This window comes from Larimichthys crocea, chromosome XIV, assembly GCF_000972845.2.
Source record: "Larimichthys crocea isolate SSNF chromosome XIV, L_crocea_2.0, whole genome shotgun sequence".
NCBI lineage: Eukaryota > Metazoa > Chordata > Actinopteri > Sciaenidae > Larimichthys > Larimichthys crocea.
The window spans coordinates 12,265,880-12,333,168 of record NC_040024.1 but is presented as its reverse complement, the minus strand read 5'-3'; the positions used below and the strand labels follow the sequence as shown (position 1 = coordinate 12,333,168).

The 67,289-nt window shown below is 46.5% G+C and overlaps 7 protein-coding genes across 10 annotated transcripts in view; 4 read left to right on the top strand and 3 right to left on the bottom strand.

The window, feature by feature from the left end:
- Positions 1-8,217: 8,217 nt before the first annotated feature.
- map1sa (microtubule-associated protein 1Sa) lies at positions 8,218-17,479 on the bottom strand. The gene is made up of 7 exons (XM_027287715.1): positions 17,294-17,479; positions 15,017-15,118; positions 14,425-14,507; positions 14,196-14,336; positions 10,903-14,002; positions 10,514-10,728; positions 8,218-10,433 (listed from the first exon to the last, which is right to left on the bottom strand). The coding sequence occupies exons 1-7, from the start codon at positions 17,451-17,453 to the stop codon at positions 10,278-10,280; spliced, it is 3,957 nt and encodes a 1,318-aa protein (XP_027143516.1). The 5' UTR covers positions 17,454-17,479; the 3' UTR covers positions 8,218-10,277.
- Positions 17,473-22,605, top strand: trmt13 (tRNA methyltransferase 13 homolog). 2 transcript variants are annotated; one of them, XM_027287717.1, is made up of 12 exons: positions 17,473-17,608; positions 18,162-18,318; positions 18,764-18,810; positions 18,904-18,970; positions 19,119-19,178; positions 19,804-19,873; positions 19,952-20,058; positions 20,271-20,474; positions 21,477-21,549; positions 21,623-21,697; positions 21,825-22,212; positions 22,382-22,605. In XM_027287717.1, exons 2-12 carry the CDS (start codon positions 18,211-18,213, stop codon positions 22,557-22,559), a joined length of 1,377 nt encoding a protein of 458 aa, XP_027143518.1. In that variant the 5' UTR covers positions 17,473-17,608; positions 18,162-18,210; the 3' UTR covers positions 22,560-22,605. The 2 variants fall into 2 exon arrangements, with proteins under 2 accessions (XP_027143518.1, XP_027143517.1); XM_027287716.1 differs by having other exon boundaries at positions 19,119-19,193.
- A 7-nt stretch (positions 22,606-22,612) lies between these two features.
- On the bottom strand, positions 22,613-27,039 carry lrrc39 (leucine rich repeat containing 39). Of its 3 annotated transcripts, none has more exons than XM_027287718.1 (9): positions 26,632-27,039; positions 26,015-26,247; positions 25,471-25,579; positions 25,219-25,375; positions 24,998-25,134; positions 24,775-24,920; positions 24,540-24,692; positions 24,275-24,456; positions 22,613-22,763 (listed from the first exon to the last, which is right to left on the bottom strand). In XM_027287718.1, the coding sequence occupies exons 2-9, from the start codon at positions 26,143-26,145 to the stop codon at positions 22,738-22,740; spliced, it is 1,041 nt and encodes a 346-aa protein (XP_027143519.1). In that variant the 5' UTR covers positions 26,146-26,247; positions 26,632-27,039; the 3' UTR covers positions 22,613-22,737. The 3 variants fall into 3 exon arrangements, with proteins under 3 accessions (XP_027143519.1, XP_027143520.1, XP_010750675.1); XM_027287719.1 differs by having other exon boundaries at positions 22,671-22,763; positions 24,228-24,456; XM_010752373.3 differs by having other exon boundaries at positions 22,685-22,763; positions 24,284-24,456.
- Positions 27,040-27,638: 599 nt separating this feature from the next.
- dbt (dihydrolipoamide branched chain transacylase E2) lies at positions 27,639-31,771 on the bottom strand. The gene is made up of 11 exons (XM_010752374.3): positions 31,658-31,771; positions 31,259-31,391; positions 30,930-31,005; positions 30,540-30,721; positions 30,329-30,456; positions 30,016-30,253; positions 29,745-29,911; positions 29,589-29,666; positions 29,193-29,384; positions 28,999-29,070; positions 27,639-28,745 (listed from the first exon to the last, which is right to left on the bottom strand). Exons 1-11 carry the CDS (start codon positions 31,700-31,702, stop codon positions 28,578-28,580), a joined length of 1,479 nt encoding a protein of 492 aa, XP_010750676.1. The 5' UTR covers positions 31,703-31,771; the 3' UTR covers positions 27,639-28,577.
- A 1,837-nt stretch (positions 31,772-33,608) lies between these two features.
- On the top strand, positions 33,609-39,566 carry rtca (RNA 3'-terminal phosphate cyclase). Its single transcript, XM_010752375.3, has 11 exons — positions 33,609-33,749; positions 33,895-33,995; positions 34,430-34,573; positions 34,694-34,817; positions 35,468-35,526; positions 35,611-35,752; positions 35,868-35,989; positions 36,070-36,128; positions 38,992-39,086; positions 39,173-39,277; positions 39,371-39,566. Exons 1-11 carry the CDS (start codon positions 33,705-33,707, stop codon positions 39,467-39,469), a joined length of 1,095 nt encoding a protein of 364 aa, XP_010750677.2. The 5' UTR covers positions 33,609-33,704; the 3' UTR covers positions 39,470-39,566.
- A 5,995-nt stretch (positions 39,567-45,561) lies between these two features.
- cdc14ab (cell division cycle 14Ab) lies at positions 45,562-61,621 on the top strand. Its single transcript, XM_027287806.1, is given in 14 exon segments — positions 45,562-45,637; positions 49,951-50,043; positions 50,149-50,228; positions 50,689-50,755; positions 51,609-51,677; positions 51,971-52,058; positions 52,171-52,401; positions 52,662-52,800; positions 59,211-59,394; positions 59,475-59,575; positions 59,673-59,720; positions 59,813-59,935; positions 60,045-60,381; positions 60,858-61,621. Coding segments are annotated over 14 exon segments (1,632 nt in total). The 5' UTR covers positions 45,562-45,595; the 3' UTR covers positions 60,888-61,621.
- Positions 61,622-63,329: 1,708 nt separating this feature from the next.
- vcam1b (vascular cell adhesion molecule 1b) overlaps positions 63,330-67,289 on the top strand; it is a 9,008-nt gene continuing 5,048 nt past the window's right edge. The window contains exons 1-6 of the mRNA XM_010752379.3: positions 63,330-63,503; positions 63,799-64,101; positions 65,164-65,469; positions 66,580-66,840; positions 66,917-67,183; positions 67,273-67,289. The exon at positions 67,273-67,289 is cut by the window's right edge and continues 259 nt beyond it. Coding sequence (XP_010750681.2) covers positions 63,467-63,503; positions 63,799-64,101; positions 65,164-65,469; positions 66,580-66,840; positions 66,917-67,183; positions 67,273-67,289 — 1,191 coding nt within the window. The 5' untranslated portion in view covers positions 63,330-63,466. The remainder of the gene's footprint in view (positions 63,504-63,798; positions 64,102-65,163; positions 65,470-66,579; positions 66,841-66,916; positions 67,184-67,272) is intronic.

Below are 67,289 nucleotides of genomic sequence, written 5' to 3'. Positions count from 1 at the left end.
AAATAAATAATAAATTTGATCAATTGAAAATAATTAAATATTCGTAAAATACGTCCGACATGATTTCAGTTTCATGCTGACACTTGATTAACTTGGAATGAACTCGTTAACAAGTACGAGGGGTTGGCTCAAAAACCGTGTGTTATATCATCCAATAGAACACGGCGTTTCAATCTCAATAAAACGTTTTAAAAGTGTCAAAGCTTCACGATCCCGAATCAACTTCATTTAAAGCAGCGTGATTAAGCGAGGAGCTCGTACCAAACAAGGAAATAAATAAGAAGTTTACACTCAAAATTTTTTCAATGTTTCAGTCGACAACGTGAAATAAAAACAATCGTGGAACAGTCTGACTGATCGATGAATTATTTCCCACAGATCGACGCTGCTTTACAACTCAACTACAAGTCCCAGAATGCACTGCTTACAAACCATCCAATCAAGCTACTCCGGACCGTTGCCAGGGCGGACAAACCAGCCGGACGCGTAGACGTGAGTCGGGCGAATAATTACCCCTTATGTCTCCTATTCCTGTCCTAACCATTTTACTTGACCCTTCATGGAAAACCACATGAGGGCGAGGAAAGGGGTGAAGGAGAGGTGATGAGAGTTAGGAGAAGGGTAGGGGGCGGTGTTTCAGACTATCCGACGTCAGGAAAGGTGACTGGGATGGTATTAATTGACATGAGAGGGTAAAACGACAAAGTAGTCTATGGACCGACACAGCTCCATGTTGTCGATGAATGAGATCTAACTTCATCATTGTCAGGATTAAATAATGAAATGAACGTTGTGACGCGTCGTAACTTCATGATGAATCTGCGGACGCTGGTGGCACAGTTAAACAAAGTAGTACTGTGTGTGAACGCAGAACACAGTCCAACAACAGAACGACATTATCTCCTTTCCTTTCCCTAAGGATGGTCCACAGTGTATCACTCTGAGGAGATAGGAAAGGAAGCATTGAAGGCTCCTTTCCTTATCCAAGATGCAAACAGACTGATCGGGATGGACACATACTAGTTCATGTGTTTCACCTCAGAGACAAAAAGACTATGTCGACTGCACTCCACGAGTAAATCTGTAAGCACATATGAGCTATGTGAAATGTATGTTTTTTACGTTTTAGACCGAACTGAGGGAACTAGATCTGCCCTATATACCCAACAGAAACCTAACAGAACCTGCAGAACTGCAGACCTGTAGAATGCCTTACAATTTTTCAGAGTTCAAACGGGAAATGTTTGTGGGTTCCCTGCGACTCCGTTCTTTTTGCAGGCGGCGTCAGAAGCATCTCATGATTAAAACTGTCACATTGCTTGTTCACATGGTCCCTAAACGTTTGAAGACAGTTCCCGTTTGCTGGATCAGAACCCGAGGTTACACTTAACAAGAGACTTAGGAGATGAACGATAAAAGGTGACAGACAAAGAAACAAGCACAGACTTAAGAGGTAGCGATGACAAACAGATGTTAAATGATTAAAGACGTACGAGAGAACCCGGGAGCAAAGCTGTTCCCAGACCAGAACACTGGGCAGACCTACATAGACCAACAGCAACCAACACAGGTCACTTTCCATGATTGAACGATGAGCACACCTGAGCACACCTGGCACTATTGGCTGCCGTACATCAGTCAACATTTAACATCCACAGCAAGGCGCCGCCTGACATCATGTTTGTTATAATACGAGGCTATAAATCTGAGACGTATCGATAATATACAGCACTGCAACGTGCTAATGTTTGTTAGCATGTAAGATGACAGGGCCCAAGTCCTGATCCAGCAGACAGGAAGTTGCATGAAGTGACAGGAAGTTACCACGCAGTATGTCACACAGGTGCAGGAAAAGTAACCCTTAGTTAATGTGTACGGCGGACTGAACTGAGTGTCGCTCATAAATGACTCATCTGAAGGAGGCGTGCGTTTAGGTCATCTGACAGTTTTTTGTTTTGAAGGACACTGGTCGACCACACCCTTTCATTCATTGGGTCTGCAATGTACCATGCAACAACAAATGTCCTCTCGGGGTCCTTGTCCCCTATAGAAAAAAAAAGGTCATGTGAGGTGGGCGGGACTTCAGAATCGACCTTGCAGGCGGGGAATGTCTCTTCCCTGGCATTGCGACGGTGCGGGTGCTTTGCCCAGCACTGTGATGACAGCTCCCTCTGCCTGTCGTGGGTCCCTCCCTGGTCCACTCTCGGGCATCACCCACTGAAGCAAACGTCGGGTCAGGTCACCTGAGGGCAGTTGGAGAAACAGACCATCCAGAGAAGAGCTCAGAGGAAGCTGAAGCTCCAGATGGTGTGTTTACTGCCTGGACCGCGGGCCATCCTGCGTGCTTCCCCGCAAGCAGAGCGTCCAGGATGCTCCTCAATCGCATGCTCCTTCACCGAAATCTTGCCGCTTACGATGTAATATGCGAGGAACGAAGAACGCCGGACAGATCTAGTCAACCGTGGAGGAGGCGGCGCCAGAATGGCAATAGCAGGTCCACGGAGACCACAGAACCTCAGAACCAAAGCTCTGGAAGCTGGAGGAAGTCAGGAGAACCAGATAAGACAATGATTAGTCCCAAGGAACCGGTAATGATCTTAACTGTTCAAGCTGGGTAGCCTGACAAAAACAAACAATATTGTCGACCTTTAGGCAAATAACTAAACTTTAAGACAAGGTGTGATGTTCATCTTCAGACTGCATCACCTACGAGGAATGGAGGTTTGCAGTCGCTGCCTGGAGCCTCCGATGAACTTCGTGTTGACGGCTTTCATGTCGAGGCGGGGAGTCGTCTTCAGCGACCCCGTTGAGCTGCCCGACCTTGGTCTTTCCGTTCCTCTGGGGCGGTGCTTCCGGAGGGCCTTCGCGCGTACTTAGTTCGGCTTCTTGTCTGCAACTTGAAAACTCTTCAGGTTTTTGGCGGTCAGGCCTCCTGTGTCGGCCAGTGCAGGCGACAGGAGGGAGTAATGGGGCATCCTTGGACTGGGGCAGTGGTGGGGTCGTGGGAAGGAAAGCTGTCCGTCCATTGGGAGTAGTGCTGGGCGGGGTGATCAGGTGGGAAAAGGCCCACGGGAGGCATCATCAGAGTCGACATCTGCTGGGATGGAGGGACACGCCGCGGGTGGGGGGGATGTACAGAGTCCGTGGCGGCGGCAGGCGATCGCTGACGGAATGTAGGCGGGGTTTTCTGACTGTAGGCTGAAGGCATCGCGGCGACTCTGATCCTGTGAGTGATTTGTTGTTGTCGGAGAGGGCACGGCGAGTTTGGGCCCGTGAGGCTGGTGCTGACGTCTGATGATGGTCCCGATTCCTCGTGTGCTGGAACTCACAAGTGACACAAGCAGAGGTCGCATCAAGGTGAACACCTGTAGATGAGCTTCGACATCCGTAGACGTGTTTCCCTCCATCCTGCCACAACGGGCCATTATGGTTTAACGCTCAGAGGTAAGGAACAGCCCAGTGTGGAGTCCAAGTCACTAACCAAGTCCGTGAAGTAGACTCCGTCTCCCCACGGTCCTTTGGGTGAGGCGGCATTGGGTGGCAACATCCTGTTCCAAAGAAAAAGACAAAGATTCATCGACTCTGTTGAGTGGGTGGAGAAGCCGACCTCAGCCGGCAATGGAGGTCATGGGGGAGGAGGAGTCCTGGCATAATGTCTTTGAAAGGGCTGAGCATCAAGAGGCTGGACTGTTTGTCCTGAGAAGGGACGTGAGTTTTTCTAAGACCTGCCGGCCCTCAGAAGAGCTCAGGTCAAGACGTCCTACCCCACAAAGAACCTCCATGGTTGGTAATCCTTCAAAGCCCAGATTGGATTCCTCTTTATTAAATAAAACTTCAATTACAATTTCAGATTTTCAACTTTTTTCTGTTTTTTTTTTTTTCCAAATGTTGTGAAGCCATAACCACACCGCACACATCAAACCACCACAACACACACACACACCACACAACACACACACACACACACACACCAGTCTGTATTGAAACACTAATTTGATGATTTCAAATAAATGTGCCCTTTAACAGAGCTGCTGGGTGTTTTATTCTGAAAAAGTGTGTGGTGTGTGTGTGTGACACTGCCCTCTGGCTGGACACAAACACTCATTAAACTGGCTAATCAGGGATCAATTAGATTAATGTTTGATGTCTCAGCATGACTAATTAAACAGTTTAACTAAATTGGTAACATGGCCAGTTTATCCTGGTTTATCCATTATCTTGTCGTTATCGGTCTGTTATCTGTCTGTTGTCTGGCTGTTATCGTCTGTTATCTGTTCTGTTAATCTGTCTGTTGTCTTCTTTATCGTCTGTTATCGTCTGTTAGCTGGCTGTTGTCGGTCTGTTGTCTGTCTGTTATCTGTCTGTTGTGTGTCTGTTGTCTGTCTTCTGTCTGTTGTCGTCTGTTATCTGTCTGTTATTTGTCTTTTATGTTCGTTGATTGACTTATCTGGCTGTCTGTTATGTCGGTTGTGTGTCTGTTATCAGTCCGTTATCGGTTCGTTGTGTGTCTGTTGTGGTGTCTGTTATCGGTCTTGTTGTTGCCTGTACTGCTTGCTGTCTGTGTCTGTCTGTTGTGTGTCTGTTGTGTGGCCTGTTATGTCTGTCTGTATGCTTTTGCGTGTCTGTTATCGGTCTGTTATTTGTCTGTTTATTTGCTTTTATGTCTGTTGAGTGAACTTATCTGGTGTTGTATGTTGTTGTGTGTCTGTTATCGGTCCGTTATCGGTCTGTTGTGGTGTCTTTGTTTGTTCTGTTATCTAGGTCTGTTATCTGTCTGTTGTCTGCTTTATCTGTCTGGTTATGTCTGTTAGTCTGTCTGTTATCGTGTGGTTCTGATCTTCTTGTTAGTCTGTCTGTGGTTGTCTGTTGTCTGTTAGCGGTCTGTTATCTGTCTGTTGTTGTCTTGTTATCTGTCTGTTGTGTGTCTGTAGTCTGTCTGTTACGGTTCTGTTAATCTGTCCTGTTGTCTGTCTGTTGTTGTCGTTTGTCTGTCTGTTATTGTCTGTTGTGTGTACTGTGCTGTGTCTGTTGTTCTGTTGTGGTTCTGTTATTCGTCGGGTTCTGTCTGTTGTTCGTGTCTGTTGTGTCTGTTAGCTGTCTGTTGTGCTGTCTGTTGTGTCGTTATCCTGTTATCTGTCTGTTGTGCGTCTGTTTATCTGTCGTTTGTGGTGTCGGCGTCTGTCTGTATCTTGTCTGTGGTCGTCGTTCATACTGCTGTTTGTCTGTCTGTTATCGTTGTATCTGTTTGAGGTGTGTGTGCTGTTACGTGCTTCTGTAGTGTGTCTGTTCTCCCTCTTCTCCAGGTGGGACGAACTTTTTTGTTCTGTTTTTTTTTGTTTCCAAAAGGTGTTGTGCAAGCCAAACACACACGCACACATAAAACACACACACACACACACACACACACACCACACACACACACAGTCTGTATTGAAAAACTAATTTTGATGATTTTCAAAATAAATGTGCCCTTTAACAGAGTCTGCTGGGTTTTTATTCTGAAAACGTGTGTGTGTGTGTGTGACACGCCCTCTGCTGGACACAACCAATCATTAAACCGAGCTCTCAGGACAATTAGCGATTAATTTCTGGTCTCAGCATGAACTAATTTAACCAGTTTAACTAAATTGGTAAAGACAGGGCCAAGTAGTTTTCTCTGGTTCTCCATTATCTGTCTGTTTATCGGTCGTATCTGTCTGTTGTCTGTCTGTTATCGGTTCTGTTCTTATCTGGCTGTTGTCTGTCTGTTGGTCTGTACGTGTTATCGTCTGTCTGTTGTGTGTCTGTTTCGTCTGTGTGTGTGTTCCTGTTCAGTCCTGTTGCTGTCTGTTTTTTGTCTGTTATTTTGTCTTTTATGTCTGGGTTGATTGTTATCTGGCTGTCTGTTATGTCTGTGTGTGTCGGTTATCGGTCCGTTATCGGTCTGTTGTGTGTCTGTTGGTGTCTGTGTATCGGTCTGTTATCTGTCTGGTGTCTGTCTGTTGTCGGTCTGTTTCTGTCTGTTTATCTGTTCTGTTTGTCTGTCTGTTATCGACTGTTGTGTGGTCTGTTTCTTCTGATTATTGTCTGTTGTCTGTCCTTTGTCGTCTGTTTGTCTGTCTGTTATCGGTCCGTTTTAGCTTCTGTTGTCTGTCTGTTGTCTGTCTGTTTGTGGGTCTGTTGTCTGTCGGTGGTCTGTCCTGTTATCTGTCTGTTTGTCTGTCTGTTATTTGTCTGTTGTGTGTCTGTTGTGGTCTGTTGTTGGCTGTTATCGTCCTGTATCGTCTGTTATCGTCTGTTGTCTGTCTGTTGTGTGTCTGTTATCTGTCTGTTTGTGTGTCCTGTGTGGTGTCTGTTGTTGTCTGTTGTGTTCCTTTATCTGTCTGTTGTGTGTCTGTTATCTGTCCTGTTTCTGTCTGTTGTGTGTCTGGTTTATCTGTCTGTTGTGTGTCGTGTGGCTGTCTGTTATCTGTCGTTGTCTGTCGTTATCTGCTGTTGTGTGTCCTGTTATCTGTCCTGGTTTTCTGTCTTTGTCCTCTCTCTGTACCTCATTGGGCGGCTCCCTGCAGGTCTCTCTCTCCAGTGGTGGCTCCCTGCATGTCTCTCTCTCTCATGGGCGGCTCCCTGCCTTCTCGCGGTCCGTGGGCGCCTCCCTGGCCTGCCTGCTGTCTCGTCAGTGGGCGGGTCTTTGTTTTCGCTCTCGATGCACACCGCCCTCCCCTCTCCTCTGCCTGTCTGTCTCTCAGTGGGCGGGTCTTGTTTCTCTCTCGGATGCACACCGCCCTCCTCTCTCCTCTGCCTGTCTGTCTCTCAGTGGGCGGGTCTTGTTTCTCTCTCGGATGCACACCGCCCTCCTGTCTCCTCTGCCTGTCTGTCTCGTCATGGGCGGGTCTTGTTTCTCTCCTCGGATCACACCGCCCTCCGTGGCTCCTCTGCCTGTCTGTCGCTCAGTGGGCGGGCCCTTGTTTTCTCTCTCGGATGCACACCGCCCTCCTCTCGCCTCTCCGGTCGTCTCTCAGTGGGCGGGTCTTGGTTTCTCTATCGGAGCCACACCGCCCTCCTCTCTCGCTGCCTGTCTGTGTCCTCAGTGGGCGGTCGGTGTTTCTCTCTCGGATGCACACCGCCTCCTCTCGCCTCTGCCTGTCTGTGTCTCAGTGGGCGGGTCTGTTTCTCTCTCGGATGCACACCGCCCTCCTCTCTCCTCTGCCTGTCTGTCTCTCAGTGGGCGGGTCTTGTTTCTCTCTCGGATGCCACCGCCCTCCCCTCTCTCCTCTGCCTGTCTGTCTCTCAGTGGGCGGGTCTTGTTTCTCTCTCGGATGCACACCGCCCTCCCCTCTCTCCTCTGCCTGTCTGTCTCTCAGTAGGGGCGGGTCTTGGTTCTCTCTCGGATGCACACCGCACTCCGGTTTCTCCTCTGCCGGTCGGTCTCTCATGGGCGGGTCCTTGTTGCGCTCTCGGAATGCACACCGCCCTCCTGTCCCTCTGCCTCTGTCTCTCATGGGCGGGTCTTGTTTCTTCTCTGGATGCACACCGCCCTCCCCTCTCTCCTCTGGCCTGTATGCGCTCATGGGCGGGTCTTGTTTCGCTGCGCGGAGGCACACGACCGCCTCTCTCTCCCTCTGCTGTCTGTCTCTCAGTGGGCGGAGTCTGGTTTCCTCTCTCGGATGCACACCGCCCTCCCCTCTCCTCTGCCTGTCTGTCTCTCAGTGGGCGGGTCTTGTTTCTCTCTCGGATGCACACCGCCCTCCCCTCTCTCCTTGCCTGTCTGGCGCTCAGTGGGCGGGTCTTGTATTCCGCTCTCGGATGCACACCCGCCCGCCTCGCTCCTCTGCCTGTCTGTCTCTCAGTGGGGCTGGTCTTGTTTCTCTCTCGGATGCACACCGCCCTCCTCTCTCCTCTGCCTGTCTGTCTCTCAGTGGGCGGGTCTTGTTTCTCTCTCGGATGCACACCGCCCTCCTGTCTCCTCTGCCTGTCTGTCTCTCAGTGGGCGGGTCTTGTTTCTCTCTCGGATGCACACCGCCCTCCTCTCTCCTCTGCCTGTCTGTCTCTCAGTGGGCGGGTCTTGTTTCTCTCTCGGATGCACACCGCCCTCCCCCTCTCCTCTGCCTTTCTGTCTCTCAGTGGGCGGGTCTTGTTTTCTCTCTCGGATCACACGCCCTCCTCTTCTCCCGCCTGTATGTCTCCAGTGGCGGGTCTTGTGTCCTCTCGGATGCAACCGCCCTCCTGTCTCCTCTGCTGAAATAAAATAATAAATTTGATCAATTTACAATAATTAAATATTCGTAAAATACGTCGACATTATTTCAGTGTTAATTCTGAACACTTGATTAACTTTTGAAATGAACTCGTTAACAGTAACGAGGGGGTGTGGCTCATAAAAACATTGTTGTTATCATCCAATCAGAACACTGCGTTCAATCTCAATAAAACGTTTAAAAAGTGTCAAAGCTTCACGATCCGAATCAAACTTCATTTAAAATCAGCTGATTAGCGAGGAGCTCGTACCAAAACAAGGAAATAAATAAATAAGTTACAGCTCAAAATTTTTCAATGTTTCAGTCGACAACTTTAAAATAAAACAATCGTGGAACATTCTGAACTGATCAATGAATTATTCCCAACAGATCAGACGCTGCTTTACAACTACAAGTCCCAGAATGCACTGCTGTACAAACCATCCAATCAGAGCTCCGGACTCTGTTGCCAGGCGGACAACAGGCCTTGACTCTTAGACTTGAGTGCGGTCGAATAATTACCCCTTATGTCTCCTATGTCCTTTCCTAACCACTTTTACTTGACCTTCATGGAAAACCTCATGAGGTCGAGGAAAGGTGTGAAGGAGAGGTGATGAGGAGTTAGGAGAAGTGTAGGGCGGTGTTCAGACTATCCTACGTCAGGATGTGACTGAGGATGTTATTATTGACATGATCTGTTAAAACTACAAAGTAGTCTGATGGACTACAAACAGCTCCATGTTGTCGATGATGATGATCTGACTTCATCATTGTCAGGATTAAAATAATGAATGAACGTTGTGACTCGTCGTAACTTCATGATGATCTGCAGGACGCTGGATGGCACAGTTACAAAAGTTTTTACTGTGTGTGAACGCAGAGAACACAGTCAACAACAGAACGACATTATCTCCTTTCCTTTCCTAAAGGATGGTCCAGTGTATCCTCTGAAGGAGATAGGAAAGGAAGCATTGAAGCTCCTTTCCTTATTCAGAGGATTCAAACAGCTGATCGTGATGGACACATAACTAGTTCAGTTGTTTCACTCAGTGAGGAGCAAAAAGACTATTCGACTGCACCCACGATTAAATCTGTGAAGCAGCAGATGAGGCTCATGGGAAATGTAGTTTTTAAAGTTGGAGACCAAACTGAGGGAAATATATCTGCCTATAGACCCAACAGAACCTACAGAACCTGCAGGACCTGCAGGACCTGTAGAACCTGCCAATGGTTCAGAGTTCAACCGTGGAAATGTTTGTGGTCTGCGCTCCGTGCTGTGTGCAGGCGTGTTCGAAGCATCTCATGATTAAACTGATCACATTGCTGTTCACATGGTCCCTAACGTTGAAGACGAGTTCCCGTTTGCTGGATCAGAACCGCGATGTTACATTAACAAGGATCTGAGGAGATGAACGATAAAGGTGACAGACAAAGAACAAGCACAGACTGAAGAGGTATCGATGATCAAACAGATTTTAAATGATTAAAGACGTAACGAGAAGAACCTCTGAGAGCAAAGCTGTTCCCAGACCAGAACACGGGCAGACCGACAGAGACCAACAGCACCAGGGTCACTTTTCCTGATGGAACGATGAGCACACCTGAGCACACCTGAGCACTATTGGCTGCCGTAAACATCAGTCAACCATTTAACATCCACAGCAAGGCGCCGCCTGACATCATGTTTATACGAAGCTATTAAATCTGAGACGTTAGCGATAATATCCAGCACTGCTAACGTGCTAATGTTTGTTAGCATGTAAGATGACAGTCCTGATCCAGCAGACAGGAAGTGACAGGAAGTGACAGGAAGTGACCACGCAGTAATGTCACACAGGTGCAGGAAAAGTAACCGTTAGTTAATGTGGACTGCGGACTAACTGAGCATGCTCAATGAAATGACTCATCTGAAGGAGGCGGGGCTTTTAGGGTCAGCTGACAGTTTGTTTTAAAGGACACCTGGTCGGACACACCCTTTCATTGGTCTGCATGTAACCATGGCAACAACAAATGTCTCTCTGTGTCCTTGTCCACCTATAGAGGTCATGTGAGGTGGGCGGGACTTCAGAATTCGACCTTGCAGGCGGGGAAGGTCTCTTCCTGCATGGCGACGGTGCTGTTGCTGCCCAGCACTGTGATTGACAGCTCCCTCTGCCTGTCGTGGGTCTCCTGGTACCACTCGTGCATCACCACTGAATCAAACGTCGGGATCAGGGTCACCTGAGGGCAGGTTGGAGAAACAGACCAATCAGAGAAGAGCTCAGAGGAAGCTGAAGCTCACAGATGGTGTGTTTACTGACCTGGACCTCGGGCCAGCTGCTCTTCCCCTCCAGCAGAGCGTCCAGGATGCTCCTCATCGATGCTTCCTTCACCGAATCGTTGCCGCTGACGATGTAATGCGAGGAACGAAGACGCCGGAAGAACTCTAGGTCCACCGTGGAGGAGGCGGCGCCAGATGGCAGATAGGCCAGGTCCACGTAGACCACAGAACCATCAGAACCAGAAGCTCTGGAAGCTGGAGGAAGTCAGGAGAACCAGATTAAGACAATGATTAGTCACCAAGGACCGGGATGATCTTAAACTGTTCAAGATGTCAGCTGACAAAAACAAACAATATGTCGACCTTTAGAGCAAATAATCTAAACTTTAATGACAAGGTTGGATGTCATCTTCAGACTGCATCACCTACCTGAGGATGGAGGTTTTGCAGTCCCTATCCTGGAGCCTCCGAGTGAACTTCTTGTTGACGGCTTCATGTCGAGGCTGGCAGTCGTCTTCAGCGACCCCGTGGAGCTGCCGACCTTGGTCTTTCCGTTCTGGGCTGCGGTGCTTCCGGAGGGGGCCTTCTGCGTCGTACTTATCGGCTTCTTGATCTTGGCACTTGAACTCTTCAGGTTTTTGCGGTCAGCCTCTGTGTCGGCCATGCAGGCTCCAGGCTGGGGAGGTAATGGGGGCAAATCCTTGACTGGGGCAGGTGGTGGGTCGTGGGAGGAAAGCTGTCCTTCCATATGGGAGTAGTGCTGGGCGGGGTGATCATGTGGGAAAAGGCCACTGGAGTCATCATCAGAGTCGACATCTGCTGTGATGGAGGGACACTCCTCGGTGTTGGGGGGGATGTCAGAGTCCGTGGCCGTCGGCAGGGACTCGCTGACGGATGTAGGCGGGGTTTCCTGACTGTAGGCTGAAGGGCAATCGCTGCTACTCTGATCCTGTGAGTGATTGTTGTTGTCGGAGAGGCCCGGCGAGGTTTGGGCCGTGAGGCTGGTGCTGACGTGCTGATGATGGTTCTCCGGAGTCCTCGTGTGCTGGAACTCACAAGGTGACACCAAGCAGAGGTCGACATCATGTGGAACATCTGAGATGAGCTCTGACATCCCGTAGACGTGTTCCTCCAGTCCTCCACAACGGCCATTATGGTTTGACCTCAGAGGTAAGGACATCCCAGTGTTGGAGTCCAAGTCACTAACAAGTCCGTTAGAGTAGACTCCGTCTCCCACGAGTCCTTTGGGTGAGGCGGCAGTGGGTGGCAACATCTGTTCCAAAGAAAAAGACAAAGATTCATCGACCTCTGTTGAGTGTGGAGAGCCGACCTCAGCCGGCATGGAGGTCATGGTGGAGGAGGAGTCTGGCATAATGTCTTTGAACGGGCTGAGCATCAAGAGGCTGGACTGTTTGTCCTGAGAGGACGTGGAGTTTTCTAGACCTTCCCTCAGAGAGCTCAGGTCAGACGTCCTACAAGAACCTCCATGGTTGTAATCTTCAAAGCCCAGATTGGATCCTCTCAGGGCAAGGCTGCCGTCCTCTCCTGAACCCCGGAGGTCCTCTTCAGGGGACTGATGGAGAGCCTCTGAGACACCTCCAGCTGGTGGGTCAAAATTAACACTGAGATCACCTTTTGGCGTCTTGGAAAGAGGCGAGCAGGCACTGGAGGCTTCCTGGTCTGTCTCCAAACAGCGAAACTTCTCTGGACTCTCAGCGGTCGAGGTCTGGTTCCTGTTGGCCTCAGCTTCATCAGAATTGATTACCTCAGGAACCTTCGAGTTTTGGCCGCTGTTCCCGTTGTTATCGTCCAGTCTCAGTCTTTCACACTCAGCGGTCATGTCATCAGGTGTGGACACCTTGGAGCGATCAGCCTCCTTCTGGTTGTCCGGCTCCTTTGGACCTGGTTTACCTCTGGTCCCTTTAATCAAAGTGTCCTTCTTTGACAGAGTCCCGTCTTTCTTGAGAGTCCCAGTCTTCCCTGAAACTTTCCTCAGCTCTGTAGTCGTTGTTGATGCTGAACTTGAAGCCTTCTTTATCTCTTTAACAGCTGGTTTAGCTGGTTTCTTCTCCTCTGCCTTCACTTCCTTCTTGTTGTCTTTCTTTGGGTCAGGTTTGATGTCTTTCTTTGGTTTTGAAATCACGGTTTCCTTCTTTACCGTTTCTTTCTTTTTCTCTACACTGTCTTCTTTCTTTGGACCGAGCTTCTCGTCCTTCTTCACCTCCTTCTTCTCGTCCTTTGATCCGTCTTTCTTTGGAGGAACCTTTTCAGCAGGTTTAGTTGTCTTTGGATTTCCCTCTCCATCCTTCAGTTTGGACTTTTCTTCCCCATCCTTCTTGTCTTTAGGCACACTCTCGCTCTGTGGTTTTGGCTTCATCTTCACTTCCTGTTTTTTTAAATCTACTCGTCCAAGCTTGTCTTTCTGTAAGGCACTGCTGGGTCTGAAGTCTTTGGACTGAGACTTGAGACTTTCCCGACTTTCTGCTCTTTTAGGTTGTTTAGGTGTTTCTAAATCCTTCAAACACACCACAGGATGTTTGAGGAAGTCTAGATGTTTCAGTTTCTCCAGCCCGTCCATTATTTTGCTCTGCGGTGTGCAGCCCGGGAACAGGACTCGGATGATCTTCTCCTGAGGATTGGACGGATGCCAGACCAGCAGAGCACAGATGGAGACAAGGCATGTTAGCGGAAGATTGGAGCCCTTCACATTCGATCCACTGTTTGGCCAAACCTGCATCAGAGCTTCAAGGTTTTTGCTGCCACCTACTGGATTCAGCGTGTACAGCTCAAGGCGGCCGACTCCCATCTTTTGAAACAGGATCACTGGTTCTATACTAGGCCCGTTGGACCGGCTGATCAGTTCTGGTCTGATTGACAGTGTCTGTAAGTGCTGCAGAGTGAGCGCCACCTGGTCACAACTCCTCATCTCGCAGGGATCTCCCTGTACGGACTTCAGTCTGTCAGGAGCATTGAGGAAGACCACCCCGATCTCAGGGGAGATCAGGTTCTTCGTCCAGTCCTCTTCAGGTCCAGCAGACTCTTCCTCCTGCTCGGCTACTTTCCTAAGCAGCAGACTGTTCAGCCCGGGCAGGTTGTCCACGCCGATGTGAGTCAGGAGCACCGAGTCAATCCGGTCCAGATGTCGAACTAGTTTCCAGAAGCAGGATCGGGAATCTGAGCCGCCGTTCACTAACACGTTAAAACCGTTAACAGCAAAGAAGGCAGAGTCTCCCCTCCCACCAGGGAAGATGTAGCAACAGGGCCGTGACAGTTTAAGGAATCCTACGGTGCTCGGCGGCTCCAGGAGCTCAAAGGGCGACTCGGGCTCCAGCGACTCTGAGAGGTACTCGGTGAACTCCTGCAATCCCTCCATTTCAGGGAGGACGGGGGGCGGGTTGATCTGGATGTTTATGAAGTCCTGCAGGTTGTGTTTGGCCAACACAGAGTCCTTCCAGAGACCAAAGTTTGGACAGCTGAGGGTGAGGCTGGCCTTCAGCGCCGGGTCAGCAGAACTCAGCAACTCTCCGACCTGTCGGGACAAAACCATGAGACCAATGAACAATCGTGATGAGATATCAGACCAAGCAAACAGACTCTCAGGGAGTGATGACAATTTACTGAATAAAGAAGTATTGACCCAGTTTGAGGAGATGGAACCTAAGTTTAGCATTAGTTTCTGTTGGTGTTGTTTAGTGTTGTACAGATACACAGACTCGTCTTACCTCCTCGTCGGTGAAGATGTGGATGAAGTGGTCAAGAGAGAAGCTGCCTCGCTGTAACACGATGTCTCCGCTGTCTTCGACACACTGACCCGCCAGAACCAGAAGTTTGTGTCGGGACGAATCACAGACGAGTCGCCTGACCTGAACACAGACAGGAGTCTGATCACATGACCTCAGAGTGACACAACAAATGTTCTACAGACCAACCCGGTTCTGTTTCATCTCTTACCTCTGAGCAGACGAAGTCATGAGCCGGGTTCACCACGACCAGAACATCCAGAACGTCTCCGCTGTGCTGCAGAGTCCGCTGACCTGCAGGGAGAACACATCAGCTGATCACAGAACTAGAACCAGAACTGGGCTAACAGCTAACTAGTACTTTTACTTTAGTACTGCTCTGATCTGAGGTACATAGAGTATTTATACTCGACTACATCTCAGAGGTTTTTACTTTGCTACTTTTCTTAGTCACCTCCTGTCCGGTGAAACCTCGTATCTCCAGCTGCATTTATGTTCGTCATATAATGGAAACATAAATATAAACATAAATACAAGCCAATCAATGAGTGTGTGTGCCTGTGTGTGTGTGTCAGCAGGGTCTCAGCTGACTCTTCGTGTGTTGATCAGAACAAACTGATGATTGTTGTTTGAGCGTATCGACGAGATGAACAACATCAAACTGTGTGTGTGTTCTAACGATGAGGTCATGAGGACACTTTGTGTCACAGGACAGGAGCGTCAAACCAATCTGGTTGTTTAGGTGTGAAGAGTAAAACACAGAAGAGTCCAGAACCAGTCCTGACTCCTGCAGACCCACTCACCTGGGACATGTTCTGACAGGAAGGCCGAGTGTCGGGACACAAAGAGCTTCAGCTGCTGATCCAGAACCGAAACATCCAGATCCACGGGCCAGCACCGCACACCTGCAACACACACACACACACACACACACACACACACACACACACCATGATGCATCAGGGCTGACGACCTGCTCTGCTCTGATTGGTTCTCCGTTGATCTGGCTGAACACAAAGACCGCCTGGAGTTAAACTTTGAACTGCTCCATCAGTTTCCTCTCTGTCACATGACATGTTTCCTCCTCTGCAAACAGGAAGCTGGTGATATTTAGTAACACCACTTCCTCTTTGAGTCAGATAACACAACGTCAGATCACCAGGCCAAAAACAGCCTGAGAACAACCAGAGAACAGCTGGAGAACAGTCAGAGAACAATCTGACAACAGCCAGAGAACAGTCAGAGAACAGTCAGAGAACAATCTGAGAACAGCCAGAGAACAGCCGGAGAACAGCCGGAGAACAGTCGAAGAACCGCCAGAGAACAATCTGACAACAGCCAGAGAACAATCTGACAACAGCCAGAGAACAATCTGACAACAGCCAGAGAACAATCGAAGAACCGTCAGAGAACAATCGAAGAACCGTCAGAGAACAATCTGACAACAGCCAGAGAACAATCGAAGAACCGTCAGAGAACAATCTGACAACAGCCAGAGAACAGTCTGTCCTCTGGCTGTTGTCAGATTGCTCTCAGTCTGAGAACAACCAGAGAACAGTCAGAGAACAGACTGAGAACAACCAGAGAACAATCTGACAACAGCCAGAGAACAGTCTGAGAACAGCCAGAGAACAACCAGAGAACAGCCCGAGAACAGCCAGAGAACAGTCTGAGAACAGCCAGAGAACAATCTGACAACAGCCAGAGAACAGTCTGAGAACAACCAGAGAACAGTCGAAGAACCGTCAGAGAACAGCCAGAGAACAATCTGACAACAGTCAGAGAACAGTCTGAGAACAACCAGGGAACAACCAGAGAACAGCCGGAGAACAGCCGGAGAACAGTCTGTTCTCTGGCTGTTGTCAGATTGCTCTCAGTCTAAGAACAGACAGAGAACAGCCAGAGAACAGTCTGAAAACAGTCTGAGAACAACCAGAGAACAGTCTGAGAACAGTCTGAGAACAACCAGAGAATAGCCATAGACCAGTCTGACCACTGTCAGAGAACAGTCTGAGAACAGTCTGAGAACAACCAGAGAACAGTCTGAGAACAGTCTGAGAACAACCAGAGAACAGTCTGAGAACAACCAGAGAACAGTCTGAGAACAGTCTGAGAACAACCAGAGAATAGTCTGAGAACAGTCTGAGAACAACCAGAGAACAGTCTGAGAACAGTCTGAGAACAACCAGAGAACAGTCTGAGAACAACCAGAGAACAGTCTGAGAACAGTCTGAGAACAACCAGAAAACAGTCTGAGAACAGTCTGAGAACAACCAGAGAATAGCCATAGACCAGTCTGACCACTGTCAGAGAACAGTCAGAGAACAGTCAGAGAACAGTCTGAACTGTTCTGGACCGTATCTCATACACTATATTTATTTTAATTATTGATGATGAAACATCAGTGAAGCTCTACAAAATAAAACTACAACATCCAGTGGGAAGGACTTTTCAAAATAAAGGTCACATCAGAGGACAAAAACGTTTTTAAAAACGTCAGTTCTTCCTGATGACGTCAGCTGAGGTTGCATGGATGTTATCAAACTGTTTAATTCGACACGTCACACCTTCATCAGAACATCAGAACCTGCGGACCGGATATCCGCTCTCAAAGCAGCTCTAAATTTAACCACAAAAGAACAAACAGCTGCTGCACAGCTGATCCACAACACCGAGCCCCGTTACTCCGTTACTGCGTTACTCCGTTAACTTTATTTAGCAGCTAACGTTGTAGTTTAAGTAGTTTTAACTACAAACAAACGTTCTGCAGAGGTTACTTTAACGTTGTTCAGACGTTACTTTAACGTTGTTCAGACGTTACTTTAACGTTGTTCAGACGATAAAGTAACGTTGTGCACACGTTACTTTAACGTTGTTCAGACGTTACTTTAACGTTGTATGGATGTTATTAATGTAATGTTCGGGAGTAGTCCGGGTCAGAACCGGGACGGGCAGCAGCGACGTCATCTCTTCTTCTTCACGGGTTTTATTGTGAAGGGCCGCGCGCACTTCCCGCCCTGTGGACCTGGGCTGCAGCTCGGTTCTGGTCTCCGGTACCGGTTAACTTTACCACAACTTACCGGAGTCTATCTGCCGCAGCAGCCGCTCCAGCAGCCCGGCGGAGCGCAGCGCTCCCACCACCACCAGCACCGAATAATCCGCCGCAGGTCGGGAGAGACCAGAGGGAGAAGAACCGGAACCGGGACCGCCGCCCCGCTCTGTCGCTGCTGCCGCCATCATGGTGTGGACTGTCCACTAATGACGTCAGCCGGACACAAACACAGGCCCCGCCCACTGCTGGAAGAGGCGGGAAAACCTTAACTAGCACCCGAGGCGGCCAATCAGAGAAGAGAACACAGCAGCGGTACGGAAAGGTGGCCAATCAGACCAGAGAGGTGCGTTCAAGGGCTGCTGAGGATAAATCAGCACCGACACCGTTCTGGTTCGGGTTCTGGTTCGGGTTCTACCTCGATAAAAGTTTAAGAACACATTTCACACATGTTGTAAAAATAAACACAAATCAGATTATTTGATCAGTTGATCAGTTTATTACTTTCTGCTGTGTTAAAATATTATTAAACTTTTGTTAATTTGTATGACGTCACTGAAACATTGTTAAAACTTTAAACAAACGTTTCATTAACAAAAATAAACAAATAGAAACAAACATGAAATGAACTATAAACTTGATAAAAAACACAAGATATTATATTTTTATATTAATTTATTATTATTTATTATATTATTTTTCACTGTTAGCTTTTATAGTATTTATTGAACTTCTGGATATGAATCATTTAGTTTTTAAGTGATTCATTCAGGATTGTTGGTTTTATTTACATTTTGATCAAATATATTTTTCTGCTGCTGTAACGAGTAAATAGTATAATCAGATATATTCTCAGGCGGTTTGTTATTGTGATGTGGTGAACTCGGTATTTCCTACAGTTTGTGTGACACGTGAACGCAACACTCCGCGTCAGCTCAGTGCTCCAACATGGCGGCGCCCATGCCCGGCAGATGTTTCTTCTTCGTGGAGAAAAAAAAAAGATTCTGCAAAATGCGCGTGAGTGGCGGGAAAACTTACTGCGGGGAGCACGCGACGGTGAGTGACGTCACGGAGCAGAGACACACCTGTAATATGAGTTACACACACACACACTCACACACACACACTCACACACACACACACACACTCACACACACACTCACTCTCTCTCTCACACACTCACACTCACACACACACACACACACACTCACTCTCTCTCTCACACACTCACACTCACACACACACACACACACACTCACTCTCTCTCTCACACACACACACACACACACACACACACACACACACACACACACACTCACTCTCTCTCTCTCTCACACACACACACTCACACTCACACACACACTCACTCTCTCTCACACACACACTCACACACACACTCACTCTCTCTCTCACACACACACACACACACACACACACAGCTGCTTCAACAGGTGAGCTGTGATGTCATCAGTGTTATCAGCTTCGTGTTGCGTGTTTGCAGGAGGAAGGAGGCAGCAGGAGGATCGCGTGTCCTCTGGACCCCAAACAGTGAGTCATCAATAATCAATAATCAATCAGGTGATCGATCAGGTGATCGATCAGGTGTTGTGATGCATGTTAACGACTTCCTGTTTGTTTCAGCACTGTCAGTGAAGACAAGCTGGACAAACACCTGAAGAGATGTAACTCGAGAGAGAAAGCCAAACCTGTGAGACACGCCCACATTTACCTGACTTCATTCTGCTTCTGTATGTACTGCAGGTAGTACTGCAGGTAGTACTGCAGGAAGTACTGCAGTACACACAGTATTACCACACGTACAAATACTTCATCACGTGTTCTAACCCGACCTGCAGGTTTATTATGTGGAGAATATCAACTCTGGATCAGGTGACACAGACGAGGCACTCCAACAGGTAACCAGAACACAGGTAAACGTTACCTGAAGTGCACTGGAAACTTTTTCAGGTGTGTGTGTGTGTGTGTGTGTGTGTGTTTCAGGTGTGTGTGTTTCAGGTGTGTGTGTTTCAGGTCCATGTGTGTGTTTCAGGTGTGTGTGTGTGTGTGTTTCAGGTGCGTGTGTGTGTGTGTGTGTTTCAGGTGTGTGTGTGTGTTTTTGTTTGTTTGTTTCAGGTGTGTGTGTTTCAGGTCCATGTGTGTGTTTCAGGTGTGTGTGTGTGTTTTTGTTTGTTTGTTTCAGGTGTGTGTGTTTCAGGTCCATGTGTGTGTTTCAGGTGTGTGTGTGTGTTTCAGGTGTGTGTGTGTGTTTCAGGTGTGTGTGTGTGTTTCAGGTGTGTGTGTGTGTTTCAGGTGCGTGTGTGTGTGTGTTTCAGGTGCGTGTGTGTGTGTGTTTCAGGTGCATGTGTGTGTGTTTCAGGTGCATGTGTGTGTTTCAGGTGTGTGTGTGTGTTTCAGGGGTGTGTGTCTGTTTGTTTCAGGTGTGTGTGTTTGTTTCAGGTGTGTGTGTGTGTGTTTGTTTCAGGTGTGTGTCTGTTTGTTTCAGGTGTGTGTGTTTGTTTCAGGTGTGTGTGTTTGTTTCAGGTAAGTCTGTCTGAACATAGCCGGACACAGCTTGAGGCTCTGCTGGACAAACTGAAGGCTGCCGTCACAGGTGAGTTCAGCAGGGGAGTTCACCAGGTGAGTTCACCTGTGGTGTTCACCTGTGGTGATGATGTCATTGTTGTTGTAGGTCTGCCATGTGATGTGGAGGACAGTGTTCTGTCTCATCCCGTTCTCCAGGAGGAACTCCACAACCCAAAGAACGGAGACTCTGCCCACAAACACCTGAAACAGCAGGTACACACACCTGAACTGAAGACTGTCCAAATGAACAAACAATGAGAGGAGCTGTTTGAGTTGTTTGATCAGTTTTACACTAAATATCATCAAAGAGTTTAAAAAGTCTGAATTCTGCTTGATGTGGACTCAGGTGACATGCCTTCATTAACCACGGCCCCTGAGGGGGTGGGGCCTTCAGTGTTCCTCTCTCACCTGTCGGGTGTGTCCAGTCCTCTATCTTAGGTCACCTGGAAGCAATGGGGCTACTCAGCAGAGGGCGGTGCTTTGTGGAGTTTGGAGCAGGTCGAGGGAAACTGTCTCACTGGATCCACGAAGCCCTGAAGACTGATGAGCACCTGAAGACTGATGAGCACCTGCAGACCGACGATGACCTCCAGCTGCTGCTGGTGGAGCGCTGCAGCACCCGCTTCAAGGCAGGAAAACAACTTAACCCCTAAAACACACAGCATGCGGAACGGCTGCAGAACGGCTGCAGAACGGCTGCGTACTCCGCCATCTGCCAACTCCACATAATCAGTTTGTGATGCGCTCAGGTGCGTCTCCGCCGAACACAGAGCGTCGTGAGAACGCACGAGATCTCGTGACTTCACGCATAATCACGTGATATTTCCGGCTGTAGTCTCTCTGACTCCTGCGATGACATTCCACGCCACATCTTTTTTCTGGTGTCTTTATAAAAAGGATGTGAGGGGTCATCAATGATTACACCTGAAAACCCCTCACCTGTTGACTTCAGGTCAGCCCCGCCCATTATGACGTGTTCTTGTAATGAAACTCGATCCGCAGTGAACACGGAGTATTTTATTTTGAAAATCAACCAGGGTTTTATTTTGTATTTTGTAGCTGATTTCCTTCCCCTCACGCTCTGTGCTGAGTTTATGCTCCGTGCTCCGGCTCCGTGAACAGTAGAAGCTCTGTGTGTGTTGCGGACGCCGCAGTCGATCCGGAGCCGTGACGCAGCGAAGACGGAGACTGTGAGAGCTGACACACTGACTAACATGGCCGATCTGCATGCAGTGTGTTTTAGCCTTAAGTCCAGAGTTACAACTCTTCAACCATTGACTAAACAAACTTCTGAGACCACCAAGTTCTAAACTCCTCAAGTCCAAATGATTAGACCCAAAGACCCAAAAACCCAAACTCTCAGGATTGTCAGGGACTTTCCCACCTGGTAGTCTGGACCAAAGTTCACGTTTCAGTAAAACTGGTTCGATTTGATTTGGTTCATTTAACGTTTTCAACACGTTTAATGTTTTATGGATTCATAAAGTAAATCTGATCTCTTCTGCTCTGTCCTGCTCTGTCCTGTCCTGTCCTGTCCTGTTCTGTTCTGATCTCTTCTGGTCTGTCCTGTTCTGATCTCTTCTGGTCTGTCCTGTTCTGATCTCTTCTGGTCTGTCCACACACTGGTCCAGGTGGACGGGAAACATCAGGATGTTGGAGTTCAGTTTGAGAGGCTGCAAGTCGACATTCAGCATCTGGATCTAAGTAAGAGACAAACATTTGGAGATGTTTTCTGTTTGAGAGTTTCAGTCTTCTCACGGTCTCTGTGATGTTTCAGGTAAAGTCCCTCTGCTCACACAGAAGAAACTCCCGTTGGTTGGAGTCGGAAAACACCTTTGTGGAGCAGCAACAGGTGAGATGAGTCTGCTTCAGATCCATTGGTCCTGGTCCTGTCCTGGTCCTGTCCTGGTCCAGGTCCTGATTATGAAGCCTGGTCATGTTTTCTGGAGGATCATGTCTCTCTTTGTTTCTGGCCTCAGATCTGGCTCTACGCTGTTTGTTGGAAACACCACGACCCAAACCAGAGACCGAACCGCCCCGAAAACGCCTCAAGACCTCAGAACCAGCTGATCCAGCAGCACTGCCAGAGACTGATCCAGGTCTAGACTGTGGTCCTGGTCCAGTACTGGGCCTGGCGGTGGCGCTGTGCTGCCACCATCGCTGCGAGTGGCGTCATTACGTTGGTCAGCAGTTCTTCCTGCAGCGAGGACTCGGAGCCAAAGAGTTCTCCGCTTTCTGCCGGATGTCCAGCTGGGCCACATGTGGACTCAGACCGACCAATCAGGACCCTCCACCTCCTGATCCGACCAATCAGAGAGAAGAAGGAGAAGAGCATGAAGCAGCAGAAGAGTCCGACACTGTGAGCGGGTAAATATTCAACATCTTTGTCTGAACCATCGCTCAGCTGTTTGACAGGAAATCATCATTGTTTGTTTTTCATGAATCAAAACTTTATTTAAAATCACTTCCTGTTTAAAACCTTCAAAAATAAAACAGATTATATGTGTTTGCGTTGCTCTTCCTGTTTCATCTGCAGGTTTCTGTCGGCGGCTGAACGTGAGCGCGTCGGTCGTCTCTGTAAACATCTGATCGACGCCGGCAGACTTCACTTCCTGAAGACGAAAGGGTTCGACAGCAAACTGAGACGTTACGTGAACGCTCAGGTAACGCTGGAGAACGTTTTACTGACTGCCACGCCCTCTGCATCATCATGACTCTTTACCTTTCTGTAAAGTTTGTATTAAAGAAGTTTCACTCGTGCTCAGAGTTTAAACGTTTATTCAGTGTTCTACACAAACACAAACAGAACGATGACAAACACATGACGAAGATCAACCTTGTCGTCTTCACTGATTTACAAAATAAAGCCACGAAGAAGAAATGCTGATTATTTTAATGTGAAGGGTCGTCGCTCGGCTCTGAAACATCCAGAACAGAAACACGTCAGACCAACACGCTAACACGTCAGACCAACACGCTAACACGTCAGACCAACACGCTAACATGTCAGATCAACATGTCAGATCAACACGCTAACATGTCAGACCAACACGCTAACATGTCAGACCAACACGCTAACATGTCAGACCAACACGCTAACACGTCAGACCAACACGCTAACATGTCAGACCAACACGCTAACATGTCAGACCAACACGCTAACACGTCAGACCAACACGCTAACATGTCAGACCAACACGCTAACATGTCAGACCAACACGCTAACATGTCAGACCAACACGCTAACATGTCAGACCAACACGCTAACATGTCAGACCAACACGCTAACATGTCAGACCAACACGCTAACATGTCAGACCAACACGCTAACATGTCAGACCAACACGCTAACATGTCAGACCAACACGCTAACATGTCAGACCAACACGCTAACATGTCAGACCAACACGCTAACATGTCAGACCAACACGCTAACATGTCAGACCAACACGCTAACATGTCAGACCAACACGCTAACATGTCAGACCAACACGCTAACATGTCAGACCAACACGCTAACATGTCAGACCAACACGCTAACATGTCAGACCAACACGCTAACATGTCAGACCAACACGCTAACATGTCAGACCAACACGCTAACATGTCAGACCAACACGCTAACATGTCAGACCAACACGCTAACATGTCAGACCAACACGCTAACATGTCAGACCAACACGCTAACATGTCAGACCAACACGCTAACATGTCAGACCAACACGCTAACATGTCAGACCAACACGCTAACATGTCAGACCAACACGCTAACATGTCAGACCAACACGCTAACATGTCAGACCAACACGCTAACATGTCAGACCAACACGCTAACATGTCAGACCAACACGCTAACATGTCAGACCAACACGCTAACATGTCAGACCAACACGCTAACATGTCAGACCAACACGCTAACATGTCAGATCAACACGCTAACATGTCAGACCAACACGCTAACATGTCAGACCAACACGCTAACATGTCAGACCAACACGCTAACACGTCAGACCAACATGCTAACATGTCAGACCAACACGCTAACATGTCAGACCAACACGCTAACACGTCAGATCAACACGCTAACACGTCAGACCAACATGCTAACACGTCAGACCAACACGCTAACATGTCAGATCAACACGTCAGACCAACACGCTAACATGTCAGATCAACACGTCAGATCAACACGCTAACATGTCAGACCAACACGCTAACAAACAAACAAACAGACTTTTATTCTGAAAATCAGACAGACAGGAGTCAGTCATGTGATCGTTAATCTGGTTATTATATATAGCAAAACAGGAAGCTCTGATGAAACAGTCCAGGTGCATTATGGGAAGTCGTGATGATGGGATTAATGTTTTATGGCGTGTTACCATGGTGATGAGGATGAAGGCTCATGCTGTCATGTGTTCATACTAACGGTGCGCACAGTGCACGTTGAGCACGGCGTATGCTCTCTTCCTGGCTTCCTGGATATACATGTGCATGAACTCTCTTCCAAACATTTCTCTGTCGTCTTCGTCTTCCTCGTCCTCGGTCTTTGACTTCCTGCTCGGCAGCGTCACGTCCAGAGTCAGGGGGTTGTCCCGAAAATTCACAAACCTGACCAATGAAAACATTCAGACGTCTCACTGGACACCAAAAGTACCAAAATATTCAATATTGAGCGTGCAGGACAGACTGACCTGAGTCTGTACATGTCCTGCATCAGCGGCGGGATGTCTCGGAGTCTGTTGCTGCTGAGGACGAGCGTGTCCAGACTCTCCATCCTGCTGATGTTGTCTGGAAGTTTCTCCAGCTGGTTCCTCTGCAGCCACAGAGTGTGAAGCTTCTCCATCCTGACCACACCACACAAACAAACGTGTGACTGTGAGTGTTTATTGGCTGACTGCAGAAGGGGGCAGGGCTCAGATGACTCACCTGTGTATGTCTTCAGGTAAGTGCTGCAGGCAGTTTCCTCCCATGTCGAGCCACTCGAGCGCTGGCAGGCCGACCACACAGTCCGGTATGCAGGTGAAGTCGTTCATGGACAGGTCCAGGTGCTGCAGCCTCTTCAGGTTCCTCAGCTAAGAACAGAGGACAGAACCGACCTCACACCAGAACCGTCAGGTCTATAGGTCCAGTCTGAGGTTGTGGTCTGTACCTGGTCTGGTAGCTGGTCCAGGTCTCGGTTCATGGCCAGCTCTAGTCTCTCCAGACTCTCACAGCAGCTGAGCTCTTCAGGAACAAACTGGACTCTGTTGTAGCTCAGCAGGAGCTCTTTGAGCCGGGTCAGCTTCCCTGAGATCAGAACTAGGAGACTCAACACAAAGCAGGTCAACAAACCGGGCCTTTGAATGTGTCAATATTAAACAATGCACTGACCGATCTGTTTGGGGATCTCAGTGACGGCGTTTCGGGACAGATCGAGGACTAACAGGTTCTGAAAGCTGGAGATGAAGTGAGGGATCTTCTGCAGCCCGGTCCGGTGAATCTGCCACTCCTGGACCTGACTGAATTGGACCAGACAGCTCGGCAGAGACTGGTGGAGGAAAAGAGGCCACATAACACATGACCGTCACAGAGTCACATAACCCGGAGTCGACCATTTAAGTCCACTTCCTGTGAAGACATTACCTTCCACTCCTCCTGTTCGATCCGGAGGACGAGGCGTCCGTCTTCAGTCTGCAACTTCTCTTTGAGCCGAGCCAGAACCGCCCGGTCCTCCCAGTCCCTGACGCTCAGTCTGAACCAGGAACATGGACCACATGAACCAGGTCAGAACCAACAGACCAGAGGCCTTGACTATAAACCTGTTCTCAGATTTAGATTTGTGATCAATGAACAAACAAAACTCATCATCATCAGTGATGTCCTGACATCACATCCTGTTTTTATACTTCCTCACATTTGTCTCAGACTGTCACATGATGACACACTGACATGACGACACACTGACATGACGACACACTGACATGATGACACACCGTGACATGACGACACACTGACATGACGACATGGTCACATGACGACACACAGTCACATGACGACATATTGTGACATGACGACATATCACGACATGATGACACACTGTGACATGATGACACACCGTCACATGATGACATATCGTGACATGATGACACACCAGCATTACAACAACAGAATCATGGGTGGGTCTGACCTGCCTGTGGCTCTGCTCCTGGTGGTCCTCCTTCTCTGGTCCTCCTCCTCCTCCTTCTGGATCTTCTGGATCCTCGTCTCCCACAGAGCTTTGATCGAGCTCACCGAGCCGCACACTGCCACACCCACCATGATGACCACTTCCTGTCAGCCGTGTGATGTCACAGTGCACAGGTGGACAGGTAGGATGACCTCTGACCTCTAAGCTGCAGCCGTGACCTCGCTCCAACCATCCTGTTAGTGTATAATTGTTAATGAATAATTAATCAACTCATTAGCATGCAGAACGTTTTCTTCAGTTTAAGTTGAAATGTTGTAAATTATTTTATTTGATGAATTTATTGATCGATCGTCACGTCTGACAGAGCTGTTGTCATAAATCTGAAAAACTTTGTTTAAACAATAAAGTGTGAATGTAATTCTTTAAAAACACTTTAAATGTTTAAAATAGTTTCTGAAAACCAGCAGAGACTGAACAATATATTACTGAAATGTGGAGTCAGGGAAACTGTCTGTAGTGTCAGTATACTGTCAGCACTGGTAGTATTGTTAGTAGTGTCAGTAGTACTGTAGTAGTGTCAGTAGTACTATAGTAGTGTCAGTACTGTCTCTTCTCACCTTGTGGCAGCGCAGCACTCGTTCTCCATGTTGCGCTGAAATCTGACCTCTGATCTGCAGATTAATTTTAGCCTCAAGGTCACATGACCCTGCTGACAGTCACATGACACAGTGACAGGTTCTATTTATAAGTACTGCAGACTTTTAGGGGAGCTGCACTGGAGCATGATGGGAGCTGGAGTTCTTGAACTACATCAAACACTGACCTGACCATGTGCTCTACAGGGGGCGCTCTGATCTATCAGATATGCTGGAAGGACCCTGTTAGTCTGGAGGGTCCCTGATCGGGCCGCTCGGGTCAGCCCGGGTCGGCCTTCATCCTGACAAGCTGGACTGACTCTGACTCTGAGATTTGTGAAGAGTCGAGGTGAAGTGAAGAGTCGAGGTGAAGTGAAGGAAGGGTCGAGGTGAAGTGAAGGGTCGAGGTGAAGTGAAGGGTCAAGGTGAAGTGAAGGGTCGAGGTGAAGAGTCAAGGTGAAGTGAAGGGTCAAGGTGAAGTGAAGAGTCGAGGTGAAGTGAAGGAAGGGTCGAGGTGAAGTGAAGGGTCGAGGTGAAGTGAAGAGTCGAGGTGAAGAGTCAAGTTGAAGTGAAGGGTCAAGGTGAAGTGAAGGGTCGAGGTGAAGTGAAGGGTCGAGGTGAAGTGAAGGGTCGAGGTGAAGAGTCGAGGTGAAGTGAAGGGTCGAGGTGAAGAGTCAAGGTGAAGTGAAGGGTCGAGTTGAAGTGAAGAGTCGAGGTGAATTGAAGAGTCGAGGTGAAGTGAAGAGTCGAGTTGAAGTGAAGAGTCGAGGTGAAGTGAAGGGTCGAGGTGAAGTGAAGAGTCGAGTTGAAGTGAAGGGTCGAGGTGAAGAGTCGAGGTGAAGTGAAGAGTCGAGGTGAAGTGAAGGGTCGAGGTGAAGTGAAGGGTCGAGGTGAAGAGTCGAGGTGAAGTGAAGGGTCGAGGTGAAGAGTTAAGGTGAAGTGAAGAGTCGAGGTGAAGTGAAGAGTCGAGTTGAAGTGAAGAGTCTAGGTGAGTTTTTCAGGTTTGATCACTTCAACTTTATTTTAGTTTCAAACATTAAAATAAAAAACAAAAAAAAAACGTTACTATCTCCACATTTCATCAGAAACACAAACAGGAAACAGGAAACATGTAACAGCCGACCAACACCATGTGCTCGTTAACCAGCAGCCACCAGGACACCAACCAGTCCACCAGAGAGTCTACAGAAGAACAGAACCGGGTCTGTGCACAGGAGGAAAACCTGGTCCTGAGTCAGTTTGAGGCTATTAAAGATCAGCTGGTCCTACAGGACAGAACGGACCAGGTCCACAGTCACACCTACAGACCTGAACCTGGTCCATTCAGTTTTAGTGTTTCACACTCCTGACCCGGTACAAGACAGATCCAGATCCAGAGGGGACGACCAGACCACCATTGTTAAATACACGAGACCAGAGGGGACAGGACAGGTGGAGACGGGTCAGTCCTGGTCCAGAGGGGACAGGACAGGTGGAGACGGGTCAGTCCATTCCATCACATTTTATTGTTGTTGGCCACATGACCTCATCTGCACTAACCCCGCCCACTTCATTTGCATATTGATGAACATTAAAATCAGGTGTTACATTACATCCAATCAGAACTCGTCTTAAATTAGTCAACGTAGGTTGTACAGCTAAGTGATCGATTATCGATTAATAAGAACCGTTTACTAACTCTGGTCACATGACCTGGGTCCGGTCATGGTAATTACTGATTATTAAAAACAGAGTGCAGACCTCTGCACTGTGCAAGTGAGTGGTCGTCATGGACACGACATGATTGACAGGCTGACCCCTCCCCCTCCTGGCATCTCAAAGGCAACAAGGAAATGAGAGAACAGGAAGGCCTTGAACAGGAAGAGGAAGTGCAGGTCTGTTAGTGTGGCCTCGCCGTCCTCTCCGGGGCTGATGGGAAGTCTCTGGGTCTATTTCAGGTCCAGCACCATGCTGGCCGGGTTCTCCAGGTACTCCCTCCACAGGTTGGAGAAACGACACATGGTGGCGCCGTCGATGATGCGATGATCTGCAGACCAGCTGACGTTCATGATGTGAGCTCGGACCACCTGACCGCCGGCGTCGAAGCGAGGAAGAACCTGACGGAGGAAACACAGGACGAGGTTAAGGACTGACCCGAGAGCGATGAGTCTTCTGACTGAAGACGACAGACTGCGAAGCGAGGGGGTGTCAATCTGATTCAGCGATGCTCTGAACACGCTCTGCTTCATTTCATCTGACAGACAATCACACTTCAGACACATGACGGGAAAACATCTTGAACATGAGACAGGATTTAATCATCTGATATAAACCTGATGTTCCAGGTGCCTGGAGATTTTTGGGACCCACCTGGATTTTTCCCAGCGCTCCGATGGCGACTTCAGGAGGAAGAATGACCGGCTTAGCATACGTCCCTCCGATCTGATGTCAACCAAACAGGAAACAGAACCACGTCAGTCCACATATGAAACACAACTTGATGGTGTCAGTGTCATTGTTGGTGTTGTTGTTAGTTGGTTATTGGTCGTCGCTGTTGTACTCACTGATCCAATGTTGGACAGGGTGAAGGTTCCCCCGCTGAGCTCGTTGGTTCCCAGCTGACCTGCAGCTCCGAGCGCCTGCAGGCGGTTCAGCTCCTGAGCGATCTCGAACACGCTGAGCAGCTGAACGTTCTTCACGTTGGGAACCAGCAGACCCTGACTGGTGTCCATCGCCAGGCCGATGTTATGAGAAGCCTGAGGCATCAGAAACATCCGTCAACAAAAGGTGACAAACTACACCGGCTGGTCTGAGGACCATGAACAGAGAGGAACATTTATCATCTGACAGTGAACTAAAAGAAGATTGAACACAGATGAGTTCTGGTTCTGGTTGGTGTTTATTGGATCTGAGTGCCGTCCGTGACATTAAAATAACAAACACAAGAGAAGAAGTCAAACCTTGTACGTGATGTTCTGGCAGCTTTCGTCCACCGAGGCGTTGAGGATTGGAAAGTGCAGGAGGCCGAGGGAGGCAGCCTGAACCAATGAGAGGGCAGCATTAACATCAACACGACACAGTGAACCAATCAGCATCATCTCTGCTGCCTGTCACACCTTGATGAAGAACGGCATGTAGCTGAGTTTGACCCCACGACCTTCAGTGATGGATTTGAGCTCAGCTCTCAGAGACACCAGCCGGCTCAAGTCCACCTCGTCACAGTACCCAAAGTGAGGAATCTTCAGCGCCGCTGTCATTGTCTTCACCATCGCTCGGTGGAAACCTGGACAAAGACAACAGACCGGACTTACAGAACCTGGATCGGACTGAGGCCGAGCCCGGCTATGACGTAGCTTCAGAGCTAACGATAGCTCTTTACTGACTGACCTTTGAGGGGTTCGGTCACGTCTTTGCCGGTGAACACCGGTTTGGGCATTGTGGGTGGAGCTTTGATGGCTGCCGGAGTGCTCATGGGCCTGGCAGCTGGGGGCGGAGGCGGAGTCTGGATCTCCTGGAATGGAGTCGGAGGCAAGATGGCTCCTGTCTGCTTCGCCAGATAGTTTAAGATGTCCTCCTTCAGGATCCGTCCATCTTTACCCGTCCCCACCACCTCGCTGAGCTTGATCTACACCACAGAGTCCAGTTACACCAGTTACACCGAGGACCAGAGACCAGTAACACATGGCGAGGACAGACTTACGTTGTTCTCCATGGCGAGGCGTCTGACTGCAGGCGTGGCCTGGGTCTTGTGACCTTTGATCTCCTGGTGGGTGTGTTCTTCTCGAGCCATGGCGGGCGTCTCCACCACGTCTTCCTCCTGGATCACCTCTGAACAAACAGTCAGGTGTCAGTCCGGATCAAACCAGAACACAGAACACTGAAGACCTGGACCCAGAGCCTGGATGTCTCACCTGAACTGGACTCTGTCTCAATGTCCACCAGTGGCTTGCCCACCAAGGCGGTGGCGTCCACGTCGTAGTAGAGTTTCTTAATGACTCCGTCGTAGCGGCTGGTGATGGTAACCGACGCCTTGTCACTCTGGACCTCACAGATACTGTCGAACTGAGACACCTTGTCCCCCTCCTTCACATACCTGTGAGACAAAGACATCACATCGTCCTCAATGCTCGTCCTTAACACTCGTCCTAAACGCTAGAAAACAAGACACGAGGACAGTGTGAGGAGTCTGTCGGGGTCGGGTCAGAGTCTCTGTCGTGTCGTGTTGCTGTCTGACGGGATGAACAGTGTGTAAATATAAACTGGTTCTGGTTCTGAGTCGGTCCACGTTGTATCGTACGTACCACTCCTTCACCGTCACCTCCATGATGCCCTCTCCAATGTCGGACAGTTTGAACTGGAGGACCGGACCTCGACTCACTGCAGGAGAAACACAATGGTGACATCATCAGTGACATCATCAGCACTTCCTGTGCACTGTGACCTCACAAACCAGAGCCGACCCGCTTCATCTGGCAGGTTGCCATGGTAACCGCATCCCTTCCTGATGCAGAGAACAGACTCTTTGTCTCGTGTGTCCTCGTCACGGTTCAGCCCGTCTGCTTCCTGAATTCCTCAAACCGGACCGACCGGTTCTGAACTCTGACTGAAGCAGGAAAGGTTCTGGACTCACCAGCGGCGGTGTGCAGCGTCCTGCTGCTCAACATCTGGAGGTGTCGGTCACATCTGAAGGCGAGCGGCTGCAGGGTTCTGTTGGACCTCAGGTTCTGAGGTGGGAAACAGCGGCGGCGGTACTGCTGACTCAGCTGAAAGGACGATAACAGACAGTCTGTCAGCATCAGAAGCAGAACTGTCTTCACCCATACACACACATGTGGTTCTGGTTCAGTCAGCTGTTAGCAGCATGCTAAGTTAGCTGCTAACAGCTGTTAGCATTAGCAGCAGCTAACAGGCTAAGCTAACAGGAGCTGGCCGGGTGACGGCGCGATGACGTCAGCCCGCGTTCGCTGACGTCATTAGCAGAGAGCATGCCGCGGTGTGTGCATGACGTCACATTAACGTGTTTTCTCACCAGCTGTCGGAGCGCGGACAACGAGCCTCTGGTCACCGCCGCCATCTTCCTCTCTGCCCTGACGTCACAGCTGCACGCCCTCTCAGCAGCCAATCACTGTGCAGCGTCTTGTTCTCCTGCGCGTGCGGCAGACTGCACGCAGGAATGATGTCACACCGACACCGCGCGGGCAGAAGAGGAACTGCATCCGGTTTGTTTTGGTTTCATCAGTTAACTCAAAGTTTAACTCAAAGTTTAACTCAGACATTTAACTCAAAGTTTAACTCAGACATTTAACTCAAAGTTTAACTCAAAGATTAACTCAGACATTTAACTCAAAGTTTAACTCAGACATTTAACTCAAAGTTTAACTCAAAGTTTAACTCAGACATTTAACTCAAAGTTTAACTTAAAGTTTAACTCAGACATTTAACTCAAAGTTGAACTCAAAGTTTAACTCAGACATTTAACTCAAAGTTTAACTCAAAGTTTAACTCAAAGTTTAACTCAGACATTTAACTCAAAGTTTAATCACACATTTAACTCAAAGTTTAACTCAGACATTTAACTCAAAGTTTAACTCAAACTGAAGCTCCACGTTCAAAATGTTCCTTCACATTCAAGAAGATCTCACTGACTCAGCTTCACTGACATCCTAAAAACCTCCCTTACTCTGAATTAAAGTAGACAGACAGACAGACAGACAGACAGACAGACAGACAGACAGATAGATAGATAGATAGATAGATAGATAGATAGATAGCAGCATTACAAGTAACACAGTAACACAGAACACTATATACAGGCCTGAGGTAAAAATGGTGACACAGTATAGAATCAAATAAACTCTGAGGAGGAAGAACATATGGTGCTATCACAAAAATATACATAAGGAAAATATACATGTGTGCAATAACTTAACTGCAGTGACTCAACAGTGACTCTACAGTAACTCTATATTTCAACAGTCACTCTATGGTGATTCTGCAGTCATTCTACAGTGACTCTGCAGTAACTCTACAGTGATTCTACACTTCTACAGTGACTCGACAGTGACTCTACAGTGACTCTACACTTCTACGATGACTACACCTTACAGTGACTGTGCAGTGACTCTACAGTGACTCTACACTTCTACAGTGACTACACCTTACAGTGACTCTGCAGTGACTCTACAGTGACTCTACACTTCTACAGTGACTCTGCAGTAACTCTACATTGACTCTACAGTGACTCCACACTTCTACAGTGACTCTACACTTCTACAGTGACTACACCTTACAGTGACTCTGCAGTGACTCTACACTTCTACATTGACTCTACAGTGACTCTACAGTGACTCTACACTTCTACAGTGACTCTGCAGTAACCCTACAGTGACTCCACACTTCTACAGTGACTCTGCAGTTCTACAGTGCCTCTGTAGTTCTACAGTGACTCTGCAGTTCTACAGTGACTCTGTAGTTCTACAGTGACTCTGCAGGGACTATGGTCACACAATGACTCTACAGTTATCTTTCTGTGCCGTCTTTTCGTTTAGTTGTTGTTCTTCATGCAGCCAACAGGAGGCGACAAAACAGAACCACTCGATGAATCAAGTTTTCTGAAAACACCGGAGTAACACCGGAAATGGTTACCAAAATAAAGTGCATATGTAGCTCAAAGAAAACCACAAAGTTCTTCAGATAAGAATCCATGTAAAACAAATCAGGGGTATGCATACACACACACAGTTAGTTACACTAACAGATAAACTGACAGATCATCATCCAGATTATTCTGTGAATCTTCAAATGAAATCAGATAATTTACAGATTTACTTACAGGTTGAGGTTATTACAGAAACACGTCATCTCATTTTAGTTACAGTTACTGAAGCACGTGCTCGTCAGGTCGTTGTTTCGTCGCCCAGCAAAGCGCCGACACGATAGCTGCATTTTATTTTGAAGGGTGAAGCCGGAAGTGGTTGACGCAGAGAAGTTGCAGACGGAGAAGCAGCATCACAGACACAAACAGTAGAAGAAGTCCTGCAAGCTGAGCTCGGTTCTGGTTCAAAGTTCTGCTGAGGATGGACTCTGCAGCGGTGGAGATCGACGGCAGCGTCATGGAGGGAGTGAGTACTCACGGTACCGGTACCGGGCCCGGTGACAGCTGCTGTTGTCCCGCTGCTAACATGCTAACAGAGGGCTAACAGCGGTTAGCAGCCGGTGCTGAGCTCACTCATGTCCGTTCTCTTCCCCGGTGTCGGTTCTCTGCAGGGCGGACAGATCCTGAGAGTCTCCGCGGCGCTCAGCTGCATCACCGGCTCCGCCATCAAGATCACGAAGATCCGCGCGGGCAGGAGCACACCGGGGCTCAGGTGAGTTAGCAGTTAGCAGGCTAACGTTAGCCTATTCATTGAAGTGAGTGGGCTCGCGGAGCAGACAGCAACAATGACCCGCGGCCCGCGAGGCTGCCGAACCTTAACCCGAACTGACCGAGTCCAACTGTAACACAGCAGCTCCATGATCCAAACCGTAAACCTGCTGTAGCCCCGAACATGCAGCACCGAGCCCCGAACATGCAGCACCGAGCCCCGAACATGCAGCTCCGAACATGCAGCACTGAGCCCCGAACATCGAACATGCAGCACCGAGCCCCGAACATGCAGCCCCGCTAATGAAGTTTATTTAACATGATGAACTCACAGCAGAGCTTCAAACAGTCCGAGTCATTTTTTTTTATTTATTATTTTGACATAAAGTTTAAATATCAGAGCATCAGTTTGATTTGTGTGTGTGTGTGTGTGTTCAGACCTCAGCACCTGTGCGGTCTGCAGCTGGTCTCTGATCTGTGTTCAGGCAGTCTGCAAGGAGCCACCATCGGCTCCACGGACATCAGCCTGACTCCAGGAAAGATCCGGTCTGGAAACCACACGGCTGACACACAGACGGCAGGGTGAGACCGTCTGTACCTGTCTGTGGCTGTGGCTGTACCTGTCTGTGAATAATGAATTGTTAATTAATTCTCATATTCAAGCCATTAATGTGTGTGTGTGCGTGTGCGTGCGCCTGTCAGGAGTGTGTGTTTGTTGCTGCAGGTCTGTCTGCCCTGTGCTCTGTTTTCTGAATCGTCCTCTCAGCTCTGTCTGAAGGGAGGAACCAACGCAGAAATGGCTCCTCAGATCGACTACACAGTCAAGGTCCAACACACTCTGTGATACACACACTCACACACTGCAATATACGAACTACAATAAACACTGCAATGTATGAACTCTAACACATACTGCAATATAAAAACTATATCCATTCATTGTAATACATTGTCATTTTATCATTCATTGTGATTCACTGTCATTTTATCATTCATTGTAATTGTACAATATGTTTGTGTTGATTTGTTCTGTACACGTGACATCTATTGCACGTCTGTCCGTCCTGGGAGAGGGATCCCTCCTCTGTGGCTCTTCCTGAGGTTTCTTCCACCTTTTTTCCCTGTTAAAGGTTTTTGTGGGCAAGTTTTTCCTCACTGGAACCGAGGGTCTAAGGACAGAGGGTGTCACTCCCTGTACAGATTGTAAAGCCCTCAGAGGAAAATGGACTTTGTGACTTTGGGCTGTACAAATAAAATCTGATTTGATTTAATACACATAATATATACACTGCAATGTACGCACTGCAATATATGAACCATAATACACACTGCAATGTACACACTGCAATATACATATTGTTATACATGTATACACACACTGTAAATTAAAAAACACTGTAAATACACATTGTAACACACACTCTGTACACACACTTCCTTGTGTGTGTTGAACTTCCTGCGTTGTTTCTTCTTCAGGTGTTTAAACCAATCATGGAAAAGTTTGGCGTCCATTTTGACTGTGACATCAGAATGAGGTCAGTTTACTGTTTCTCATTTACAGTCGAACCGTGTCCCAGCTGTGTGTTTGTGTGTGTGTGATGGTGTGTTTGTGTGTGTAGGGGGTACTACCCTAAAGGTGGAGGTGAGGTGGTGGTGACGGTGAACCCAGTCAAAGAGCTGCAGCCTGTCATCATGACGGAGAGAGGAAACATCACCAAGATCTACGGCCGTGCCTTCGTTGCCGGAGTGCTGCCCTTCAAAGTAAAGTTCACACTGTGACACATTTACACGCCTTCAGACAGGAAGTGATCCACTGTTATTGGTTGTTTTGATTGTATGGATGTCTTATTGTATTGATTGTGCTGCTTGTGTTCAGTTGGCTAAAGACATGTCGACAGCAGCTGTTCGAACCATCAGGAAGGAGATCAAAGAGCTCTACATCAACATCCAGCCACTGCAGGAGAAGGAAAAAGCCTGCGGCAATGGCAACGGCATTATGTAAGCCCCGCCCACCCACTGACATCGCTGCTTTATTGATGACAGAATGTTCTGATTAGTCGGTCTTCTCTTTGTTTCAGAATCATCGCGGAGTCTTCGACTGGTTGTGTGTTTGCAGGTTCGGCTCTGGGGAAGAAAGGTGAGGATGCCACGAACTGTGTGTTTTTAAAAACTACACACTTAATGTGCGGAGTTCAGTTGGTAGAGCAGCCGTCCCGTGTGTGAAGCCTCAGTCCTCGCTGCGGAAGCCCAGAGTTCGAATCCGACCTGTGGCTCTTTCCGGCATGTCATTCCCCATCTCCATCTTCCCACATTTCCTGTCACTCTTCAGCTGTCTCTATCAAAATAAAAGGCCAAAAAATAAATTAATAAATAAAAACTACAGACTTAAGACGTGTGTAATACACGCACTGCAATATACATGCACTGTAATATACACACACTGTAATATACACACACTAGTATACGCACACTGTAATATACACACACTGATATACGCACACTAATCTACGCGCACTGTAATATACGCACACTAATATATGCACACTGTAATATACACACACTGTAATATACGGACACGCTAATATACACACTGTAATATACGCACACACTGTAATATACGGACACACTGTAATATACGCACACTGTAATATACACGCACTGTAATATACGCGCACTAATATACGCACACTGTAATATACGCGCACTAATATACGCACACTGTAATATACATCTGTAATATACACACTGCAATATACACACACTCTAATACACGCACACTGCAATATACACGCACTGTGATATACACGCACTGTAATACACACACTAATACACATAACTGTAATACACACACTGCAATATACACGTACACTGCAATATACACGTACACTGCAATATACACATACACTGCAATATACACGCACACTGCAATATACCCGTACTGCAATATACATGCACTAATATACGCACACTGTAATGTACGCACACTGTAATGTACGCACACTGTAATATACACGTACTGCAATATACACGTACTGCAATATACACAAACTGTAATACACACACTGTAATATACGCGCACTAATATACGCACACTGTAATATACACAGACACTAATACACACACTGCAATATACACACACTAATACACACACTGCAATATACACACACTCTAATACACGCACACTGCAATATACACACACTCTAATACACGCACACTGCAATATACACACACTCTAATACACGCACACTGCAATATACACACACTCTAATACACGCACACTGCAATATACACACACTCTAATACACGCACACTGCAATATACACACACTCTAATACACGCACACTGCAATATACACACACTCTAATACACGCACACTGCAATATACACACACTCTAATACACGCACACTGCAATATACACACACTGCAATATACACACACTGTAATATACACACACTGTAATATACGCGCACTGCAATATACGCGCACACACTGTAATATACGCGCACTGTAATATATACGCACACACTGTAATATACGAACACGCTAATATACGCACGCACTGTAATATACGGACACACTAATATACGCGCACTGTAATATACGCACACTAATATACGCACACTGTAATATACATCTGTAATACACACACTGCAATATACACACACTCTAATATTCGCACGCACTGTAATATACGCACTCTCTAATACACGCACACTGCAATATACACGCACTGTAATACACACACTAATACACATACTGTAATACACACACTGCAATATACACACACACTAATACACACACTGCAATATACACACACACTCTAATACGCGCACACTCTAATACACACGCACTGTAATATACGCACACTGTAATATACATACTGTAATACACGCACTTCAATATACACACACTCTAATACACGCACACTCTAATACACGCACACTCTAATACACGCACACTGCAATATGCATGCACTGCAATATGCACGCACACTAATATACGCACACGAATATACGCACACTGTAATATATGCACACTGTAATATACATACTGTAATACACGCACTGCAATATACACACACTCTAATACACGCACACTGTAATATACACGCACTGTAATATACACGCACACTGCAATATACACGCACTGTAATATACACGCACACTGCAATAAACACGCACACTGCAATAAACACGCACACTGCAATAAACACGCACACTGCAATATACACGCACTGATATACGCACAGTAATATACGCACACTGTAATATACACGTACTGCAATATACACGTACTGCAATATACACACACTGTAATACACACACTGTAATATACCCGCACTAATATACGCACACTGTAATATACATACTGTAATAAATGCACTGTAATACACGCACTGTAATACACGCACTGTAATACACAGTGCAATATACACACACTAAAACACACACACTGCAATATACACACACACTAATACACACACACTGCAATATGCACACACTCTAATACACGCACACTGCAATATACACACACTCTAATACACGCACACTGCAATACACGCACACTGCAATATACATTCTGTAATAAACGCACTGCAATATACACACACTCTAATACACGCACACTGCAATATTCACACACTGTAATATCCACGCACTGCAATATGCACGCACTGTAATATACGCACACTGTAATATACATACTGTAATACACGAACTGTAATACGCGCACACTGCAATATACGCGCACACTGCAATATACGCGCACACTGCAATATACGCGCACACTGCAATATACGCGCACACTGTAATATACGCACACTGTAATATACATACTGTAATATACACGCACACTAATATACACGCACTGCAATATACATGCACTGTAATACACACACTGTAATATATGCACACTAATATACACGCACTGCAATATACACTGTAATATACGCACACTGTAATATGCGCACTGTAATACACGTGGTCTGTGTGGTTTTCAGGTGTGTATGCAGATAAAATCGGTATTGAAGCTGCTGAGATGTTGCTGAAAAACATCAGACACAATGGCTGTGTGGACGAGTTCCTGCAAGACCAGGTGAGACCTCTGACCTCACTGTGACTTCACTCTGACGTCGCTCTGACTTCACTCTGATGTCGCTCTGACCTCCTCTTCCTCCTCAGCTCATCATCTTCATGGCGTTGGCGAAGGGAACATCTCGGATTCGAACAGGAGCCGTGACGCTGCACACACAGACGGCCATTCACATCGCAGAGCAGCTGACTCAGGTCACACACAGTGTTGTTTATGTCTGTTTGACACAAACGACCAACACCGTTAATTCCAAATAATTAACAAAAATGTAATGTTTGTTTTTTCAGGCAAAGTTCACAATAACGAAGTCTGAAGACGACCTGAGCAGCAACATCAACTACATCATCGAATGTGAAGGATCAGGAGCAAGCAACCCACACCTGTAGACACACAATACACACAACACACACACTCTCTGTCTCTGTGTAGCTGCTTCTGTCTCTCAGGGTGTTTCTTTAATAAATAAATGAAATGTTTCATCTGTCTGAGTCTCATCCTTCTTCATGAGTCCTACATTTCCCAGAATGCACCATTCTTTTGTTTACGACGATACTAATCGTTCCAGGTGTTGATTTTCAGTCTTCATCTATGTACGTTCACGTGTCTGACAGGTGAGGAGCTGCAGGGATGAACTTTAACCTGCCCAGAACATGACGTGAAACCAAAGACTCTGTAGTTTAGTTCAGCTCTGACTGTTGGATTCCGGGTATTGTAGTCCTAACAGTGAGACCGGACCTGTTCCTCAGGGTCAGGATGGAGACAGGTGATCTGTTAAGACCTCCCAGGTGGACCTGGACTTCCTGTGGTCCCTGTGTTGTTTCCGTGATGTCATCAGTGTGGTGTCATGTTGATTGTCCCTCTAACCTTGTTAACTCACCTGCAGCAGGTGAGTTGATGTACAGTGTGTACAGCAGGAAGTCCAGCTCAGACCTGAATGTGTGTTGAAACCTGAGGAGGCTGTAAACTCACACCTCTGTCCCCTCTGGAACCAGGAGTAACCTGATCTGGGTCACCTGACACCTCCTCAGCTCAGCCTGGCTGCGTCCCCGCAGTCTGCTCGCCACCCTGCAGTATGGCGGATGCCGGGGCCTGGAGGACGCACCAGGACGGCCCCCGGATCCTCCAACCAGGATCAGGTCCGGGACCAGGACAAGGATCTGGACCTGGACCAGCACCAGCACCAGCACCAAACCGTGTGTGGATCTCCCTGATTGCAGGTGAGATTCTGACATCATCAGCAGACATTAAGAGACCTGCAGTCTGACACACAAACAACCAATCAGGTGAGATTATTTCACCTGCTGCCAGAGCTGATGTCATGAGCTGGATCCAGATCAGGTAAGACCACGAGACAGGACAGGAGAGCTTCACCTATGAACAGGTAAACAGGTAAAAGAGATGAGCAAAGATGTCCTCTCTCAGTGTTTCAAACTTTATGAAATCACGTTCATATAACATGTAAAGAGAAATCTAATATTTGAATTCAAGTTGAATGTTTTCATCCTTTAAAGTTTAAACTGGATTAATAAAAAAAAAGTTGAGTCTGAATATCAATTATAAACCGTCTTTATTTCGTTTAAAACAACTGAACTGGCACGTCCAGGTTCGGTTCAGTTTGGTTCTGTAATCACAGAGTCTAAACTGAAACCGTCAGAAGAAGCTTCAACTTAATATACTTAATCTGTGCTTTAGAACCTGGACTCTGCTGTAGAACTTTGACAGAACTGGACCTGGTTAGTGGACCGGTTCGGTGTACCGGCTCGGTGTCTGTCTTCACCGTCGTCACGTGTTTTGTTCCTCTCGGTCCATGAAAGCCTCATTGTTCGTGTTTCCCAGCGGAGCGTGAAGGCAGCACAGGCCGCTGTTTGGTGATTGGCTGCGGTTGCTATGGGAGCGGCTCCCGTTGCCGTGGTAACGTGTCTTAAGGAGGGCCCCGGTCAATCAGAGCTCCAGACTCCGCCACAGCTAACGAGCTAACATGCTAACCCGGACTGTTTAAAGAGGCGGAAAAGAAGCCCGCGGAGACGGCGGAGAGCCGGGGAGAGAGCCGGGACAGAGCCCCGGAGGACGGACAGGAGCCGCACAGACTGATGGGAAACTGAGTACAAAGTTTTTAACTTTTTAACTCCGTACACACTCGGCTAGCTCCGCTGCTAGCTGCTAACGGCTAGCCGAGCTGTTAGCAGTGTGAAAAGTTTGAGCAGGAATTAGACGAAGCCATGACGGTGGAAGGGCTGCGGCACTCCCCGATCCTGTCCGCCCTGTTCCGGACCACCGAGGAGCGGGCCGGCCCGCCCGGAGCTGGGCTGCCGGGAGCCGAGCTGCTGGGAGCGGCGTCGTTCATCCGAGGTGACCCAGAACTTTATTTATACAGAGTATTAATGTAACTTTATTAATAAACTTTATTTATACAGAGTACTAATGTAACTTGATTATAAACTTCATTTATACAGAGTATTAATGTAACTTTATTTATAAACTTTATTTATACAGAGTACTAATGTAACTTGATTATAAACTTCAGTTATACAGAGTATTAATGTAACTTTGTTTATAAACTTCAGTTATACAGAGTATTAATGTAACTTTATTTATAAACTTTATTTATACAGAGTATTAATGTAACTTTATTTATAAACTTTATTTATACAGAGTATTAATGTAACTTTATTTATAAACTTCATTTATACAGAGTATTAATGTAACCTTTATTTTAAAACTTTATTAGACAGAGTATTAATGTAACTTATTATAAACTTTATTTATACAGAGTACTAAGTGTAACTTTATTTATACAGAGTATAATGTAACTTTATTAATACAGAGTATTATGTACTGTTTATAAACTTCATTTACAGAATATTAATTAACTTGTTAAAACTATTTATACAGATTTAATGTAACTTTATTTAAACTTATTTATACAGAGATTATGTAACTTTATTAATTAAACTTCATTTATAACAGGTATTAATGTAACTTTATTTATAAAACTTCAGTTATACAGATATTAATGTAATGTTATAAACTTCATTATACAGAGTATTAATGTAACTTTATTAAACTTTATTTATACAGAGTATTAATGTAACTTATTTATAAACTTTCATTTATACAGAGTATTAATGTAACTTATTATACAGAGTACTAATGTAACTTGTTCATAAACTTCTTATACAGAGTATAATGTAACTTTATTTATAAACTTATTTATACAGAGTATTAATGTAACTTTATTAATAAACTTTATTTATACAGAGTACTAATGTAACTTTTTTAAACTTCAGTTATACAGATATAATGTAACTTTGTTTATACAACTTTATTTATACAGAGTATTAATGTAACTTGTTTATAAACTTCATTTATACAGAGTATAATGACTTTGTTTATAAACTTTATTATACAGGTATTAATGTAACTTTTTTTAAATTAGTTATACAGAGTATTATGTAACTTTATTTAAACTTTATTTATACAGAGATTAATGTAACTTTATTATAACTTATTATACAGAGTATAATGTAACTTTATTAAGAAACTTTTTATACAGAGTACTAATGTAACTTTATATACTAAATTCATTTATACAGAGTACTAATGTAACTTTATTATAAACTTCATTTATACAGAGTACTAATGTAACTTTATTTATAAATTCATTATACAAGTATTAATGTAACTTATTTATAAACTTATTTATCAGAGTATAATGTAACTTTATTTATAACTTTTTTATACAGTATTAATGTAACTTTATTTTATAAACTTTATTTATACAGAGTATTAATGTAATTTATTAATAAAAACAAAAAAAAACTTTTTTTATTTATACAGAGTACTAATGTAACTTTATTATACTTCATTTATACAGAGACTAATGTAACTTTATTTATAAACTTCATTTATCAGAGTACTAATGTAAACTTTATTTTAACTTCTTTATACAGAGTATTAATGAACTTATTTATAAACTTCATTATTACAGAGTACTAATGTAACTTTATTTATAAACTTCATTTATACAGAGTATTAATGTAACTTATTTTATAAACTTCATTATACGAGTAAATGTAACTGTATTTTAAACTTTTTATACAGAGTACTAATGTAACTTTATTTATAAACTTCATTTAACAGAGTATTAATGTAACTTTATTTATAAACTCTCTATACAGAGTTTAATGTAACTTTGTTTATAAAACTTCATTTATACAGAGTATTAATGTAAATTAATATAAACTTTATTATAAACTTTATTTATACAGAGTATGAAAGTAACTTTATTATAAACTCATTTATACGAGATTAATGTAACTTTTAAAACTTCATTTATACAGAGTATTATGTAACTTTGTTTATAAACTTCATTTATACAGAGTATTAATGTAACTTTATTTATAAACTTCATTTTACAGAGTACTAATGTAACTTTATTAATAAAACTCATTTATACAGAGTATAATGTAACTTTGTTTATAAACTTATTTATCAGAGTATTAATGTAACTTGTTTTAATATATATCGAATTATGTAACTTTGTTATAAACTTCATTTATACAGAGTATTAAGTAACTTTAATATAAACTTTATATAAACTTTTATACAGAGTTGAAAGTACTTATTATAAACTCATTTATACGAGTCTTTAAAGTAACTTTTGTATACATACCAATAAAAGTTTATTTTACACAAAACTTAACATAAAACATAAACATGCTAAAAAACTTCATTAGAGGTAACTATTGAAAAGAACTTTATTATACATAAAACAATTTATGAACAGTTAATTAAAATATGTACAGATATTACAAATGTGACAATAAAAGTTTGTTAAGTTCAAATGATCTTAATAAAATGTGCATCACCTGTGATCACCCTTCTTCCTCACCTGTGAACCCCTGGTTTGGTCACTTCAGAGCTGCCGCTCTCCAGGTGATAAGGCTGAAAACTTTCTCAGGTGTGTGTTCATCATTCTGTTTTTTGCCTCATCGCTTCCTGTAACTTCATCATGACGGAGAGAGTCCGGGTGGTGGCGCTCTGGTCCGGTCCAGCAGAACTGGCTGGGTGAGCTGGAGTCTGAGAGCAGAGCTGCTGAACACGTTAACACACAGGTGACCCGTGTTCACACGTGTGTCCATGTCACGCGTCTGTACGCTAGACGTCTTCATCGTTACCGTGGCGTCGTTCTGATGATGTAAGCCATTAATGAGCGAGTCCCTTCCCTCTCGTCTCTGCTCATGTGCAGGACTCATCGGACAGGATACACCCATGCCTCATTTTCCCAGATTCCCTGGGCTCACCGAAGGAAAACAGAAAAAAAAAGTTTTGTTTGTTGTCGTATTTAATTATTTTTAATGTTTCAGATGATGTCAGCTTTCATTTAAACCAGAGAGAGTGAGACTGAGTGCAGTTTGTTAACCTGTCTGTCTGTCTGTCTCTCACAGAGCGTCTGTACTTCGCCACCTTACGCAGTAAACCTAAAGTACGGCTAACACAACTATTTCTGCACAGACGATGAGTTCTGTACGAGAAGTAAGTGTGTGTGTGTGTGTGTGGTGTGTGTGTGTGTGTGTGTGGTGTGTGTGTGTTGTGTGGTCAGAGATTGCAGATAAAGATGTTTGTTTACGTTTTTGCAGACTCTTTGTGGTCTGTTTGAATACAGCTGAGTGCACCTGTCAGAACGCAATGAGGGTTTAACTCTTATCATGAAGATGGGCGTATTAATCAGCTGCCTGATCATAAATACTGTAACAGATTAGAAAAGATTACTGTAACAAATTTCTGTAACTGGGGCGTCGATTAGCTCAGGTTCTAGATTATCCGGCCACATGTATGAAGGCTCAGCAGCGGCCCAGGGTTTGAATCCGACCTTCGACCTGCTGCATGTCGTTCCCCATCTCTCTCTTCAGCTGTCTCTGTCAAAAATAAAAGCTTAGGGGCGGTTGGTAGCGTAGTGGTTTACGGGGCCGCCCATGTGTAGAGGCTGCAGTCCTCGCTGTAGCTGGCCCCGGTTCGAGTCCCGCATCGGACGGCCTTTGCTGCGTGTCACTCCCTCGCCCCTGTTTCCGCTATCTTCAGTGTACTTTCGTTAAAAGGCATAAAGGCCAAAAAAAAAAAATAAATAAAAAATAAAATAAATAAAAGCTTGAAAAAGGCCTAAATAAGAGTACTGTAACAGATTGCTGTACTCTGTACATGACCCTGTTGTCTGTCACATCAGACACCACAGAGAGTGAGTTGAAACTACAGACACGAACCACATAAACAGACAGTCTGTTGATCTAACATGAGGACTGGATTAAAGTATTTAAATACAGCTGATGTGGTTTAAAATTTGAACCGAATCATTGATCTGTCTGCGAGACAGATCATGAGAAACACTGAAACAGTGTTCAGGGTTTAGTCTTCAGTCTTCAGTTTTTAGTCTTAATCCTGAAGTGATCAACTGAGAGTCTGTGTCCTCTGTGTGTCTTAGTTTCTATGCAGACTTTGGTCCTCTGAATCTGGCCATGTTGTACCGATACTGCTGCAAACTCAACAAGAAGCTGAAGGTGAGACTGACTGCCCAAACTGGAATGACCAGAACACACACAACACTGTCACAACGCACTCACTCTGTCACATCACACCCCCTCTGTCACGTCACACTCACTCTGTCACGTCACACTCACTCTGTCACATCACAACTCACACGCCGTCCACGTCACACTCGCACTCTGTCACTCACACTCACTCTGTCCCACACTCACACTCATTGCCACTCACACTCATCTGTCACACTCACTCTGCCACATCACACTCACTCTGTCACACTCACTCTGCACACTCACACACTCTGTCAAATCACTCTGCCACATCACACTCACTCTGTCACACTCACTCTGTCACGAGACACTCACTCTGTCACACTCACTCTGCCACATCACACTCACTCTGTCACATCACACTCACACTCTGTCACACTCACTCTGTCACGAGACACTCACCTCTGTCACACGCACTCTGCCACATCACACTCTGTATCCACTCACACTCTGTCACATCACACTCACTCTGTCACGCCACACTCACTCTGTCACATCACACTCACACTCTGTCACACTCACTCTGTCACGTCACACTCACTCTGTCACACTCACTCACACTCTGTCACGTCACACTCACTCTGTCACGTCACACTCACTCTGTCACATCACACTCACACTCTGTCACACTCACTCTGTCACATCACACTCACTCTGTCACATCACACTCACTCTGTCACACTCACTCTGTCACACTTAATGTCACACTCACTCTGTCACACCACACTCATCTGTCACTCACACCACTCGTCACGTCACACTCCACTCGTCACACTCACTCTGTCACATCACACTCAACTCTGTCACATCACTCTTCATCACACTCACTCTGTCACGACTCACCACTCTGTCACAGTCACACTCACTCTGTCAGTCACACTCACTCTGTCACATCACACTCAACACTCCTGTCAACGTCACACTGCCTCGTCACACTCACTCTGTCACACTCACTCTGTCACACCACTCCTCTGTCACACTCAATCTGTCACACTCACTCTGTCACGAGACACTCACTCTGTCACACTCACACTCACTCTGCCACATCACACTCACTCTGTCACACTCACTCTGCCACATCACACTCACACTCTGTCACACTCACTCTGTCACGAGACACTCACTCTGCCACATCACTCTGCCACACCACCACTCTCACATCACTCACCACTCTGTCAATCACACTCACTCTGTCACGCCACACTACTGTCACATCACACTCCACTCTGTCACGTCACACTGCCTCGTCACACTCACTCTGTACATCACTCGAACTCCACTGTCACACTCACTCCTGTCACTACACCTCTGTCACGAGACACTCACTCTGTCACACTCACTCTGCCACATCACACTCACTCTGTCACACTCACTCTGCCACATCACACTCACTCTTTACACTCTACTGTCACGAGACACTCACTCTGTCACACTCACTCTGCCACATCACACTCACTCTGTCACATCACACTCACACTCTGTCACACTCACTCTGTCACGAGACACTCACTCTGTCACACTCACTCTGCCACATCACACTCACTCTGTCACATCACACTCACACTCGTCCCATCACACTCACTCTGTCACGCCACACTCACTCTGTCACATCACACTCACACTCTGTCACACTCACTCTGTCACGTCACACTCACTCTGTCACACTCACTCACACTCTGTACACTCACTTGTCTCAGTCACACTCACTCTGTCACGTCACACTCACTCTGTCACATCACACTCACACTCTGTCACACTCACTCTGTCACATCACACTCACTCTGTCACATCACACTCACTCTGTCACACTTAATGTCACACTCACTCTGTCACACCACACTCACTCTGTCACGTCACACTCACTCTGTCACGTCACACTCACTCTGTCACGTCACACTCACTCTGTCACACTCACTCTGTCACATCACACTCACACTCTGTCACACTCACTCTCAATCACACTCACTTGTCACGTCACCATCACTCTGTCAGTCACACTCATCGTCACAAATCACACTCACACTCTGTCACGTCACACTCGCACTCTGTCACACTCACTCTGTCACACTCACTCTGTCACGAGACACTCACTCTGTCACATCCACCTCTGTCACACTCACTCTGTCACGAGACACTCACTCTGTCACACTCACACTCACTCTGCCACATCACACTCACTCTGTCACACTCACTCTGCACACACTCACTCTGTCACACACTCACTACTGTCACAACACTACTCTGTCACACTCACTCGCACATCACACCACTCTGTCACATCACACTCACACTCGTCACATCACACTCACTCTGTCAGCCACCACTCACTCTGTCACATCACACTCACACTCCGTCACGTCACACTCGCACTCTGTCACACTCACTCTGTCACACTCACTCTGTCACGAGACACTCACTCTGTCACACTCACTCTGTCACACTCACTCTGTCACACTCACACTCACTCTGCCACATCACACTCACTCTGTCACACTCACTCTGCCACATCACACTCACTCTGTCACACTCACTCTGTCACGAGACACTCACTCTGTCACACTCACTCTGCCACATCACACTCACTCTGTCACATCACACTCACACTCTGTCACATCACACTCACTCTGTCACGCCACACTCACTCTGTCACATACACACTCTCTCACACCACTCTGTCACAGTCCACACTCACCATGTCACACTCACACTCACACTCTGTCACGTCACACTCACCTCTGTCACAACACTCCACTCTGTCACATCACACTTCATCACTCTGTCACACTCACTCTGTCACATCACACTCACTCTGTCACGTCACACTCACTCTGTCACACTCACTCTGTCACTACTATGTCAACTCACGTCACACTCCTCTGTCAGTCACACTCACTCTGTCACGTCACACTCACACTCTGTCACACTCACTCTGTCACATCACACTCACTCTGTCACACTCACTCGTCACATCACACTCACTCTGTCACATCACACTCACTCTGTCAATCACACTCACACTCTGTCAAATCCCACCCACCCACTACTCCACCACTTGTCACACACTCACTCTGTACATCACACTCACTCTGTCAACGTCACACTCACTCTGTCAAATCAACACTCACTCTGTCCACAACACCACTCACACTCTGTTCCAATCACACTACTCTGTCATACAAACTCACTCTGTCAACCACTCCACCTCCACTCTGTCACACTCATCTGTCACCACACTCATTGTACATCACACTCACTCTGTCCACACTCACTCTGTCACAATCACCTCACTCTTCCAACACTTAATGTCACACTCCTCTTTGTCACACTCCCTCTGTCACACTCACTCTGTCACGTCCACACTCCTCTGTCACCACTTAATGTCACACTCTTGTCACACTCACTCTGTCACGTCACATCACTCGATACCTGTCACACTATCTGTCACTGTCTGTGTCTTATGTGTTTTGTTGCCATGGTGATGACCTTCCTCTGGTTGATTGTTGTCGGTCGTCATGGCGACCAGCCGACCGGACAATCTGGATTCACACCCATCATTAGTTACTGCAGAGTACCTGTCCACACCTGAGACACAAAGCATCATGGGACACCTCACAAACTATGCAGCTCACAAAGGAGTGTTCATGATTTTGGAACTGTTAGCGAAGGAAGACAGATCACAACAAGTCTTATAAGATTATAATAAAACTTAAATAAAAACTAAAGACTGTAGCCACTGTGTTTAGCTCTGAGTCTTTACCCACTTCTGTGCCTGAGTCTTTCATCCACCTGTGCTGCTTTACCACCTGTGCTCTGAGTCTTTACCACCTCCACCTGTGCTCTGAGTCTTTACCACCTGTGCTCTGAGTCTTTACCACCTCCACCTGTGCTCTGAGTCTTTACCACCTGTGCTCTGAGTCTTTACCACCTCCACCTGTGCTCTGAGTCGTTACCAGCACCTTTGTACGACGTCTGAGGTCTGTACCACCATCTCTTGTCTTTAGTTACACCTGTGGTCTGCGTCTTTACCACCTCCATCCTGTGCTCTGAGTCTTTACCACCTCCACCTGTGGTCTGAGTCTTTATTACCTCCACCTGTGCTCTGAGTCTTTATTACCTCCACCTGTGGTCTGTGTCTTTACCACCTCCACCTGTGCTCTGAGTCTTTATTACCTCCACCTGTGCTCTGAGTCTTTATTACCTCCACCTGTGCTCTGAGTCTTTATTACCTCCACCTGTGGTCTGTGTCTGTACCTGTGGTCACGTGACTCTTTTCTGTGCAGTCGTTCACTCTGACCAGGAAGAGGATCGTTCACTACACAAGCTTCGACCAGAGGAAGAGATCGAATGCAGCAGTGCTGATTGGAGGATACGCTGTGAGTCATCGTCACTCACTCACTCACTCACTCACTCACTCACTCACAGCTGGAGGTGTCCTAAGGTCTGACCTGTCTCTCCCTGTTTACCTGTGTGTCTGTCAGGTGATCTACTTGAAGAAAACTCCAGAAGAAGCCTACAGAGCTCTGGTCTCTGGTTCCAATGCCTCCTACCTGCCCTTCAGGTGAGTTAGTCCACAGACCAGCTCATAGACCAGCCCACAAACAACCCACAGACAGTCAGTCCAACCACCAGCCCACAGACAGTCAGTCCAACCACCAGCCCACAGACAGCCGATAACAACGAAGTGAAAAACAATCTGACACAGAGTGAGGTGTGTGTGTGTGTGTGTGTGTGTGTGTGTGTGTGTGTGTGTGTGTGTGTGTGTGTGTTGTAACAGTCTGGTTGAATGGAGTCTCTCTCTCTGCTGACAAACAGGCCACGCCCCCTGAATGTGGCGTTCACTGACCGTCTGTTTTTCTGCTGTCAGACACCTCAGAGTGTTTACCTGTCTGTGTGTAGAGGTCACATGACCAGACTGAATTGGAGCTTCAAGTTGACAAACACAGACAATACTTGAACGTGTGTGTCCCTCTGTTGGACTCAAACAGTCATTAAACGTGTGTGTGTGTGTGTGTGTTCAGGGACGCGTCCTTCGGGAACTGCTCGTTCAACCTCACTGTGCTGGACTGTCTGCAGGGCATCAGGAAGGTGAGAGACTCCAACAACCTAAGACTAAAGACTGTCTACAGAGACTCCAACAACCTAAGACTAAAGACTGTCTACAGAGACTCCAACAACCTAAGACTAAAGACTGTCTACAGAGACTCCAACAACCTAAGACTAAAGACTGTCTACAGAGACTCCAACAACCTAAGACTAAAGACTGTCTACAGAGACTCCAACAACCTAAGACTAAAGACTGTCCACAGAGACCTCCAACAACCCAAGACTAAAGACTGTCTACAGAGGACTCCAACAACCTAAGACTAAAGGACTGTCCCAAGAGACTCCAACAACCTAAGACTAAAGACTGTCAGAGACTCCAACAACCTAGACTAAAGACTGTCCACAGAGACTCAACAACTAAGACTAAAGCTGTCTACAGCAAGGACTAACCTAAGACAACCTAAGACTAAAGACTGTCCACCAGAGACCTCCAACAACCTTAACTCGACTAACGACTGTCTCACAGAGACTCCAACAACCTAAGACTAAGACTGGTCCAGAGACTCCAAACAACCTAAGACTAAAGACTGTCCACAGAGACTCCAACAACCTAAGACTAAAGACTGTCCACAGAGACTCCAACAACCTAAGACTAAAGACTGTCCACAGAGACTCCAACAACCTAAGACTAAAGACTGTCCACAGAGACTCCAACAACCTAAGACTAAAGACTGTCCACAGAGACTCCAACAACCTAAGACTAAAGACTGTCTACAGAGACTCCAACAACCTAAGACTAAAGACTGTCCACAGCGACTCCAACAACCAAGACTTAAAGACTGTCTAAAGAGGACTCCAACAACCTAAGCTGATGAGTTTTCATTGGTTGTTTCAGGCTCTGCAGCACGGCTTCTTCGACTTTGAGACGTTCGACGTGGACGAGTACGAACATACGAGGTAAACTGTCTTGGTGTCTGTTATGTCTGTGTCTGTTCTGTTTCTGTGGTATGTCTGTTAACTGTTGTGGGTCCTGTTAACTGTCTGTGGTGTCTGTTAACTGTCTGTGGTGTCTGTTAACTGTCTGTGGTCTGTCTGTTAACTGTCTGTGGTATGTCTGTTAACTGTCTGTGGTATGTCTGTTAACTGTCTGTGGTGTCTGTTAACTGTCTGTGGTGTCTGTTAACTGTCTGTGGTGTCTGTTAACTGTCTGTGGTCTGTCTGTTAACTGTCTGTGGTGTCTGTTAACTGTGCCTGTAGCGGGTGGAGAATGGAGACCTGAACTGGATCGTCCCAGGGAAATTTGTGGCCTTCAGTGGACCTCATCCTAAAACTAAGATGGAGAACGGTGAGTAGACAGAGCGCGGGTCTGGTCTGGTCTGGCCTGGTCCGGTCCGGTCCGGTCCAGGTCTGTAGGTCTGTAGGTCTGTCAGCACTGACTGTTGCTCCGCCCTCTGTAGGTTACCCTCTCCACGCCCCCGAGGCGTACTTCCCGTACTTCAGGAAACACAACGTGACGACTGTGATCCGCCTCAACAAGAAGATCTACGACAGCAAACGCTTCACGGACGCCGGCTTCGACCACTGCGACCTCTTCTTCTTAGACGGCAGCACGCCCAGTGACATCATCACACGCCACTTCCTGCAGATCTGTGAGAGCACCGAGGGGGCGGTCGCAGTTCACTGCAAGGGTGAGCACTTCCTGTCTGTCTGTCCTCCTTCGGTTCTGGTCCTGGTCTGTCCCCTCTCTGTCCTCAGGCTGTCAGTAGTCTTCAGGACCAGCAGAGAGCGGTGTGTGTCTCAGGGTTTGGTTCTGATCCCATGTGTTTTTGGTGTCACCTGATGAGTCATGTGACCTGAGACTGATCCAAAGAGCTTCCTGTGATGTCACAGACTGATCCCCCTCTGACATTGACCTGTCTGTCTCTGTCTGTCTCTGTCTGTCTCTCAGCTGGCCTGGGCAGGACGGGCACTTTGATTGGCTGTTACCTGATGAAACACTACCGCTTCACAGCAGGTGAGGCCGTCGCCTGGATCCGGATCTGCAGACCAGGCTCTGTGATTGGACCGCAGCAGAACTTCCTGGAAGAGTGAGTCACTGATGATGTCATTCATTCTGATCTGTCTAATTAATTGATTAAATAAATAATTAAATTAATTAATTAAATCAGCATGTCTCAAACTGTGACCCGAGGACCCTCGATGGACGCTTCAGGCTTTCCAATCTGTACAGGGAGTGACACCCTCTGTCCTTAGACCCTCGGTTCCAGTGAGGAAAAACTTGCCCACAAAAATTTACCACCTTCCACCTGTGCTCTGAGTTACCTCCTGTGACCTGATCTTACCACCTGGCGCAGTGCTTGCAGTTTTATACCACTCCACCGTGCTCGAGTCTTATTACCTCCACCTGTGGTCGCTGAGTCTGTAAGCCGAACTGAGCTGGACTACCCGGGGGGCACGTGACTCTTGTTCGTGGGCAGTCGTTCACGTCTGACCAGGAAGAGGATCGTTCCACTACACAAGCTTCGCGACAGAGGAAGATCGAATGCAGCGTGCTGATTGGAGGATACGCTGTGAGTCATCGTCCACTCACTCACTCACTCACTCACTCACTCACAGCTGGAGGTGTCCTAAGGTCTGACCGTCTCTCCCTGTTTACCTGTGTGTCTGTCAGGTGATCTACTGAAGAAAAACTCCAGAAGAAGCTACAGAGCTCTGGTCTCTGTTCCAATGCCTCCTACCTGCCCTTCAGGTGCGTTAGCCCAAGACCAGCTCAATAGACCGCCCACAAACAACCCCAGACAGGCAGTCCAACCACCAGCCCAGACAGTCAGTCCAACCACCAGCCCACAGACAGTCCAGTCCCCACCACCAGCCCACAGACAGTCAGTCCAACCACCAGCCCACAGACAGTCAGTCCCAACCACCAGCCCAGACGTCAGTCCAACCACCAGCCCACAGACATCAGCCACCAGACACGCGATAAACGGTGAAAAACAATCTGACACAGAGTGAGGTGGTGTTGTGTGTGGTGTGTGTGTTGGTGGTGTTTGTGTGTGTGGTGTGTGTGTGTGTGTGTGGTGTGTGTGTGTGTGTGTGTGTGTGTGTGGTGGAACAGTCCTGGTTGAATGGAGTCCTCTCTCTCTGCACAAACAGGCCCGCCCCCTGAATGTGCGTTCACTGACCGTCTGTTTTTCTGCGCTCAACACCTCAGAGTGTTTACCTGTCGGTGTGTAGAGGTCACATGACCAGACGAATTGGAGCTTCAAGTTGACAAACAGACAATACTGAACGTGTTGTCCCTCTGTTGGACTCAACAGTCATTAAACGTGTGTGTGTGTGGGTGTGTGTTCAGGGACGCCGTCCTTCGGGAAACTGCTCGTCTCAACCTCACGTGCTGGACTGTCTGCAGGGCATCAGGAAGGTGAGAGACCCCACAACCTAGAAAAGACTGTCTACGAGACTCCACAACCTAAGACAAAGACGGTCCACAGAGACTCCAACAACCTAAGACTAAAGAGTTACAGAGACTCCAACAACCAAGACAAAGACTGTCCACAGAGACTCCAACAACCTAAGACTAAAGACTGTCTACAGAGATCAACAAACCTAAGACTAAAGAACTGTCCACAGAGACTCCAAACAACCTAGACTAAAACTGTCCACAGAGACTCCAACAACTAAGACTAAAGACTGTCACCCCCCCACGAGACTCCACAACCTAGAGACTAAAGACTGTCTACAGAGACTCCAACAACCTAAGACTAAAGACTGTCCACAGAGACTCCAACAACCTAAGACTAAGACATGTCACCGAGACTCCAACAACCTAAGACTAAAACTGTCCTACAGAGACCCAACAACCTAAGACTAAAGACATGTCCACAGAGACCAACAACCTAAGACTAAAAGACTGTCCACAGGACTCCAACAACCTAAGACTAAAGACTGTCCACAGAGACTCCAAACCTAAGACTAAAGACTGTCTACAGAGACCCAACTCCACAACCTAAGACGAAAGATGTCCACAGAGACTCCAACACCTAAGACTAAAGACTGTCCACAGAGACTCCAACAACCTAAGACTAAAGACTGTCCACAGAGACTCCAACAACCTAAGACTAAAGACTGTCCACAGAGACTCCAACAACCTAAGACTAAAGACTGTCTACAGAGACTCCAACAACCTAGACTAAAGACTGTCCCAGAGACTCCAACAACCTAAGACTAAAGACTGTCTACGAGACCTCCAACAACCTAAGACAAGACTCAAGGACCCCTGCTAAGCTTTACAGAGACTCCAACAACCTAACTTGATGAGTTTTCATTGGTTTGTTCAGGCTCTGCAGCACGGCTTTTCACTTTGAGACGTTCGACGTGGACGAGTACGAACACTACGAGGTAAACTCTGTGGTGCGTTAACTGTCGTGGGTCTGTCTGTTAACTGTCTGTGGTATTCTGTTAACTGTCGTGGTGTCTGTTAACTGTCTGTGTGTCTGTTAACTGTCTGTGGTGTCTGTTAACTGTCTGTGGTCTGTCGTTAACTGTCTGTGGTGTCTGTTAACTGTCTGTGGGTGTCTGTTAACTGTCTGTGTATGTCTGTTAACTGTCTGTGGTGTCTGTTAACTCGTGTCTGTGTTTGTCTGTGGTCTGCTTAACTGTCTGTGGTAGTCTGTTAACTGTCCCTGTGGTGCTGTTAACTGTCTGTGGTGTCTGTTAAGTCTGTGGTGTCTGTTAACTGTCTGTGGTGTCTGTTAACTGTCTGTGGTATGTCTTTAACTGTCGTGGTATGTCTGTTAACTGTCTGTGGTGTCTGTTTTAGAACTGGTCCTGTGGTGTCTGTTAACTGTCTGTGGTGTCTGTTAACTGTCTGTGTCGTCTGTTAACGTTGGGTGTCTGTTAACTGTCTGTGGTCGTCTGTTAACTGTCTGTGGTCTGTCTGTTAACTGTCTGTGGTGTTCTGTTAACTGTCTGTGGTCTGTCTGTTAACTGTCGTGGTCGTCTGTTAACTGTCTGTGGTCTGTCTGTTAACTGTCTGTGGTGTCTGTTAACTGTGTCCTGTAGCGGGTGGAGAATGGAGACCTGAACTTGGATCGTCCCAGGGAAATTTTGTGGCCTTCAGTGGACCTCATCCAAAACTAAGATGGAGAACGGTGAGTGACCGAGCGCGGGTCTGTCTTGGTCTGGCCTGGTCCGGTCCGGTCCGGTCCAGGTCTGTAGGTCTGTCAGCACTGACTGTTGCTCCGCCCCTGTAGGTTACCCTCTCCCACGCCCCCGAGGGTACTTCCCGTAATCAGGAAACACAACGTGACGACTGTTGACCGCCTCAACAAGAAGATCTACGACAGCAAACGCTTCACGGACGCGGCTTCGACCACTGCGACTCTTCTCTTAGACGCAGCACGCCCCAGTGACATCATCACACCCACTTCCTGCAGATCTGTGAGAGCACCGAGGGGGCGGTCGCAGTTCACTGCAAGGGTGAGCACTTCCTGTCTGTCTGTCCTCCTTCGGTTCTGGTCCTGGTCTGTCCCCTCTCTGTCCTCAGGCTGTCAGTAGTCTTCAGGACAGCAGAGAGCGGTGTGTGTCTCAGGGTTTGGTTCTGATCCCATGTGGTTTTTTGGTGTCACCTGATGAGTCATGTGACCTGAGACTGATCCAAAGAGCTTCCTGTGATGTCACAGACTGATTCCCCCTCTGACATTGACCTGTCTGTCTCTGTCTGTCTCTTCTGTCCTCAGCTGGCCTGGGCAGGACGGCACTTTGATTGGCTGTTACCTATGAAAACTACCAACACCGCTTCACAGCAGTGAGGCCTCGCCTGGATCCGGATCTGCAGACCAGGCTCTGTGATTGGACCGCAGCAAACTTCCTGGAAGAGTGAGTCACTGATGATGTCATTCATTCTGATCTGTCTAATTAATTAATTAAATAAATAATTAATAATTAATTAAATCAGCATGTCTCAAACTGTGACCGAGGACCCTCGATGGACGCTTCAGGCTTTCCATCTGTACAGGGAGTGACACCCTCTGTCCTTAGACCCTCGGTTCCAGTGAGGAAAAACTTGCCCACAAAAATCTTTAACAGGGAAAAAGTGGAAGAAAACTCAGGAAGAGCCACAGAGGAGGGATCCCTCTCCCAGGACGGACGACGTGCAATAGATGTCCGTGTACAGAACAAATCAACACAAACATATTGTACAATTACATGAATGCTAAAATGACAATGAATTACAATGTATGACAAAATGACAATAAATTACAATGACTGATAAAATGACAATGAATTACAATGACTGATAAAATGACAATGAATTACAATGAATGATAAAATGACAATGAATTACAATGACTGATAAAATGACAATGAATTACAATGACTGATTAAAATGTCAATGAATCACAATGAATGATAAAATGACAATGAATTACAATGACTGATAAAATGTCAATGAATCACAATGAATGATAAAATGACAATGAATTACAATGACTGATAAAATGACAATGAATTACAATGACTGATAAAATGACAATGAATTACAATGACTGATAAAATGACAATGAATTACAATGACTGATAAAATGATTACAGTAGCAGTGGAACCTGTGATAGAGACAGAGAGACACAGATGCTCAGCAGCAGCAAATCATCAACTAACTATAAACTGTGATGCAGATATGGCAGCAATAATGACAGTAGTAATATGTGTAGTGGACGTCATGCAGGACCACAGCAGTTAGTTAGCATTAGAGTCTAGAGTTGTCCGTAATGAGCCTGTGGCCAATCCCTGGCTCAGGAGCCGCATGTGTCTCTTGGCCAATAAGAATGTGGCTCTCCAACTTAAAAAACAACTTAAAAAAACTTTAAGAATTTTTTGTGTCTTCCCTTTCCTTTTAATTATTGTTATGTTGTGTGTATCGGGCTATTACTGTTTAAAAGAGCCACAAACATGCCACGGAACCAATTATCTAATAACCAATTATCTTGGGGTGGGGAGTGAACAACCTGCACTGCACACTGACGGTTTCCCACGGCAAGCTGTGATTCATTCACAAAAATGGCTAAATGTAAAGCTAAGCACAGTTATGAAGACGAGCACAAGACATTTCTTGAGGACTGGGGGACGCTTACTTTTTTGTTGAACGAAAAGACAAGCCTTTCTGTCACACGTCGTCAGCGCCATATCAGCACGCTCCATTCAAACATCGACAAGGAGTTCCCCAAAGGTACTGAACTTCAAGGAGTTCCCCAAAGGTACTGAACGTCAAGGAGTTCCCCAAAGGTACTGAACGTCAAGGAGTTCCCCAAAGGTACTGAACGTCAAGCACAGATTCAACACGCTGAAAAGTCAGGCAAAAAAAACAGACCCAGATGTTCCAACAATACACCGAGCATGCCGAGACAGCGACTCCTGCATCCTACAAAGTGGCATGGAACATTGCCCGTGCTAAACAAAAAACATACGACAAAGGAAATTTTATCAACCTGACGTGATTTAAATATTATATTATATGTATGTATATATCAGTGAGTGAAATAAGTGTCCACTGGTCTTGGTCTGCAGGACTTGCAGTGTGATGTGAATCTGGCTGAGCTAAAGTCTGGTTAAAGTTTCCTGTTTCATGGTGACGTGTGTGAGACATTTGTGACGTGGTAAATTGTTAATATTTCATTCTGTGTGTGTGTGTGTGTGTGTGTGTGTCTGTCTTTGCAATACCACAGTAAAACTGTTGGCTCTAAGTCCCTGGCTGCTTGGCCACCCCTGCTGTAATACTATCAACAAGATGGTCTATTTGTGGGTGGCTAAAGGAAGCAGACAAGTCCTCTGTTACAGTTAGACATGGCATTGAATTCAATGCTGAAGGAATAACTTCCTTAAATTTGGCTACAGCACTATCAGATAAACATCTGCTGTAGAAGCTTCTACACAAAGGCTTATAGTCCGGTAGTATGAACTCAAAGGTTATTAAAAAATGGTCAGACAGAAGAGGATTCTGTGGGAAGACTATTATATTATCAATTTCAATGCCATATGAAAGAACGAGATCAAGAGTGTGGTTCAGACAATGAGTCGGTTTATTTACACTTTGACAAAAGCCAATTGAGTCTAATAGAGAGATAAACGCAGTACTAAGACTATCATTGTGGTTGTCCACATGAATGTTAAATCACCTACAATATGATCAGACTCCATTATTTTCATTAGACTTTGAGCTTAGATGAAGGTTTTAAGTGAACTCCAATGGTTCTGGTTCTGGTCCAGTCCCTGTTATCACATCCACCATGTGTTTATAGAGTCCAGATTATCAGAGACTGGACCGCTGTGATCCAGCACAGACTGCCTGCTTATCTCAGTGACCCGGGTTTGTATCTCGACTGCCGGTCCGTATGTTTGCGTTGGCCTCTGGGACTCGGACCAGGACCAGGACCAGGATCCTGTCAGCAGACTGGATTCAGACATCGGTCTGATTCTGGTGTGTTTCACTGTTCACAGGAAGCAGTCGGTGATGTGGTCGCTAGGCGACAGCCAGCGTTCCCAGAAGGCCAAGCTCGAGGAGAGGGCGGTGCCTAACCTCATCAGCAGTATGGATGACCTCAGTCTAAGCTCCGCCCACACTTCAACAAACCCCACCCACAACGTCAACATGTGCCGATCACTGAGCGACTGTCAGAGCGAGGTCACATGACACACACACACACACACACACACACACACACACACACACAGGTCTCATGGTGCGCTTGTTTTCTCCTCCAGGCGGAGCCTGTGGACGGAGCTCCTGGTCTGACTCAGGGAGACAAACTGAGAGCCTTAAAGAGCCGACGAGCCCCCCGACCTGCCACCACCGGAGCGCTCAGGTACCAGAACCAAGACCAGAATCTGAACACGTCCCCTCAGGTGAAGAAGTCCAAACACCTGCAACAGAAAGCTCTGACACTGCCTGTTTTCTTTCAGGGTGGAGGAGATGAAGGTGCACAGCAGATTACCGTCACAGCCGCTCAGGTAACACACACACCGACATCGGGCTCAGGTGGGCTCAGGTATTGGGATGATCATGTGATGATGTGTTGATCTGATTGGTTCGCTGTGGTCAGGTTGGGTGGAGGTCTGGGCCCCACCTCCCCCCTCAAGTCCTCAAAGTTCCCAGCATCCTCTGCTTCTGCCGCAGCCAAGAGGATCGGAAGAAGTCCGCCATCATCAGCGTCGAACATTAGGAGGTCAGTGTTACACCTCACTTCCTGTCTGACTCACCTCACTTCCTGTCTGACTCACCTCACTTCCTGTCTGACTGACCTCTTGACCCCGGGTTTCTGTGGTGTCCCTCAGCTCGCGGTTGGCGAGCTCTCTCGGTGATCTGTACTCGCCAGACGTGGACTCTTCTCTCCCCGCCCCCCCTTCCTCCTCTGTGTCTGTCAGCCCCTCCCCCTCGCCTCTGGCCCCACCCTCTCTGTGTCGTTATGGTAACGGGCCTCGCAGCGTGCAGCACGAGATCAACAACAACGGCGGTCTGTACGGGGGCTCTGCGGTGCCCCCTGCGGGGAAAACCTCCGGCTTCATGGTCAGCGGCAGGTCAGGGCCTCAGGAGTTCGGCCCGTACCGGGGCGGCGGGCCCTACAGCGCTCTGAAGGGCCCGTCAGGACGCTACCTGAGCCGCTCCATACCTGTAAGTCCTCTGTTCTGATTGGTTCTATCTGTTCTGACATCACAACACACTGGATGCTGACGATAAGCTAATTAGCTTAGCTTAGCTTAGCATAACGACTCAGTCCAAACAGGAAGTGAATGACCTCACAGTCCGAGCCTCGTCCAATGAGAACGTGTGTCTGATGCTGCCAGTGTGTTTATGTCACTTCCTGTCACCTGGTCATGTGACTCTTCAGATTAACCCGTTTTCTGAATCTGTTAACTAACATGAAGCTAACGAGCCAATCAGAGCTTGAGGTTGGACCTTTGAGGCTGCCAACTGTTCGGGTCAGAATATCAAAACATGAGAACCTCAACAGAACCTCAACAGAACCTCAACAGAACCTCAGAGCAGAACCTCAGAGCAGAACCTCAACAGAACCTCAGAGCAGAACCTCAACAGAACCTCAACAGAACCTCCCCCTCTGACCCATGTGTTTGTGTGTTTTCTTGCAGTCGCTTCAGTCTGAGTACATCCAGTACTAAAAAACTACAGACCTGACCTGAGGACTCATTACCCACAATGCCTGTGGGCGCTCAAAGGGAAGCTAATAAAGGAGTTCAGCTCCGCCTGTTCATGCTGTATGTAGATGAGCTGTATGTAGATGAGCTGTATGTAAATGAGCTGTATGTAAATATGTAATCTACGCGTGTGATTGGCTGAAAGATTTATTTAGATAAACAGATTTTATATTTCTTATTTGTGACAGAAGAAATATTTTTTTGTTTTAACATTTTGATAAAGTGAAGGGTCGGCTGACGACCTGTCGTCATGGTTACAGTATTTTCAGACAGTTTGTGATTGGTCGGTTTTCTCAGAAAACAGATTCACGTTTTAATCAACAGCAATAACAAAAATAACCATAGAAGAAGAAACTCAGGGTGTGTGTGTGTGTGTGTGTGTGTGTGTGTGTGTGTGTGTGTGTGTGTGTGTGTGTGTGTGTGTGTTGGAGGGGGTGGGGCCAGCAGCAGGTAACGCCCCCTCAGCCTTAAAGAAGTGTTTGATTGGTCAGTGTAGATTTTGTGTTTTTTATTAAAATGAATTTAATTAAATGTAACGAGCTGATTAGTGCTTCATGTAACCGTTAATTAGTCGAACATACGTGACGATCTTTAAAGCTGATGATGAAGAACACGTGAATGTTTGTTTGTTTGTTGGAGCGATGAAAGATCAAAATGTGCTGTGTCAGAAAAATAAACTAAAGTCTGAACAAACTTAATGACCTTGTCACGTTTGCAACTTACAACACGTCACGTACACGTCATGTCATGCACACGTCAGGTTCACGCCACGTACACGTCATGTCCTATGGGGGGCATTTTGTGGCCGCCCCGTGTGTGGAGGCTATAGTCCTCGCTGCAGCTGGCCCCGGTTCGAATCCCGCATCGGACGGCCATTCACTGCGTGTCCCTCCCCTCTCTCTGCTTCCTGTCTGTCTTCAGCTGGACTATCAATAAAGGCCAAAAAAAAAAATCTTTACCAAAAAAAAAAAAAACTAAAAACCCGTGAGCAGACCTAACATGTAAATTCCATTTACTTTTAATGGACAGACCGGCGTCACGTAACACGCGTTGTTGCGCATACGCCTACGTGACGGGTGAACTACGCCTCGTACCTCGCCTTGTACATGAGCTGCAGACACACACTGTGTTTGTGGAAATCAGACAGAGGGGTCACTGACGCCTCAATGTACAAATAACTATTGACTTTATGATGACGAGGTTTGAGTGTAACAGCTGCTTCTTCACATTAGAACTCATAACTAGAACATTTCATTTTCCCCCCCAAACTGAGGAAGAGGCTGTGCGCATTTATGCACGAGGTCCATGGATCATCAGGACCTGACAGGTCATTTTCTATGTTCTCAAAATTCGTCATCATAAAGTAAATAATTATTTGTACATTGAGACGAGCGTGCGCACAGGCATCCGCTGAGTTGACATGGCATGACACTGATCACCCGTCACCTTTCATTATTTGGTTTACTCACAATACTGTACTATTAATAATACTATTTTTCAGTCTTTATGCGGTTAAGGTTTTACTATAGTGTGCTGCCATAACGTCACCTACATGTTAAATTTGATATTTGCATTTAACATACATATTGTACACGTTTTAAATGTCTACGTGTTACATGTGTACATATGTAACATTAGATGTGAGAGCTTCACATGTTTAAATCTTTATTTTATCGTTTTATTACATTTGTTTCTGTATGAAAAGTTTTTATTTAAATTAATTTACAAGAAAAAATGTTTTAATTTTAGAGAAGCATTGAATCACTCTTTATCCATTCTGTTGATTATTTACAGATGATGGATTATAAATAATTGATATACAAAGGTCACAAACCTGTCCGAGGTCAATCAGTGAAAGTTCATGTGACTCTTCACAGTGACGTCAACAAACAAATGAGTATGAGGTCATCGCAGTCAGTCTGTCATCACACAATGAAGATCAATCAATCATCAATCAATCATCAATCAATCATCAGACGTCTGCTGCTTCACATTAACATCTCTACTTTCAAATAAAGTTAGCAGTTTGAATCAGGATCGACTTCAATAACATAAAAATATTTTATATTTTTATATAATTGATTTTTTTAGAATCACTTTCATTGACATTTAATTTAAGAAAATGTGGAGTTCATCAAACAAACAAATCAAAAATCATTTATCAATAATAATTAAAGAGTCAATTTATTCAGTTTATTTTCATTTCAATAATTGAAATTAATTATTTTTGTTTTTATGGAAAGATAAAAGAAAGTGAAAGAGACTGTGTGAGGACGACCTGCAGGGGGCGAGAGAGAGAGAGACAGAGAGAGAGAGAGAGAGACAGAGAGAGAGAGAGAGAGAGAGAGAGAGAGAGAGGTTCACTCACTCAGGGAGAGAGAGAGAGAGAGAGAGAGAGAGGTTCACTCACTCAGAGAGGATAAAGCAGAGCGAGCGAGCGAGGGAGGAGGAGACGTTGAACATCAGCAGACGAAGCTTTCTGTGTTCGGGTGGAGGTGACTAACAGACACAAAGGAGACGGCGAGGCGCTCCGTCAGAGGACGATGTTTGTCTGCAGGATTTATTCTGCACTGCTCTCAGGTCAGATCTGCATTTTATTCTTTAAAGGAATATCATCATCGTCATGACAACACCAATAATTATGATGACAGTAATAATAAACGACATCTCTGTTTTAAAGAGAGAAGTGGATTTGGTTCTGTTATTGAGGAGTTAGTGATTATCAATCAGCTGATCAGAAGTGTAAACATCATGTGACTCCACGGCGGGTCGAGACCCTCAAACATCAAACTGATCAATGTGACGTCATCATCACAGCTGAAGGTCCAGTGATGATTGATCAGTCTGATCATCCATCTGCCGTTTACCTTCACAGCTGTGCTGCTGATGTCATCGTGGTGCGTTCAGGCTCTGCGCGTGGACGTGACACCCAGAACACCTCTGTTGAGACTTGGGGAGCGTCGTCAGCTGGTGTGTCGGGTTCAGGACTGTCCTACGACCCCGAGGGTGTCCTGGTCTCTGCTGGGGGACCAACCGCTGATCGCCTCCCCCAGCACCAATGGGACCCAGTATGTGTTGACCTTTGACCCAGTGATGACGGAACATGAAGGCGTTCTGCTGTGTAAGGTCGGCTGTGGACAAGACAACAAGCAGATCAGAACCTCTGTCAGAGTTTATGGTGAGTCCAAACTGATTGACTCCACCTGAACGCCTCAGAGGACAGTTTGTGTCGTCTTCATGTGGACAGATTGTCTGCACATTCTGCTGACTCTGGAACACTTCCAGGCTGGTTCTGATCCAGATCCAGATGATCCAGATTAGTTTGTTAACAAGGTTCAGATAAGTCATCTGCAAAATGTTCTCCTGGTATTAAAATCCAGGTCTGTCCTCTGTAGACACTTACCGTCTTCTGTAGACACTTACTGTCCACTGTAGACACTCACTGTCCTCTGTAGACACAGTCCTCTGTAGACACTTACCGTCTTCTGTAGACACCTACTGTCCTCTGTAGACCACTTACTGTCCACTGTAAACACTAACTGTCTTCTGTAGACCACTTACTGTCCACTGTATATTTACTATCCACTGTAAACACTTTCTGTAGACACTTATTGTCCTTTGTAGACACTTCCTGTCCACTGTAGACACCTACTGTCCTCTGTAGACCACTTACTGTCTTCTGTAGACTTCTTACTGTCTTCTGTAGACACTTCCTGTCCACTGTAGACTACTTACTGTCTTCTGTAGACACTTACTGTCCACTGTAGACTACTTACTGTCTCCTGTAGACACTTACTGTAGACACTTCCTGTCCACTGTAGACTACTTACTGTCTCCTGTAGACACTTACTGTAGACACTCACTGTCCACTGTAGACTACTTACTGTCTCCTGTAGACACTTTCTGTCTTCTGTAGACACTTACTGTCCACTGTAGACTACTTACTGTCTTCTGTAGACACTTACTGTCTTCTGTAGACACTCACTGTCTTCTGTAGACACTCACTGTCCACTGTAGACACTTACTGTCTTCTGTAGACACTTACTGTCTTCTGTAGACACTTCCTGTCCACTGTAGACTACTTACTGTCTTCTGTAGACACTTACTGTAGACACTTCCTGTCCACTGTAGACTACCTACTGTCTCCTGTAGACACTTTCTGTAGACACTCACTGTCCACTGTAGACACTTACTGTCTTCTGTAGACACTTACTGTCCACTGTGTCTCCTCTGGGTACAGACTTCCCATCAGCCCCTGTGATCAGAGGTCAGGACCGATTGAGGCTCGGGACGGAGTCCATCCTGACCTGCCAGGTGTCTGATGTTTACCCCTCTGAGCAGCTGACCCTTACCTGGCTCAGAGGGGACATAGTCCTGAAGACCAGTCTGGGAGATCCTGTATCCAGTTTAGTCAAGTCTGAGTACAGATTCACTCCTCTGGACCAGGACTCAGGAGGAAACATCAGCTGCAGGGCCACGCTGGACCTGGACAACCTGCCTGTCGAGGATGGGACCAGAGAGACCACAATCCCCCTAAACCTGCTCTGTGAGTCCTCCAGACTGATCTTGAGTCAGGTTATCTTGAGTCAGTTTATTCTTAGTCAGTTTATCCTGAGTCAGTTTATCTGGAGTCAGTTTATCTTGAGTCAGTTTATTCTTAGTCAGTTTATCCTGAGTCAGTTTATCTGGAGTCAGTTTATCTTGAGTCAGTTTATCTTGAGTCAGTTTTTCTTGAGTCAGTTTATCTTGAGTCAGTTTATCCTGAGTCAGTTTATCCTGAGTCAGTTTATTCTGAGTCAGTTTATCTTGAGTCAGTTTATCCTGAGTCAGTTTATCCTGAGTCAGTTTATTCTGAGTCAGTTTATCTTGAGTCAGTTTATCCTGAGTCAGTTTATCCTGAGTCAGTTTATTCTGAGTCAGTTTATCTTGAGTCAGTTTATCCTGAGTCAGTTTATCCTGAGTCAGTTTATTCTGAGTCAGTTTATCCTGAGTCAGTTTATCTTGAGTCAGTTTATTCTGAGTCAGTTTATCTTGAGTCAGTTTATCCTGAGTCAGTTTATCTTGAGTCAGTTTATCTTGAGTCAGTTTATCTTGAGTCAGTTTATCCTGAGTCAGTTTATCTTGAGTCAGTTTATCCTGAGTCAGTTTATCTTGAGTCAGTTTATCCTGAGTCAGTTTATCTTGAGTCAGTTTATCCTGAGTCAGTTTATCTTGAGTCAGTTTATCCTGAGTCAGTTTATCTTGAGTCAGTTTATCCTGAGTCAGTTTATCTTGAGTCAGTTTATCCTGAGTCAGTTTATCTTGAGTCAGTTTATCCTGAGTCAGTTTATCTTGAGTCAGTTTATCCTGAGTCAGTTTATCTTGAGTCAGTTTATCCTGAGTCAGTTTATCTTGAGTCAGTTTATCCTGAGTCAGTTTATCTTGAGTCAGTTTATTCTGAGTCAGTTTATCCTGAGTCAGTTTATCCTGAGTCAGTTTATCTTGAGTCATTTTTCTCTGAGTCATTTTTCTCTGAGTCAGTTTATCCTGAGTCAGTTTATCTTGAGTCATTTTTTTCTGAGTCAGTTTATCCTGAGTCATTTTTTTCTGAGTCAGTTTGTCCTGAGTCAGTTTGTCCTGAGTCAGTTTGTCCTGATCCTGGTCTTGTTCTCCTCAGATGCTCCGATTGTCACGGCGATATCAGACTCTGTGTTGGTGATGGCGGGCTCTCCACTCGCTCTCACCTGTTCAGCAGAGGGAAACCCTGAGCCAATCATCACCTGGAGCTTCCTGACGGTGTCCGGTCAGTCTGTGCAATGCGGTCGAGGCCAGCAGCTCGACTTCACGGCAGTGAGTCTGTCTGAGTCCGGACGGTACGAGTGTGAAGCCCGAAACAGCGAGGGGAACCAGACGGCTGGCGTGGAGGTCACGGTTCACGGTGAGGGCGGAGTTTTGGTTTCTCCTCCTTGTTTACCTGTCACTGACTCTGACACACCTGTCTGCTCCTCCCACAGCTCCACCCACCAACACCTCCCTCTCAGTGAGTCCAGGTCTGGAGGTGGTGGAGGGCCAGCAGGTGACCTTTACCTGTCGCTCAGATGGAGTTCCGCCCACCACTCTAGTGCTAAGGAGGGGAGAGGTGGAGCTTCAGAGGGCTGACTCCTCCTCCACACTCTCCTTCAGCCTCTCCTCCGCCCTGCTACAAGACTCCGCCCACTACGAGTGTGAATCGTCCAATCAGTACGGATCCCAACAGGTCACGAGCGTTGTCACCGTCACAGGTGAAGATTTATCAGCTCATGATAATCATAAAATCATGTCACAACCCAACGAGCTGATGTGAGGCAGACTGACGGTGTTCTTCTTTCAGTTCACCCTCTGCAGGTG

Bases quoted from the DNA above. Each gene is read 5' to 3' on its own strand.
- lrrc39 (XM_027287718.1), bottom strand. From the start codon at position 26,145: ATGGTGGGTGTGGCAGTGTGCGGCTCGGTGAGCTCGATCAAAGCTCTG. The intron at 25,135-25,218 runs GTCAGTGCATTG...TTCTGATCTCAG, and splicing joins TGAGATCCCCAAACAGATCG to GGAAGCTGACCCGGCTCAAA. The intron at 24,457-24,539 runs GTCAGTCTGTCC...TTCATTGGTCAG, and splicing joins CAGGACATGTACAGACTCAG to GTTTGTGAATTTTCGGGACA.
- trmt13 (XM_027287716.1), top strand. From the start codon at position 18,211: ATGGCGGCGCCCATGCCCGGCAGATGTTTCTTCTTCGTGGAGAAAAAA. The intron at 19,194-19,803 runs GTAAACGTTACC...TGTTTGTTTCAG, and splicing joins AACAGGTAACCAGAACACAG to GTAAGTCTGTCTGAACATAG. The intron at 19,874-19,951 runs GTGAGTTCAGCA...TTGTTGTTGTAG, and splicing joins ACTGAAGGCTGCCGTCACAG to GTCTGCCATGTGATGTGGAG.
- map1sa (XM_027287715.1), bottom strand. From the start codon at position 17,453: ATGATGGCGGCAGCAGCGACAGAGCGGGGCGGCGGTCCCGGTTCCGGT. The intron at 14,508-15,016 runs GTGAGTGGGTCT...TTCTCCCTGCAG, and splicing joins CCTGTCAGAACATGTCCCAG to GTCAGCGGACTCTGCAGCAC. The intron at 14,337-14,424 runs GTAAGAGATGAA...GTCTGTGTTCAG, and splicing joins ATGACTTCGTCTGCTCAGAG to GTCAGGCGACTCGTCTGTGA.
- dbt (XM_010752374.3), bottom strand. From the start codon at position 31,702: ATGGCGGCGGTGACCAGAGGCTCGTTGTCCGCGCTCCGACAGCTG. The intron at 30,254-30,328 runs GTAAGTCTGTCC...TCTGTGGTGTAG, and splicing joins GCCTCGCCATGGAGAACAAC to ATCAAGCTCAGCGAGGTGGT. The intron at 29,071-29,192 runs GTGAGTACAACA...GGTTGACATCAG, and splicing joins CCCTGTCCAACATTGGATCA to ATCGGAGGGACGTATGCTAA.
- rtca (XM_010752375.3), top strand. From the start codon at position 33,705: ATGGACTCTGCAGCGGTGGAGATCGACGGCAGCGTCATGGAGGGA. The intron at 33,750-33,894 runs GTGAGTACTCAC...GGTTCTCTGCAG, and splicing joins ACGGCAGCGTCATGGAGGGA to GGCGGACAGATCCTGAGAGT. The intron at 35,990-36,069 runs GTAAGCCCCGCC...TCTTTGTTTCAG, and splicing joins GGCAATGGCAACGGCATTAT to AATCATCGCGGAGTCTTCGA.